Source organism: Macaca nemestrina, chromosome Y (assembly GCF_043159975.1).
Source record: "Macaca nemestrina isolate mMacNem1 chromosome Y, mMacNem.hap1, whole genome shotgun sequence".
In the NCBI taxonomy this organism is placed as follows: domain Eukaryota; kingdom Metazoa; phylum Chordata; class Mammalia; order Primates; family Cercopithecidae; genus Macaca; species Macaca nemestrina.
This window is the reverse complement of record NC_092146.1, coordinates 1,568,966-1,641,054: the sequence shown is the minus strand read 5'-3', so window position 1 is coordinate 1,641,054 and position 72,089 is coordinate 1,568,966. Positions and strand designations below refer to the sequence as shown.

Sequence of the window (72,089 nt, the reverse complement as noted above, 5' to 3'; positions counted from 1 at the left end):
GAGTCCCTCATACTTAGGTGATTTAAGTATTATTCATTCATGAATGTCAATCCCTTGAGAAGGAGAATGTGGTTTTCTTCTCTCATCACCATGCCTCACGCATGGGAAGGGCTCACCAAATGTCCGTGTCCCGTGCGGAAAATAAACTGGCAGATGCTCAGAGTGCGATGTGTCCTGTGTCATAATGAACCTTTGCCACCAACAGAAATCTAGCAGTCACAAGCAATTAACTTTTTCTGTGAGTCGTCCAAGGCTAATTTTAGCCTCAGTAACAGTCTCCTGCCAGATCTGATAACTTTTCTCCTCTGCTTCTGACTGTCTGGTTCCTGATGGCAGTTGGCTATGTGGAAGCTGGCGTCTTGAGTACATTAACAATTTCCAGAAACTGAACTGCATAGCTGATGAATATGAATGACCTTCTCATGGGGTTATTGGATAAGGCTAATAGAATCTGACACTTTGGAGTTGCCCTGGGCAGTCTCCATTTTACCCAGATGGAAAAGGCTCTGCTTTGCAACATGGTGACAGAGAAGAGACACCTAAACACACCGATGAAAATAAGTGGAGAGATGCGTCATGAAACTGCCCCATTTATATTTACAGAAAGCGCTTACTGTGGAGCTCTCTCTCTCAAATGGCTCAGGTTGGAATGTCCGTTTTGAAGAACAGAGAACACTCGAAATTCTCTCTTTCTTGAGAGAGATCTTGTGTGTTGGAAGCAAAAGCAGGTACTGTATCTCCATGGAAATATTCTGTATTTTGCCTGTTAACTGGATGCTGGACAATAGAACATAAAATTCACCAAAGCAGCTTTCCCTCTTGGGTTATTCATATTCATTCACCCATACTTACTTGCCTTAGTGGACATGGAGGTGGTCATTGAGATCCCTCTGCCAGAGTCCATGGAGAGAGAGGTCAGACTGCCTGGGGGAGATTATCTGTTTATGTCAATCACACTCTCCCCAGGTGACCTCAGCAGATAGATCATCATCTGCTTCCTACAATGATGGAGAAATATTGGTTACGATGGATTGTCTATGAGATTTACAGTTTATGAAAACTGGTAAGGTAAAGGTGACACCTACTTGAGGACTCAAGATTTGAAAAGAGCAGTTACAAAGTGATCTAAAAAACATTAAAATATTGGACCTGGCGTGGCAGCTCACTCCTGTAATCCCAGCACTTTGGAAGGCTGAGGAAGATGAGTCACTCGAGGTCAAGCATTCGAGACCAGCCTGGCCAATATGGTGAAACCCCATCTCTACTAAAAATACAAAAATTAGCCTGGTGTGGTGGTGGGTGCCTGTCATCCCAGCTACTCGGGAGGCTGAGGCAGGAGAATCGCTTGAACCTGGGAGTCAGAGGTTGCAGTGAGCTGAGATTGCACCACTGCACTCCAGCCTGGGGGACAGAACAAGACTTTATCTCCCGCCAACCAAAAAAAGTAAAAAAATAAATAAATAAATGACAGGGCACCCTGTCAAGGTAGACAAAATGTGATTCTGATCATACAATGAGGAAGAAAAGTTGGCATGTAGTTTGGTCTCTACGGGTCTCTTTGAATATTTTCCAGTTTGAGAGTTAGACTGTGGCATCTTCAATACTTTTCCAAAATGATTTTAAATTGTATTGTTAGGGCCATGACTGATGTCAGATATAAAATCACTAGCTGGAATGCCATCTCATACAATTTCAACATCTGAGGGTATCATTTGAGTGTCTGTCCCCTTGATGTTTTGTATCCTCTTCAACTAGGACAGGAATTGGAAATATTCACTGGTTTCAGACACTCACCTCATTGACTTCATTTTTTACTGGATGGATTCTACCTGGGTCTGTTTTTTTTTTTTTAAGTGAGCTAAAAAGGAAATAGGAATGGATATCTCATATAGCTTTGCACTCAACTCTCTGTTGTTAAAATTAGACCAACCACGGGCACATGGTACGATTCCTAAGACCCAGTGAGATGTCTACGATCCTGACTGTGCCTGACACAGTTTAGAGACCTAATCCTCTTTTTTTGCAGTTTCTAAGAGCAAGAATGCATTGCCTGCATTTTCTTCTTCATTGTGAAGGCTATGGTAGCTTAGTTTCCTTGGTACTCATGCCCAGTCAGCTAAGCTCATACTCATGCCCTTTCTCCTTTGAACCATGCGGCTCTATTTCCCTCTACAGCAACCCACTGTGGCTAAGCTCATACTCATGCCCTTTCTCCTTTGAACCACATGGCTCTGTTTCCCTCTACCGCAGCCCACCGCACCATTGCAGTCGTTTATTTTGGGATCTGCAGATTTTCCCGAAAGCTAAAATGAGCCTCCGCAAAGCAATGAGAAAACCCATGACGGGTGATTGACAGTGGGCTGTTTGTCAGATTTTTGGCAGCTCGGAGCAAGTTCAGTTTCTGCCACGCGTTTTTGGAAGAAGCTCACACACATCATTCTCATGTGTGGGATTTCTTGTTGAAGTCTATGGCTTTGTTTTAGGGATGCATTCACAACACAGCTGGAAGAAAAGAAATCTTTTAACTGTTTACAAGCAACGCAACACCCAGAGCCATGAAACCTGACACTTCTCTTGGAAATTCGTACTGTGACCTCCTAATGCGGATGAGCCAGAAGTTCTTGCTCAACTCTAAGCTAAAACCATGTCGATAGTTGCAGTTTACTGTCCAGTGAAAACTGCATTTATTTTATTTCATTTTTGAGATGGAGTCTCGCTCTGTCACCCAGACTGGAGTGCAGTGGCGCCATCTCGGGTCACTGCAAGCTCTGCCTCCCGGGTTCGTGCCATTCTCCTGCCTCAGCCTCCCAAGTAGCTGGGATTACAGGCGCCCACCACCACGTCCAGCTAATTTTTGTATTTTTGGTAGAAACGGGGTTTTGTCATGTTGGTCAGGCTGGTCGCAAACTCCTGACCTCAGGTGATCCACCCGCCTTGTGCTGGGATTACAGGTGTGAGCCACTGTTCCTGGCCTAGAAAAGAAATATTTTAACTGTTTACAAGCAACACAACACCCAGAGGATGAAACCTAACACCTGTCTTGGAAATTCATACTATGACCTCATTCTACTAAAGAGCCAGCAGTTCTTGCTAAGCTCCAAACTAAAACCATGTTGAGAGCTGCGGTTTACTGTCCAGTGAAAATTGCCTTTATTTTGTTTTATTTTTTGACACTCAAACCTGCCTTTCCATGCCACTCAGTTCCAAGTCAATCTCCTGCAACTTGACTTGGACATTCTACTCACAAGGATGCATGACTGAATGCTTCTGTGATACGCTTCCTGCCAACCGCCCAGTCCATCTCTCTTGGGCACTCTCTGTTGACTTCCCCATCCTCCTATAGCTCCTAGTCTGGGCTGCCATGACTCTCCTCAGTCTTGGAGCCACTTCTACCTTCTCTGCCTTGTGATCTCTTGGTACCTATGATCTCCATCTCTTCTTCCTCCAAAGGCCAGGATTTCTTCATACTTGGTACCTATGACCTCCATCTCTTCTTCCTCCAAAGGCCAGGATTTCTTCATGCTTGGTACCTATGATCTCCATCTCTTCTTCCTCCAAAGGCCAGGATTCCTTCACACTTGGTACCTATGATGTCCATCTCTTCTTCCTCCAAAGGCCAGGATTCCTTCATGCTTGGTACCTATGATCTCCATCTCTTCTTCCTCCAAAGGCCAGGATTTCTTCATGCTTGGTACCTATGATCTCCATCTCTTCTTCCTCCAAAGGCCAGGATTTCTTCATACTTGGGTCCTTCTCTCTCTGCTGGGCCACACGAAGAGTATACATTTTTGCACTTGAGATCCTAGTGTTCAAATTCCAAATTCTCCCCAGGACGTGTCTGTGACCCTGGGCAAGTCACGTTGCCCCGTGGACTGCCTGTCAGGATCTGTAGATTACGACAGTCACAGTATTCAACTCAGACGGTTTTCTTCAAGACAGAGTGAGTGACTTTATGTAACCCACTCACATCTAAGTCTGATACGTGCTAAGGTCTCAGGAACTATGAGCTTTGATATGATGCATTTGACTTCAAATCTTTCACTCTCCAATGTGCAAATAACTGTGGAAACTATCTGTCACCATGAACTTTTCCTCTTCTTCTTCTTTTTTTTTTTTTTTTTTTATTTGAGACGGAGTCTCGCTCTGTCACCCAAGCTGGAGTGCAGTGGCGCGATCTGGGCTCACTGCAAGCTCCGCCTTCTGGGTTCACACCATTCTCCTGCCTCAGCCTCCCGAGTAGCTGGGACTACAGGAGCCCGCCACCTCGCCCGGCTAATTTTTTGTGTTTCTAGTAGAGACGGAGTTTCACTGTTAGCCAGGATGGTCTCGATCTCCTGACCTTGTGATCTGCCCGCCTCGGCCTCCCAAAGTGCTAGGTTTACGGGCGTGAGCCACTGCGCCTGACCCTAGACTTTTCTTTAGACCACAGATCTTTTATTTTTTTTCTTTCCTTTTATTTTTTTGAAACAAGGTCTTGCTCGGTCATCCAGGCTGGAGTGCAGTGGCGTGATCTCGGCTCACTGCAATCTCCATCTCCCAGGCTCAAGCAGTCCTCCCACCTAAGCCTCCCAAATAGCTGGGACTATGGTGCACACCACCATGTCCAGCTAATGTATGTAATTTTCGTAGAGATGAGGTCTTGCTGTGTTGCCCAGGCTGGCCTTGGACTCCTGGGCTCAAGCAGTCTGCCCTCCTCAGGTTTCCAAAGTGCTGGGATTATAAGCATGAACTATCGCACCCAGCCAATCTTCTCTATAAATATGAACTTGGCTTGAAATTTTCACCACAAAGTCAATGTGTACCAGTTTTCCACTTATTTATCATCACCATTATAATTTTGCTTTGACCTCCAGTTTCCAGACCTGGTCAGGAATATTCTTCCTCTTTTCTTTTTCTTTTTTTTTTTTTTTTTGATGGAGTCTTGCTCTGTCACCCAGGCTGGAGTACAGTGGCGTCATCTCAGCTCACTGCAACCTTCGCCTCCTGGGTTCAAGCGATTCTCCTGCCTCAGCCTCTGGAGTAGCTGGGACTACAGGCGCCCGTCACTACACCTGGCTAATTTTTTGTATTTTTAGTAGAGATGGAGTTTCACCGTGTTAGCCAGGAGAGTCTCCATCTCCTGACCTTGTGATCCGCCCGCCTCGGCCTCCCAAAGTGCTGGGATTACAGGCGTGAGCCACCGCGCCCGGCCTCCTGCTCTTATTAGTAAACCTGTTGGATTCAGTCCACCCTGAAATTAAATGTAGCGTCAGTTAGCTCAATCAGAGCTCAGTCAGAAGGAACAATTTAATATCATGAAATCTGCGGTGCTCCCGAGCCATGAAACGGTATTTTTTTTTTTTTTTTTTACTTAATGGATCATTTTTACCACAAATCGTATGACCAGAAATACAATATTCGTATAAATAGCGATAAATATACAATTGAGTGAGTGCTATATCTGATGAGTATATATAGTTTTACCTCAGTGAGTTTCTGGAGTTTTTGTTGTTGCCGTTTTGTTTCATTTTGATTGTTGTTGTTGTTGTTGTTTTTTTAATTTTTTATTATACTTTAAGTTCTAGGGTACATGTGCACAACGTGCAGGTTTGTTACGTAGGTATACATGTGCCATGTTGGTGTGCTGCACCCACGAAACGGTATTTATGGGCATAAATTCACCAGAAACCAGCAGGTGATCCTCAGTTTTGGAGGCTTACAAGCTCGGATTGAGAAGGATAGTACAGCCACCAGTTGTTGCATTAGCTTACGAGAGACCAACTTCTGACCCACACGTTACTCTCTAATGTGGTGCCATCCAGCCAGGGTGGTCCTATGCTCTCTCAGGAGACACATTTGTCTGAGAAGCTACACATGACCAGAGAAGAAGTCGGTGTCAATAGAGGTTGAGGTGAAATAAATGGCATTGGGTTGGTGCAAAAGTAATTGTGGTTTTTGCCATGGAAAGTAATGGCATAGGCCGGGCGCGGTGGCTCACGCCTGTCACCCCAGCACTTTGGGAGGCCGAGGCAGGCGGATCACGAGGTCAGGAGTTCCAGACCAGCCTGGCTAACACAGTGAAACCCCGTCTCTACTAAAAATATAAAAAATTAGCCAGGAGTAGTGGCAGGCGCCTGTGGTCCCAGATACTCAGGAGGCTGAGGCAGGAGAATCGCTTGAACCCAGGAGGCGGAGGTTGCAGTGAGCTGAGATCGCGCCACTGTACTCCAGCCTGGACAACAGAGTGAGACTCCATCTCAAAAAAAAAAAAAAAAAAAAAGGAATGGCATATACATACGCCACATCAATAAATGTATACAAGATAAAACAATACAATATTCACTCAGCAGAATATCAATGAACTGTAAAAATAACTCAATATCCTCAAAGGGGCTGGGTGTGGTGGCTCATGCTTGTAATTACAGCGCTTTGGGAGGGTGAGGCAGGCATATCATCTGAAGTCAGGAGATGGAGACCAGCCTGGCCAACATGGTGAAACCCCGTCTCTACTAAAAATACAAAAATTGGCTGGGCGTGGTGGTGGACTCTTGTAATCCCCGCTACTAGGGAGGCTGAGGCAGGAGAATCCCTTGAACCCGGGAGGCAGAGGTTTCAGTGAGCTGAGATTGCACCACTGCACTCCAGCCTGGGTGACAGAGCAAGATTCCATTTCAAAAAAAGAAAAATCCTCTAAGGATCATGTGATTACATACACACACACACATATATTTTTATATATATACACATATATATATAAAAGTGACACATGAACATATGTATATACAGTTTATTCTTGTGATATAGTGTAATAAAATATGATATAGTTTGTGCATATATTGATTGCATGCATATATATTTATGTGTATAGATAGGTGATATATAGATAGATACAGAGATACATAGACAGATAATCACATGAGCCTCTGAGGCTATTGAGTTATGTATGTAACTTATTAACATGCATCATATGAATCCTCTTCTAATTAGCACAGCCTCTTGACACACCCAGAAGGATGTAATTAACTGGATTCCCACTCCTGAAATCACAGTCATGCTCCCGCCTACCTCCAGGAGACTGGAGCCAGGTCCCTCAATGGGCGTTTCCGGTTTTCCTCAACTCTTCCGTTAGACAGTTCTAGAAAGTCCTCAGCTCTTCCATTAGTTCTAGAAAGTCGCAACTCTTCCCTTAGACAGTTCTAGAAAGTTGTCAACTCTTCCGTTAGATAGTTCTAGAAAGTCCTCAACTCTTCCGTTAGATAGTTCTAGAAAGTCCTCAACTCTTCCGTTAGATAGTTCTAGAAAGTCCTCAACTCTTCCATTAGTTCTAGAAAGTCGCAACTCTTCCCTTAGACAGTTCTAGAAAGTTGTCAACTCTTCCGTTAGATAGTTCTAGAAAGTCCTCAACTCTTCCATTAGACAGTTCTAGAAAGTCGTCAACTCTTCCGTTAGATAGTTCTAGAAAGTCGTCAACTCTTCCCTTAGTTCTAGAAAGTTGTCAACTCTTCCGTTAGATAGTTCTAGAAAGTCCTCAGCTCTTCCATTAGTTCTAGAAAGTCGCAACTCTTCCCTTAGACAGTTCTAGAAAGTTGTCAACTCTTCCATTAGATAGTTCTAGAAAGTCCTCAGCTCTTCCATTAGTTCTAGAAAGTCGCAACTCTTCCCTTAGTTCTAGAAAGTTGTCAACTCTTCCGTTAGATAGTTCTAGAAAGTCCTCAGCTCTTCCATTAGTTCTAGAAAGTCGCAACTCTTCCCTTAGACAGTTCTAGAAAGTCCTCAACTCTTCCGTTAGATAGTTCTAGAAAGTCCTCAACTCTTCTGTTAGACAGTTCTAGAGAGTATCTTGGTCTGCATTCAACATTTAATTGCATGCTTTTGGTGACACAATGTGTGGTGTAGTTCGCAGGCAGGCTTATTTCTCGTACTATCAAGTTCTTTAGGGGAGAATGCTGCACGGATGCACCTACCTGAAGCTTGATCCTGAAAAGACTGTAGAAGTGATTTCTGTCTTCTTTTCCCAGACTGAAAGTCATTTCAGACTCCCTACTCCTCTGTGAGAACCAGCTCAACCTCCTCATCCACGTCCACTTGACCATTTGTAAGGAAAGAAATCTGAGTAGTGTTGGGGGAGAAAAGCTAGAGGAAAGTCAGACATTTTTCCTCTAACTTTTCAACTGTAACACTGTTGTTCAAAGATGGCAGTTGTGATTACACTGTTAATTCAGAGGGCAGGAGATCATGGTGGTTGGCTCCCAACTACTCAAATCTTTCAAGTATCTTTCCCCTCAAGAGAAGTCAGAAACTTGGTTTGCACTTGATATGGTTTGGCTGTGTCCCCACCCAAATCTCATCTTGAATTGTAGCTCCCATAATTCCCATGTGTGATGGAAGGGACCCAATGGGAGGTCATTGAATCATGGGGGCGGTTTCCCCCATACTGTTCTTGTGGTAGTGAATAAGTCTCATCGAGATCTGATGGTTTTATAAGGGAATTCCCCTTTCACTTGGTTCTTATTCTCTCTTGCCTGCCACCATGTAAGACCTGCCTGTTGCCTTCTACCACGATTTTGAGGCCTTCTCAGCCATCTGAAATTGTGAGTCTGTCAAACCCCTTTTTCTTTATAAATTTCCCAGTCTCGGGTATGTCTTTATCAGCAGCATGAAAATGGACTAATACACCCTTAGCCTCTGCATGCTAATTTCATAAACTCTGCACAGGTTGCATGACGGCCAATAGCTTTCTCTGCTGGTGGAGTTTGCCTCACCATTTTGGACATTGTATTAGAGAAACATTTTACTCATTCTTTTTGTTTCAGAACTAAATTAAAACTAAGTTTCAAAAAGAGCTGATGGATTTCTGGAGCCAATCACAGGCTTTGTCATAATCCATCCGTTTGGCTGGTAGGGGATGAGTTTCCTGTAGAAATTCAAATTTGTCTTAAACGCATCTTTGTGGATAAATCTTGTGTCCTCACACAATAATTCTCTCTCTCCTCTCTCTGGTTTATACAAAAAAAATTCCTTATAACACAATACCTCCTCCTCTTATCCACATGGGTTGTCAGCTTATGCTGGCTTAGAAGCACATTGATTTCTTCGAAAGAAACAAAGGATAAGAACATATGCACTGCTACCCATGAAGAGGTGAGCAAGTTTAAAACACTTGTGAAAATGACGTGTCTTCTCCCTAAGTTTTCTATTATGTTCAGGAGTACACATGTAAGTTTGTTATGTAGGTAAACTTGGGTCATGAGAGTTTGTTGTGCAGATTATTTCATCATCTAGGTATGAAGCCTGGTACCCATTAGTTATTTTTTTCTAATCCTCTCCCTCCTCCCATTTTCTTCCCTGCAATAGTTAGGACACGCTGTGTCGTTCTGGGTGTGTCAAGTCGCTGTGCTAATTAGAAGATAATTCATATGATAGATGTTAATAAGTTAATAACATGATGGGTGTTTATGTTAATAAATTAAGTTACATATATAACTCAATATCCTCAGAGGCTCATGTGGTTATCTATCTATCAATCATCTATATCTATTTATCTATTTATCTATCTATCTAATCTATCTATCTGTCTATCTGTCTGTCTATCTATCTATTATCTTTCTATCTGTCTTGAGATAATAGTGTCCAGCTCCATCCATGTTCCTGCAAAGGACATGATCTCTTTCTTTTTATGGCTGCATAGTATTCCATGGTATATGTGTACTACATTTTCTTTATTCAGTCCAGCACTGATGGGAATTTAGGTTGATTTCATGTCTTTCCTAGTGTGAATGGTGCTGCAGTGAACACACACTTGCATGTGTCTTTACGATAACATGATTGATATTCTTTTGGGTGTATGTCCGGTAATGGGATTGCTGGGTTGAATGGTAGTTCACTTTTTAGTTCTTTGAAGAATCGTCACACTGTTTTCCACAATGATTTCTTATCTCACGTGCCTTCTTTCAAAATTTCTCTTACGCCCTCGTTTCTGCATTGTCGCCCGCCTACTATGCGAAGTTCTTTCCAAAGCTCAGTTACAGCAATGGTGTTACAACTGGTTTCCATTCTTTCAGCCTCTCCCACTGGATTCTAGGTTTATCCTTTTTCCAGCTTCTCCCACTGGACCCCCACTGGGCTCTATGCACTAGAGCAATCCTGCATTGCTCCATGCCTTCACTACTCTCTCATTGCCCACAAGCCAAGCCCTTGGCCATCTGTTCATGGCCTTCTAGCCTTCGTTTCGACAGATCACTCATCCACCACGACCTGCCACGTGTCTTGTACCTGCTCTGGAGTCCATATTGCTCCTCAAGCAAGATCTTCATGAATAATAGTTGCCTTGTGTTTCTGGTATACCCTCTGCCTAGGATAGTTTTCTCTTCCCTCCATCAATGCAAATGCTGCCCTCATTCCGGCTTCTACTCAAGTTCAACCTCTCTTCTGCATTTTGTCTTTAACTTACATCCTTGGATTTCATGTTCTTTCTCTTGGTCCTTACCTTTTCCTGAAGAGTCCTTCACTGCCCCTTCCCAGAATCTCCACCAACAGGGTCATTTTCAGGACTCTTCCTAGATCAATCTGAACTTGAGCTGGGGACCTCTTCAGCTAGCCATGGAGAAAGCCCTTCTTGTACCAGTACTTTTGTGGAGAGGGTAGAATGATGTCCTTGCTCTCATAAGTCTACCTGAGAAGGGGGTGTCTTGGTACTTATCAATGGATGCTAAGTTGAGCTCTGCCTTTTGTGGTCTACTCGTCTTGTTAAGTGAGGAATTGTGTCTGAATTACTAAATGCATGCTCCTCTCTGTTCCCAAGAAGAAAGAAAGAAGTTTCTTTCTTCTTGAAGCTCCAACTGTGGCCTGGAGCTTGGAGTTCTGTTAACTGGACTGTATCTTGATGCCCTGTGTCCCCAAGTACAAGGAAGTTTCTGACACATTATGTATGCATGTTGAATGGAAGGAAGGATGGATAGACAGAGGGACGAGTGGATAGATGGATAAATGGGTGGATAGTTGGATAAATGGATGGTGGATATGTGCATGAGTGGATGGATAAGTGGATGGATGGATCGGTAGATGGATGGGTTGCTGGCTGGCTGTCTGGATAGATGGGTGGATGAGTGGGTGGGTGCATAGATGGGTGGATGGTAGGTGGATGAATAAAGGGATGGATGGTTGGATGGATGGATGGATGGATGGATGGATATGTGTATAAGTGAATGAATGGGTGAATGGCAGGTAGATGGATGGATGGCTTATCCATATGCCTGAAGTTTTCCTGCCTGGATTTCTGAAGTTTTCTACCCTAACTTTCCCTCACCAGGCTCCATCTACCTTGACAAACACCTTACCACGTCACCTTGGCAGCCTAATGGCATTTATCTGCCTGAACAATTATTTGAGCTTGTGGAGTCTCAGGCTGGCCTTGTTGAGTCACAGCTTCCAGCTGGGCTGTCCTCCCAAATTCACGGAGGCTTGGATTCAAACTCTTACATTGCTGAGAAGACACTGCCAATCCTCACTGATGGCCGAGGACCCAACCGTCCATCATAGAAGCTCAGAAAGGCTTGATAGATTTGCCACCTTTGACTTTCTGTTGCTTATCCATGGGGCCCAGGAGTGACATCTGCTGTGGCCATGAGCAGATTTGTATCTTTAGTCCACTCAGACATAGCTGTATCTGATCCAAACAAATGCCATTGTTTTACATTTTCTCATAGAGCCCTTCTTCCTACTGTATCTTCACAGCTTTGTGGGCTTCCCTCTCCTACACACACGTCTAACTTCAATCTCACAGATGCACACTGCACATCTAATTCAAAATCAGTTTATTTCAAAACCAACGGTATTGGCCAAGAGATGGCCATAACCACAGATGGCTCCACTCCCCCTTATTTTCCCAGAAAGGTGAAGTAACAAAAATTAGCATTTCTATGCCTACACTTGTTCTGGACAACAAGTTCTTCCAGTGGGGGGGAAAAATGATACTTTTTGAAGGGAAGTGAAGACAGAAAGAGACAATCTCCAATTCTGTTTTTGTTAATTTATTCCCAAGAAACCAGAGTGACAGCACAACAAATGAGTGTACAGGCACTGAAGCGGCATTTAAAATGATTTAGGACTCTTGAACCAGACCAATTTGTTATAAGGTCACTTAGGTGGTGGTGTCTCTCAAAGAGTCATCACTCTAAGTTGTTTCTAGGTCACAGAAGATGCTTCATAGTCCAAAAGAGAACATCAGTCAAACCACTGCCATTCTGGGATTAAAAAAGAAAGGGAGAAAATCCTTCCAGGGCATATTGTTCTCAGATGTCCCAGTGGCAGCACTGCTGACTCGTCTTGTGGGATTCAGAGTCTTATAGCTGATTATCAACATTGTAGTAATGATGATGACAATGATGATGCTGCTGGTGTTGGTGTGATAATGACAATGGCGTGGTAAGATGATGATGATGATGGTGATGATGATGATGGGGTGGTGATAGTGGAGATGATGATGATGGTAGTGATAATGGAGATGATGATGGTGATGATGATGGGAGAGGTAATGAAGATGGTGATGATGACGATGGTGAGGATGGTGGTAGTGATGACGATGGGAGAGGTAATGAAGATGATGGTGATGATGATGGTGACGATGGTGATGGTGATAATGGAGATGATGGTGATGATAATGATGGTGGTAGTGATGACGATGATGATGGGAGAGGTGATGGAGATGATGGTGGTGAGGATGATGGTGACGATGATGATGGAATAGGTAATGGAGATGATGATGATGATGGTGACAATGGTGATGATGGTGGTGGTGGTGATAATGGAGATGATGGTAATGATGATGATGATAATGGTGGTAGTGATGACTATGATGATGATGATGATGGGAGAGGTAATAGAGATAATGGTGATGAGGATGATGACGGTGAGGATGGTGATGATGATGATAATGGTGGTAGTGATGATGATAATGGGAGAGGTAATGGAGATGATGGTGATGATGATGGTGAGGATGATGATGATGGTAAGGATGATGATGATGATGGGAGAGGCAATGAAGATGATGGTGATGATGGTGATGGTGGTGATAATGGAGATGATGACGGTGATGATGATGCTAATGATGGTGGTAGTGATGATGATAATGGGAGAGGTAATGGAGATGATGGTGATGAGGATGATGATGGTGAGGATGACGATGATGGTGAGGATGGTGATGATGATGACGGGAGAGGTAATGAAGATGATGATGGTGATGATGGTGGTGGGGGTGATAATGGAGATGATGATGGTAATGATGATGATGATAATGGTGGTAGTGATGATTATGATGATGATGATGATGGGAGAGGTAATGGAGATAATGGTGATGAGGATGATGACGGTGAGGATGATGACGGTGAGGATGATGATGATGATGGGAGAGGTAATGAAGATGATGATGGTGATGATGGTGATGGTGATAATGATGGCGGTAATTATGATGATAATGGGAGAGGTAATGGAGATAATGGTGATGAGGATGATGACGGTGAGGATGATGATGGTGAGGATGGTGATGGTGGTGATAATGGAGATGATGATGGTGATGATGATGGTGACGATGGTGATGATGGTCGTGGTGATAATGGAGATGATGGTAATAATGATGATAATGATGGTGGTAGTGATGATGATGATGATGATAGGAGAGGTAATGGAGATAATGGTGATGAGGATGATGATGGTGAGGATGATGATGATGGTGATGATGATGGGAGAGGTAATGAAGATGATGATGGTGATGGTGGTGCTAATGGAGATGATGATGGTGATGATGATGATGATAATGATGGTGGTAGTGATGATGACAATGGGAGAGGTAATGGAGATGATGGTGTGAGGATGATGATGGTGAGGATGATGATGTTGGTGAGGATGGTGATGGTGGTGATAATGGAGATAATGATGTTGATGATGATGGTGATGATGGTGGTGGTAGTGATAATGGAGATGATGGTAATGATGATGATGATAATGATGGTGGTAGTGATGATGATAATGGGAGAGGTAATGGAGATGATGGTGAGGATGATGATGATGGTGAGGATGATGATGTTGGTGAGGATGATGATGTTGGTGAGGATGGTGATGATGATGACGATGATGATGGTGATAATGATGATACTTTCTGCTAAGCTCTGAGGCCCATTTGACTTGGAAAATAAAATCATGCACACTTTAGTTTTGGACCATTCATACAAGATCTCCTTTGATTGGTCTTATTTTTATTTATTTATTTATTTATTTTGAGGCGGAGTTTTGCTCTTGTTGCCCAGGCTTACGTGCAATGGTGCGATCTCAGCTCACTGCAACCTCCGCCTCCTGGGTTCAGCCGTTTCTGCTACAGGCATATGCCATGACACCCAGCTGATTTTGTATTTTTAGTAGAAACAGGGTTTCTCCGTGTTGGTCAGGCGGGTCTTGAAGTCCCAACCTCAGGTGATCTGCTCGCCCTGGCCTCCCAAAGTACTGGGATGACAGGTGTGAGCCACCGTGCCTGGCCTGGTTGGTCCTATTAAATAGGGTTTAAAAGCACACACTAGAGTCAGTTTTGGGCACCATGTAAAATGACCAGTGCTTGTCTTCTAGGGAGGATGAAACAAATTGGTTAGTCATTTATCCACTCATTTTTGTTTGACCAATGTTTAGTGTGCATATCTTCAGTGTGAGAAGCTAGGTATATAGAAATAAATGAGCAGGCAAGGTAATGGTCTACCATGCAACTGTGCTTTTTGAATGAATGAAGCCCATGGTCTCTTGAAAAAAGCTGATCCTGATAACACTGTGAGGTCTACATTTTAATCTACGTTATGGCTGTGGTGCTGTCATTCCTACTGGGTTGTTTCCTGGTAACACACATGCCTATGTGCACACACATTGATATTTCATACTAGCTTGGATCAATGATCTATGCTTGAACCAGAGTTGTAAGGACAAGTTAGACTATTCTGAAGGCAGTGTCCCCAAAGCGGAGGTAAAACTTGGCACAACAGTGGACTTCTAGGTATTCGTATGGGATTTCTGCCTTCAAACCCCAGCAGTCACTGGCTTCAGATTGACAGGAGAAGAAGACATTCAATAGACCTCTCTTAAGCTCTTACTCTTGGTCCACAAGCATGCCAGACACCCCTGTCTTCCACGAGTTTGCTCTGATGTTGTGTCCCATTTATATCAGCCTCTTCTCTGCCCAGCTGCTTTCATGAATATACCCCCTGTTTACTTCTAATCCCTTGCTTTATATTTCCTCTTCCTTTTCTTTTTAAGCATTTCATTTAAGTAATAATATTTGTGATGGTTAATTTTATGTGTCTCCTTGTCTGGGTCACCGTGCCCAGATGTGTGGGCAAACATTATTCTGGATGTTTCTGTGAATGTGTTTTTGGATGGGGTTGATATTTAAATCCGTGACTTTGAGTCAAGATGATCCTCTCTCCATAATGTGGGTGGGGCCTCACCTAATCAGTTGAAGACATGAAAAGAACAAAATCTGACGTCCACAGAGCAAGAGGAAATTCTGCCAGGAGACAGCCTTCAAATTATTTTTAAAAATAGTTAAACTGGCTGGGCGCGGTGGCTCACGCCTGTAATCCCAGCACTTTGGGAGGCCGAGGTGGGTGGATCACGAGGTCAGGAGATCGAGACCATCCTGGCTAACACGGTGAAACCCCATCTCTACTAAAATACAAAAAAATTAGCCAGGCGTGGTGGCGGGCACTTGTAGTCCCCGCTACTTGGGAGGCTGAGGCAAGGGAATCGCTTGAACCCGGGAGGCAGAGGTTACAGTGAGCTGAGATCCGGCCACTGCACTCCAGCCTGGGCGACAGAGTGAGAGTCCGTCTCACACACACACACATAAAAATAGTTAAACCATGGGCATATCACATAGGAGACAAGACCAATTATGTTGATTACTTCATTCCCATTAATTTTTTAGATAAACTAACCATGGAGTTGGCCAACAAAGGGAATATCTGGGATACGGCATTTACTCACAAGAAGAAGGACTTCCTCCTTCCTTCCTTCCTTCCTTCCTTCCTTCCTTCCTTCCTTCCTTCCTTCCTTTCTCCTTCCTTCCTTCCTTCCTTTCTCCTTGCTTCCTTGCTTTCTTCCTTTCTTCTTTCTTCCTTTCTTCTTTCTTTCTTCCTTTCTTCCTCCCTCCCTCCCTCCCTCTCTCCCTTCTTCTCTCCCTTCCTCTCTCCCTTCCTTTCTTCCTTCCTTCTTCCTTCCGTCATTCTTCCTTCCGTCATTCTTCCTTCCTTCTTCCTTCCTTTCTTTCTCCCTTTCTCCTTCCTTCCTTTCTCCTTCCTTCCTTTCTCCTTCCTTCCTTTCTCCTTTCTTCCTTCCTTTACCCTCCTCTCTCACTCCTTCCCTCCTTCCCTGTCTCCTTCCTCCTTCCCTGTCTCCTTCCTTCCTTCTTCCCTCTCCCTCCCTTCCTTCCTTCCTTCCTTCCTTCCTTCCTTCCTTCCTTCCTTCCTTCCTTCCTTCCTTCCTTCCTTCCTTCCTTCCTTCCCTCCCTCCCTCCCTCCGTCCCTCCCTCCCTCCTTCCTTTCTTTTCTTTCTTCTCTCTTTTGTTTGTAGATCTTGGTTCTTGTTATGATTGGCACAACCACGTAGGAGCCATCTGAATGGAGATAGCTTTTTGTGGGGCATCATGAGGAAATTGTATATTCTGTGACACAAGCTCTCGACTCCCTGCTTTTCCCTGCAAGCGGTGGCTAATTACTGGCTGGGACCCATCCTTGGATTAATGTGTGCACGCCTCTCTTGCTTGTTTCGGAGAACCGGAACGCCCTGGCTGCAGAAGCCCTGTCATTGGAGCTGTCGTCGTCGTCTCCCCACAGCGAGAAAGCTTTTGCAAGTTTAATCTCATCATTGAGGAAGCTTTCAGATACTTCACAGAAAGTATTTGGTGCTGAGCTTTTCCCTTCCACCCAGTGAAGAATGTGCCCGCAGTGCTTGTAACAAAACAGTCTCTGTGGCCGGTGCCGTTCAGATCCCAACTTGGTATAAAAGCCGTGCCTCGGAGGAAACGCAACTGAGTTTTAAACATTCCCCTCTTTTTTTTTTTTTTTTTTTTTGGTTTTTGGTTTTGTCATTTATTGTGTAGTAAAAGTCTACAACTGTTTAGTGATTTTGTTGTTTGGTAATTATCATATTATTCCATAAGCTTTTTCATAATCAGTGAGCTATAAAGATGAAACTGTATCCAATAGAAACTAAGCTTCTTAAAAAAAAAATCTGACCTACTAGGTTTGTCTCCTAAAGACTGTCCTTTCTTTTATTTGGCTTGTTACTGCTTACTTGGTGATTTCCTTTGGAGAAGGGCTAGCCTTGCTCAGATAGGATTTTAGAAATTGTACCATTTGATACTCCTTCTCCTCTTCCTCCTTCTCCTTTTCCTTCTACTCCCTCTCCTTTTTCATCTTTTCTTGTTCTCCTTCTTCATTTACTTCTATTTCTCCTCCTCCCACTGTCTTTGTCCTCCTCCTCCCTCCCTTCTACCCTCTCCTCCTCCTCCTCTTCCCCTTCCCCTCTTCCCCTCTCCTCCTCCTTTCCTCTCCTCCTCCTTTCCTCTCCTCTTTCACCTCCTCCTCTTCCCTTCTCCTCCTTGTCCTCCCCTCTCCTCCTCCTCCTCTTCCTCTCTCCTCCTCCTTTCCTCTCCTCTTTCACCTCCTCCTCCTCCCTTCTCCTCCTTGTCCTCCCCTCTCCTCCTCCTCCCTTCTCCTCCTTGTCCTCCCCTCTCCTCCTCCTCCTCTTCCTCTTCTTTTCCTCCTCGCCTCTCCTCCTCCTCCTTCTACCCTCTCCTCCCACTTCTCTTTTTACTCCTCCTCCTTCTCCCCTCTCCTTCTTCTCCTCCTCTTTCTTCCTCCCCTCTCCTTCTCCTTCTCCTCCCCTCTCCTCTTCCTTCTTCTCCCCCTCCTTCTCTCCACCTCTCTCCTTTCCCTGCCCGGCCACACACACATACACCATAGCTTCTGGCTGTCTTCCCTTTCCTTCCAGTTCCAGGAACCATCCACTGATTCAAGAGAGAGGCTCAACAAGAACAATTTGTTGGAGCGACTTGGCCAGATGCTGAATTCTTAGTGGCTGATTCCCCTGGGATTTAGGTCCTTCCCCTGCCTTCTGCATCTGTCTTTCCCTGAGAGAACATCATCCCTGCTGGGTGACCAAGGTCTACCCGGCACGGAGCCCTCAGATAATGTCTGCTAAACGTCTCCTTGAAGAGTGTGATGTTGGAGGTGAATATTCAGCATCTGGGAGGGTGAGGCGCGTGACTCATTAAAATGGAGCCACATGGTGGTGGACCGTGAACCAGGACTGAAATAGCTCCTTGCTCTGCTAACTTTTCTTATCCTTTCCCTGGTGTGTTCCGGCTGGCAGCCCTCACCATATGCCAGCCAGCAGGTCAGTTACACTGATGTCCGAAAACCTGGGTTGTGAGCAATGTACATGCTATGTGTGCATATCTACACACGTAGGTTACAAAGGCGACCAGCCACAGGTGGTCCCCATTGCTGGTTCTCTGGGTGACCCAGGTACATGTCCCTGAGTTTCATCCCCTTCCTTTTGAGAATTTAGTCAGGATGTGACATTCACCAGACTGAACACAGCAGCTGTGGCGTTTTGAAAGGGCAGCTCCAAGTCCAGATGGAACTGCAAAACAGGACCAAAAAATATGATTAAAGAAGGTACCCGTTAGAGTTGGCATAGCATATATATACGTAATACAAAATACAAAATATATTATACCTATTTTATATTCATAATATAAAATATAATATAAAAATATGTATTTGCTCTGTGTATATGTAAATATTACAAATATATATAAAATATGTTTTATATTACGCATATATTAACTAAAATATGTATATTATGTACATATGTATTATATACTTATATTGCATATGTATTGTATACGTATATTATATTACATATGTATTATATTTATATTATATATTACATATGTATTATATATTAAATATTTTATGTTATATATTAAATATGTTATATATTAAATATAAAATATTTGTATATAGTATATATTAAATATATATTATATATTTTATATATATTTATATTAAATATAATACATATGTATTACATATATTTATATTATATTGGATATATTATATAATGCTTACATAATATAGATATATTTTATTATAAAAATATATATTTTATACATACACAGACACATAAGAAATATATATATTTATTTCTACAGGTATACATATAGAAAATTACAACTTCTTTTTTAGAGGTTGTTTAACTTTTTTTTTTTTTTGAGACAGAGTCTTGCTCTGTCACCCAGGCTGGAGTGCAGTGGCACGATCTCAGCTCACTGCAAGCTCCGCTTCCTGGGTTCACGCCATTCTCCTGCCTCAGCCTCCCGAGTACCTGGGACTACAGGTGCCCGCCACCATGCCCGGCTAATTTTTTTTTATTTTTTTAGTAGAGACGGGGTTTCACCGTGTTAGCCAGGATGGTCTCGATCTCCTGACCTCGTGATCCGCCTGTCTTGGCCTCCCAAAGTGCTGTGATTACAGGCGTGAGCCACCACGCCCAGCCGAGATTGTTTAACTTTTAAAAATGATTATATTATAGACATTTTGTATTTTATGTTAAAATTTAATTAATTAATTTTGAGACAAGGTCTTGCTCTGTCACCCAGGCTGGAGTGCAGTGGCGTGATCATAGCTCACTGCAGCCTTCAACTCCTGAGCTCAAGCAATTCTCCTGCCTTGGCGTCCCAAGTAGCTGGGAATACAGGCGTGCACCACCACACCCAGCTAATTTAAAAATATACATATTTTCGCAGCAATGGAGTCTCCCGTATCTTGCTCAGCCTGGTCTCGAGCTCCTGGGCTCAAGTAATCCTCCTGCCTCAGCCTCCTAAAGTCCTGGGATGACAGACGTGAGCCACTGCACCTGACCTATTTTTAAATTTTAGATGAAGGGGTACGTGTGCAGGTGTGTGACACAGGTCTACGGTGTGATGCTGAGGTGTGGGCTTCTAATAATCCCATCACCCAGGTAGTGAGCATAGCACGCAATAAGTCGTTTTTGAACCCTCACCACTCTCCATCCACACTCCTTTTCAAATCCCTACTGTCTCTTTTTCTCACCCTTCTTTTTATTTATTTATTTATGTATGAGATGGAGTCTCGCTTTGTCTCCCAGGCTGGAGTGCAGTGGCGCGATCTTGGCTTATGGCAGCCTCTCTCTCCTGGGTTCAGCGATTCTCCTGCCTCAGCCTCCCAGGTAGCTGAGATTACGGGCATGCACCACCACGCCCAGCGAATTTTTTTTGTAATTTTAGTAGAGACGGGATTTCACTATGTTGGCCAGGCTGGTCTTGAACTCCTGGCCTCAGGTGATCCACTTGTCTTGGCCTCCCAAAGTGCTGGGATTAAAGGTGTGAGCTGCTGCACCTGGCCAGAAATCTTTCTTTCTTTCTTTTTTTTTTTGAGATGGAGTTTTGCTCTTGTTATCCAGGCTGGAGTGCAGTGGTGCAATCTTGGCTGACTGCAGCCTCTGCTTCCTGGGTTCAAGTGATTCTCCTTCCTCAGACTCCCAGGTAGCTGGGATTACTGGCACGTGCCACCACGCCCAGCTAATTTTTGTATTTTTAGTAGAGACGGGGTTTCACCATGTTGGCCAGGCTGGTCTCGAACTCCTGACCTCAGGTGATCCACCCGCCTCAGCCTCCCAAACTGCTGGGATTACAGGCGTGAGCCACCACGTCCGGCCTTTGCGTTTGTAACTCTGTCTTGCTTTCTGCATTCCAGAACCCCCAAGTAACACAGACCCTCTTCATAGGCTTATTTTGCTACTTAAGCATCTTATTTAGTGACAAGTCCTTTCGATTCTATTTCCTAATTTTTATTGGGTCAGATGCAATCGTCATATGACTTGTAACTATGCTTCCTAAATGTTGGCCACAAGTCCTTTAGGAAATTTATTGTCTTTCCACTAGTTTCTCACATTCTGTGTCTTGTCTTTTCGCTTTCTTCAGAGTATTTCTTTTTTGTGTGGCTTTTCCTCCCTCACTGGAAAACATCAGGCCTATGTAAGCACCTTATAAGCCGTAAAATTGCTTTTTCTGAATTTTGCAATTTAGATCTTGATTTTGACCATGAAAAAAAGACTTGTTGGCCGGGCGCGGTGGCCCACACCTGTCATCCCAACACTTTGGGAGGCCAAGGCGGATGGATCACAAGGTCAGGAGTTCAAGACCAGCCTGGCCAATACGGTGAAACCCCGTCTCTACTAAAAATACAAAAAAAAAAAAAAAAATTAGCCAGGCGTGGTGGTGGGTGACTGTAGTCCCAGATACTCGGAAGGCTGAGGCAGGAGAATCTCTTGAATCCAGGAGGTGGAGGTTGCAGTGAGCCGAGATCACACTGCTGCACTCCAGCCTGGGCGACAGAGCAAGACTCCATCTCAAAAACAAAAGAAAAAGAAAAAAAGAGAATCATCATAGTCCCTTGGCCTCCTGTAGAAGATACCATCGTTAAATGCAACTTTTTTTTTTTTTTTTTTTTTGAGATTATAGAAGCCACAGCACGCAATGGTTTTGTATTTTGAGTTAATTTGTATCAAAGCTAGCAGGTTGAGGTTGCGATTCATTTTTTGATGTTGCTTACTGTGTGTCTCCTTGCTCCAGAAATTTCAGTGAAATGGATATTCCTCCTCCATTCAATTACTTTTGCTCCATTGTCAAAAATTAGTCGGACATAATTCTAGGTATTTGTTTCTGGGTTCTCTATGCTGTTCCATTTATTTATGGGTCTTATCTTTGTTCTGTGCCATACTCTCTCCATTTTATCACAGCAATATAATAAGCCCAAAACGTGTGTGATCTCTGTCACTTAATTCTTTCTCAAAATGGTTTCGACTCGCTTTTCCATCGCTTTATACATGTTACGATAATCTTTTCTATGTATATTTTTTAAAAATTTCTAGGTATATTTTTTAAATGCTTGGATTTTTATATGAATTTTGTTTGTTTGTTTCTTGAGACGGATTCTCGCTCTGTCGCCCAGGCTGGAGTTTAGTGGCGCAGTCTTAGCTCACTGCAACCTCCACCTCCTGAGTTCAAGCAATTATTTCTGCCTCAGCCTCCCAAGTAGCTGGAATTACAGGCGCCTTCCACCACACCCAGGTAATTTTTGTATTTTTATTAGAGACGTGGTGTCATCGTGTTGGCCGGGCTGGTCTCAAACTCTTGACCTCAGGTGATCCGCCTGCCTCAGCCTCCCAAAGTGCTGGGATTGCAGGCGTGAGCCACTGCGTCCAGCCTGAATTTTGTTAACTCTGTAAATCAGTTTATTGAGAACGGACCTCTTTACTGTAGTGAATGTGCTCCATGAACGTAGTGTGCCTTTCCTTTATTTGGGTCTTCTTCGATGTTTTTCATGAGAATTTTATAATTTTTATCATACAGAAGTACATATGCTTGGAGAGATTTATATATAAGTATCTCATTCTCTTTGGAGCAATTTAAAATAGTTTGTTTTTTCTCTGAGACAGAGTCTCGCTCTGTAACCCAGGCTGGAGTACAGTGACACGATCTCGGCTCTCTGCAACCTCCACCTCCTGGGTTCAAGTGATTCTCCTGCCTTAGCCTCCCGAGTAGCTGGGACAACAAGCACCTGCCACCTCGCCCAGCTAATTTTTTTGTATTTTCTGTGGAGACCGGGTTTCACCATGTTGGCCAGGCTGGTCTCAAACTGCTGAACTCAGATGATCCACTCGCCTCGGCCTCCCAACGTGCTGGGATTACAGGCGTGAGCCACCACACCCGGCCTAAAATAGTATCATATTTTGTATTTTGGTTTCCCCTTGTTCATTGTCGCTGTATAGAAATACAATGGATTTTTATACATGTATCTTGTATCCTGTGAACGTATTGAGCTCATTTATTAGTTCTAGAAAGTTCTTTTCCAGATTATTTGACATTTTCTATCAAGACAATTGTATCATCTTCAAATAGAGACAATTTTTTTCCTTTTTTTCCATGAGGGTTTGTTTTTACTCTTTGACTATTGTTTGTATATTTCAAATTCTTCATAATGATTTTTTTAAAGCCAAATGATGTTTGGATCCTTCATATACTTCCCTGGACCCCATCCTGGAAAATCCCTCAAGTTATCCTCAGGTCAGAGGTCTTCAAGGAGCAGGTGCTTTAAACGCTGCTCCGTGACCACGTGACTTACCCAACCCTTGCAAATGCTTCCAGAAAATGTCTTTCTTTAGTCTTTTGCTGAAACGTTTAATCAATTCACCAGTTTAAAATTTTTTATTCATAATGTAAATAAACCAGAGTTTCCCTGTGACTTTTTCCGTTTATAGTCAAAGCTGTACACACTGAGCCCAGTGCCTTTTCATGCTTTCTGCTTTGCCAGAACCACCCTTTTTTCTCTGCCTATTTAAACATCGTCGTCAGGGCCGGGCCTGGTGGCTCACACCTGTCATCCCAGCACTTTGGGAGGCTGAAGCAGGCGGATCACGAGGTCAGGAGTTCGAGACCAGCCTGGCCAATATGGTGAAACCCCATCTCTACTAAAAATACAAAAATTAGCTGAGTGTAGTGGCAGGCGCCTCTAGTCCCAGCTACTCAGGAGGCTGAGGCAGGAGAAGCATTTGAACCCGGGAGGCGGAGGTTGCAGTGAACCAAGATCGTGCCATTGCACCCCAGCCTGGGCAACAGCGCGGGACTCCGTCTCAAAACAAGAAACAAAAAACATCATTGTCAATATTCATCTTCCGTTTGAGCCTCCGTTTCTTTCTCCTTTAAATGAAATTACTTAAGAGCAGATGTTTTTCAGCACTTTATTCCTCCTTCCCAGTTCTCTTTGTTTCTCCTGCTTGATTAAAAATCTTAAATAATACCATCATGTTGGCACCAGACTCTCGTTGCCGAAATCTCATTTGGCTAAGCTGGTGCTGTGATCTCCCGGGTCTCCTAATGACCTGCTTCAGCGTGCGCCCCTCGGTGTGTGCGGAGGAAGCTGTGTCCCTCACGTTGATTGGTCAGAAACGAACACAACAGCTCCTCTGCCAGTACACGATGCCCCGGGCTGGGCTCTACCTGTCGGCTCCCTGAGGGAAGGTGGCTATGCCATTTCTCATGCTGCCTTCTTGAATGGTACCCAGAGTGCATCCACAAAATAATGCTGTGGCATGCTGAATTACAGCCCCGTCGTATACAGGTCCTTATCCTTAAAACCCATGAATAGCCTGTAATGAGGCTGAGGTGGGTGGATCACCTGAGGTGAGGAGTTCAAGACCAGCCTGGCCCACATGGCGACACCCCGTCTCTACTAAAAATATACAAATTGGCCGGGCACGGTGGCTCACGCCTGTAATCCCAGCACTTTGGGAAGCCGAGGCGGGTGGATCACAAGGTCAGGAGATCGAGACCATCCTGGCTAACGCAGTGAAACCCCGTCTCTACTAAAAATACAAAAAAAAAAAAAAAAAATTAACTGGGCGTGATGGCGGGCGCCTGCAGTCCCAGCTACTCAGGAGGCTGAGGCAGGAGAATGGCATGAACCCAGGAGGTGGAGGTTGCAGTGATTCAAGATTGCGCCACTGCACTCCAGCCTGGGCGACAGAGCAAGACTCCATCTCAAAAAAAAAAAAAAAGGAAAAAAGAAAATTAGCTGGCTGTGGTGGTGCGAGCCTGTAATCCTGGCCACTCAGGATGCTAAGGCAGGAGAATCGCTTGAACCCGGGAAGTGGAGGTTGCAGTGAGCTGAGATCACGCCACTGCACTCCAGCTTGGGCGACAGAGCAAGACTTCATCTCAAAGATAAGCAAACAAACAACACTAAAACACGAATAGGGTTACATTATATGGTAACAGACTTTAAAGATGCAGTTCAGTTAATGATCTTGAGATGGGAGGATGATATTGGATTATTGACGTGGATCCTCAATGTCATCATCAGCATGTTTCTAAGAAGGAGGCAGAGGGAGACTGGACTAGCAAGAGAGTACACGATGTGAGGACTAAAACGAGGTACGATGTTGCTGGCTTTGAAGACGGAGGAACGGGCGACAGGCCAAGAAATGAAAGGAACACAGCTCTGAAAGCTGCACAACGCAAAGGAACAGCTCCTCCCCTAGAGCCTCCAGAAGAGACACTGCCTGCTGACACCGTGATTTTAGCCCAGGGAGGCTCATTGTTGTAGTTCTGACCTCTAGAACTGTAGGACCATATACTAGTGTTGTTTCAGCCCGATAGATGATAACTTATTACAGCAGATAGCGCTTCCTATAGCCAACCTTACTGAGACTTCAGTTGGAGCCTGTTTGGACAATGTGATAATTGGAGTTCTCCCCTTGCCATCAAAGTGACAGCTTTCAGCCTGCTGTTGGGGAAGAGATGATGGCTGCCCACGGGGTCTGCCTTCCATCACAGGCTTCTATGCAAAGAGGTTTTGTGTCTTTGATGATGTTGTTTGAGACAGAATCTCGCTCTGTCGCCCAGGCTGGAGTGCAGTGGTGCGATCTCGGCTCACTGCAACCTCCGCCTCCCGAGTTCAAGGGATTCTCTTGCCTCAGCCTCCTGAGTAGCTGAGACTACAGGCGCCCGCCACCAAGCCTGGCCAATTTTTGCATTTTTAGTAGAGACGGGGTTTTACCATATTGGCCAGGCTGGTCTCGAATGCCTGACCTCAGATGATCCACCCACTTCAGCCTTCCAAGGTGCTGGGATGACAGGCGTGAGCCACCACACCCGGCCTATATGCAAGGAGTTTCTAAGAAAGAGCGTGTTCAAGGAAGAGCATCAGGTAACGTGTTTTGAGAACTCACAACCTGCAGAGGCAGCAGTAAACGTGTCTGATGCACTTTCCTGAGAATGTTCAATTGAGTTAGTGTAAGAATCCCACCATTCCGGGTTCCCATGTCCTCTAACGTAGACATACCACCTCTGGCTTTGCAGAAGAAACCATCTGCAATAGAAATGACAGCAATGTCCATATTATCATTCCCTCTTATCATTAGAACAGCTGATGCCTCTGGACTGTGCGTACCGGATTGAATCCTCACAAAGGGAAAGTCGGAGATTGGAGATCAGCCTCATCTGCAAGGTCAGGCAGGAGTCGTGTACCAGCTAAGCACTGACTCCAACCTGCGTGGATCTCACCGCAAAGCACAGGCTAATGTTAACCCCCAGGCCATTTTCATGTGGATCCAGTCTCTGGGACACATCGCGTGTCATTTACATCAAGACTGAGCTTGCAGGAGGGAGGTTTTATCCTGACAGGACAGACCTTCTGGGTGTTCAGGCTAATCTCCAACCATTACCTCCACTCAGGTGTGTGTGGTAAATCCCCAGTTTCTAGGAGCCCCGTGTCACTCTGACCTAATTCACTTGCTCCCTACGTACTCTCTGGCTGCGTCTGTTTTGTGTTGCTGTGAAGGAATCTCTGAGGCTGGATAATTTATAAAGAAGAGAGGTTTATTTGGCTCATGATTCTGCTGGCTGGAAAGTTCAAGATTGGACATGTGCATCTGGTAAGGGCCTCGGGCTGCTTCCACTCAGAGCGAGAGAGTGTATTCCTCTGTTTTCACACTGCTGATAAAGCCACACCCGAGACTGAGGTTGTTTTGGACTTACAGGTCCACATGTCCAGGGAAGCCTCACAATCATGGTGGAAGGCAAGGAGGAGCAAGTCACGTTTTACATGGATGGCAGCAGATCTCGTGAGACCCGTCCGTTATCATGAGAACAACATGAGGAAGACCCGCCCCCATAATTCAGTCATCTCCCATTGGATCCCTCCCACAACCCATGGGAATGATGGGAGCTAGAAGATGCGATTTGGGTGGGGACACAGAGAGGAAGGGGAGCCGGGTGTGCAGGGACCACATGTAGAGACAGGACACAAGAGAGAGCGAGCGAGAGAGAGTGGGGAGCATCCAGGCTCTTTGGAACAGCCAGCTTTCGTGGGAACTCATAAGAGAGACACTCTCAAGGATGAACACTAATCTGTGCATGAGGAATCCACTCCCGTGACCCAAACACCTCCCATTACTCCCCACTTTCAGCATTGGTGATGAAACTTCAGCACGAGGTATGGAGGGGTACAAACATCCCAACCATAGCATTTCTGAAACCATGCAATGAAACCATCATTGTCATAGCAACTCTCAGAAAAGCAGCTCTGAAGTGGGAACGATGCATTCTCTGCCTCTCACCAGCATCATGATTTTCAGACTCTGGAAATTTTGCTTTTGCCTGTTGTGGGTTTGCTCTGTCTTTTCAGTAAATGTATCTCTAGCAACAACAAGTGGCTTCTCCCTTGTGAATGCCTTACGAGAAGTGAGGTAAACACAGTGTAGTGGAAATATCGGGATGCAGCAGGAGCGCCTCAGAAAATGAGATCCTGTCCTCCAATATCTCCTTTCATCATTGGTGCTGGTGTGATTCATCGGTCCTTGCTTTGCAGTAGAAATGTAAACAAATTTCAAACCCAACGGGCATCCCTGGTTGCTCCCTCCCCTCTGTCCAGTTAGTGACGGTGTGAGCCATCCTCCTTTTTTTCCGGTCCTAGCGGTCTAGCAGGAGACAGCATGCCTGAGTCTGGAGAAATCCCACTGGAAGAGACCTGCATGGTGAAGAACGTCCTGACTCCTCCCAAGAAAGACAAATGGCAGTCTTCTAAGGTACTGGCCGATGATGGAGCTCCCATTAGTCAGACGCATGTGCCCCAGACTTGGAATCAGGCACAAGAACATGGCTATAGTCTGGATGATGGTGCCTCTGCCAAATTCACGTGTCGGAACTTAACCCCCCAGATAATGGGTATTAGGAAGCGTGGGCCATCAGGAGGTAGGATGACTGCCCTCATGCATGAGCTTGACAGATTCTGCTGGCTCCTTCTGCCCCTCTGCCATGTGAGAACACCAGGAAAGCACCATCTCTGAAGCAGAGATAGAGCAAGCCCTCAGCAGATGGAGGCTGAGAACTGGGAGAAGGGTCTTTATTGCTTGAGCTTATGGATGGCAGGAGGCATCGGGGTCTAAGGTGAGACTCCTTGTGTTTGAATCTTCCATGTATCCTAAAAAGTCATGAAAGGAACGAGACTCTGTTCACACACTCTTTCAAGTTTCTTTTCTTCTTCTTCTTCCTTCTTCCTCCTTCTTCTTCTTCTTTCTTCTTCCTCCCCTTCTTTCTTCTTCCCCTTCTTCTTCCTTCCCCTTCCCCTCTTTTTTCTTCTTTCTTCTTCTTCTTCTTTTGTTTGAGATGGAGTCTTGCTCTGTCGCCCAGGCTGGAGTGCAGTGGCGTGATCTCGGCTCACTGCAACCTCCGTCTCCCAGGTTCAAGTGATGCTCCTGCCTCAGCTTCCCAAGTGTCTGGGACTACAGCGCCTGCCACCACACCCGGCTCATTTTTGTATTTTTATTAGAGACGGGGTTTCACCGTGTTAGCCAGGATGGTCTTGATCTCTTGACCTCATGATCCACCCGCCTCAGCCTCCCAAAGTACTGGGATGACAGGCGTGAACCACCACACCCGGCCCCTAGTTCCCTCTTCTATAAAATGCAGGAATGATAATATAGGTTGACCGTTCCTCATCTGGAAGTCCAAAACCTGAAATGCTCCAAAATCTGAAACTATTTGAGCACCAGCGTGGTGCCACAAGTGGAAAATTACAATGATACTAAGGTGGTATGTGTTAGGATGTTCATTGATGAAGGACAAGGAACTCTTGATCTTATGTGCAAAGTCACAGTCAAAATGCAGTCAAAACTTTGTTATATGCACAAAATTGTTAAAATGTATAAAATTACCTTCAGGTCATCTGTATAAGACGCTTATGAGGCCGGGCGTGGTGGCTCATGCTTGTAACTCCAGCACTTTGGGAGGCCGAGGCGGGTGAATCATTTGAGGTCAGGGGTTCGAGACCAGCCTGACCAACATGGTGAAACCCTGTCTCCACTAAAAATTCAAAAAAATTAGCCAGGTGTGGCGGCATGCACCTGTCATCCCAGCTACTGGGAGGCTGAGGTAGGAGAATCCCTTAAACCTAGGAGGCGGAGGTTGCAGTGAGCTGAGATCGTGCCACTGTACTCCAGCCTGGGTGCCAGAGCAAGACTCTATCTCAAAAAAAAAAAAAAAAAAAGAAAAAGATGCATGTGAAACATAAACAAATTTTGCATTTAGACAAGAGCCCAATCCCAAGATATCTCATTAAATATACAAATATAACAAAATCTGAAAAAAAATGTTTGAAACACTCCAGTCCCAGGCATTTGAGATAAAAGATCCTCAACCTGTATTAACTTTCTGGTTTTCTGAGAAAATGAAATGAATGGTTTTAAATCAAGAATTGGACACAGGGCTTGGTTCTTAGTAAGTGCTCAGAATGTTCTTGTCATTCTTATTATAGTCCTCAACAATCCTAACGATTATTCAGTATTTCTCCTACTTGTCAAGAGCAGGAACAAATTCAATCTTTTCCATGTATGCACTCCTCTTCGTTTGCTGATTTCTCTATAAAATACCCATGCGCTTTTTTTCCCCCAATAGGTTTTTGGGCCCATCTGCTCTTTGTTTTGCAGAAGGGAATTAGAAGAAATTAGGCTGGCATCACCGAAAGTCTTTTCTCTCTTTGAAAATTATTCTTATTTTCCACCAGTCTCTGCAGCATCTTTATTTTCACCGAAAAGAATCCATGTGGAAAATGCCTTCCCTTCCACACAGTTCACTGGAGACATGTGAAAACCTGCAACTGACATTCCTGGCTTTACTCAAGTTTCTGAGGAGAGGGCTCAGCAGAGAAATAATTCCTTCCAGGGACTTTAGGCTATGACCTTGGGAACTGAAATCTGGAGACAAGGAACGGGTGTTTGCCTTCACCTCATGAAAGGTGAATGATGTTCTGCAGTTGCAATGGCTTATGTATTTCCTTCCTTCCTTCCTTTCCTTCCTTCCCTTCTTCCTTTCCTTTCCCCTTCCTTCCTTCTTCCTTCCTTCCCTCCTTCCTTCCTTCTCTTTTTCTCTTTTCTTTCTCTTTCTTTCTTCTTTTTTCTTTCTTTTTGAGACAGTTTCCTTCCTTCCTTCCTTCTTGTTCCTGTTTCTTTCTTTTTCTTTTTTTTTTGAAACAGAATCCCTTCCTCCCTCCCTCCCTCCCTCCCTCACTTCCTCCCTCCCTCCCTCCCTCCCTCCCTCCCTCCCTTCCTTCCTTCCTTCCTCCCTCCCTCCCTTCCTCTTCTTTAAGACAGAGTTGGGATGGAGTCTCGCTCTGTTGCCCCGGCTGGAGTACAGTGGCACGATCTCAGCTCACTGCAAGCTCCGCCTCCCAGGTTCATACCATTCTCCTGCCTCAGCCTCCCTAGTACCTGGGACGACAGGTGCCCGCCACCATGCCTGGCTAATTTTTTGTATTTTTAGTAGAGATGGGGTTTCACCGTGTTCGCCAGGATGGTCTCGATCTCCTGACCTCGTGATCCGCCCACCTCGGCCTCCCAAAGTGCTGGGATGACAGGCGTGAGCCACCGCGCCTGGCTGTCACTGGCCATTTTTAATTTTTTGTTTTCTTTTTTCAGATGGAGTCTCACTCTGTCACCCAGGCTGGAGTGCAGTGCTGCAATCTCTGCTCACTGCAACCTCCACCTCCTGGGTTCAAGCAATTCTCTTGCCTCAGCCTCCCAAGTGACTGGGACTACAGGTGCCTGCCACCACGCCCAGCTAATTTTTGTATTTTTAGTAGAGACAGGGTTTCACCATGTTGGCCAGGCTGGTCTCGAACTCCTGACCTCAGGTAATCCGCCCACCTCGGACTCCCAAAGCGTTGGGATTACAGGTGTGAGCCACCACACCCGGCCCATTTTAAATTATTGTAGTATTCTATTTTTAAACTCACATCCCTTAAACGTATTTAGTCTTATTTTTAGTCACCGCCAACACTAGGACATAAAACCATAAAAACTTCAGCAGTTTATAAAACCCTTGACATTTGAACACCTGTAGGAACCAATCATCTGAGATTATTTAAACCACACTTATTTGAAATTAGAGAATGAATTGCAGAATCCCTTTAGAACTGTGGACTTCTTCAGCCCAGAGGTTATCGATTCTTTATCTACTTTATCTACCGTCTTATCAGTCAGTCAGCGGGAAATAAATCCGCATTTGTTGAACAACCTGCTGACCAAATTAATGAATATGCCTTGGTGCTTTCTTGCAATTCTGTGGCTTAATTAAGGATCTTTAAAAATAGTTTTTCGGCTGGGCGAGGTGGCTCACGCCTGTCATCCCAGCACTTTGGGAGGCCGAGGCGGGTGGATCACCTGAGGTCGGGAGTTCGAGACCAGCCTGACCAACATGGTGAAACCCCGTCTCTACCAAAAATACAAAATTAGTCAGGTGTGTTGGTGCATGCCTGTAGTCCCAGCTACTTGGGAGGCTGAGGCAGGAGAATCATTGAACCTGGGAGGCGGAGGTTGCGGTGAGCTGAGATTGTGCCATTATACTCTAGCCTGGGCAACAAGACTGAAACTTCATCTCAAAAAAAAAAAAGTAGTCTTTCATCCAGTTTTTTAAATAAAAAACTTGATGAAAAAATACTAGTTTTCCATGCCGTTTTTTAAGAAATTGGTGGTCTATATCAAAAGATAGGAGCTGGAACATATAAATACATAGAATAGCAGGGGGCTTTTCTGTTCTTTATTGATTGTGCTTGTTTGTTTTCGATGCCCTCTGACACAGTAAGTGACCTTTCTCTACCCAGACAATGCTTCACTGTATACCAGCTCATACAACGAGAAGAAGTTCGCACGGGCACGCCAGCACGATCTTCAGAATCCCTGTGGGTAAACACAATGACCCTGCCGGCTTTTGAGACCAGACGCCAAGAACTTATTCTTTCCCTGATACTATTGTTCCTCCTAATGTCTTTGACATTGGAATTCGATTGAGAAAAAACGAGAGCGCGAGGGGGGATGCTGGTGGTGTTTGACAATTTGTTAAGGAGTGAGTATCAAAAACTACTTACTACAGAAGTAGAAATTTCAGAGGGTAGCTCTAAACCCAACTGTTCCAGTAGGATACCCGCTTTACGAGGGGAGGAGGGGGGATCTTAAAAGCCTCACAGTTCAGTTGGGTCTTAAGAGTCTCACAGGTGGGTCAGGTGCGGTGGCTCACGCCTGTAAAACCAGCACTTTGGGAGGCCGAGGAGGGTGGATCACCTGAGGTCAGGAGTTCAAGACCAGCCTGACCAACACGGTGAAACCCCGTCTCTACTAAAAATACAAAAATTAGCCGGGCGTGGTGGCGGGCGCCTGTAGTCCCAGCTACTCGGGAGGCTGAGGCAGGAGAATCGCTTGAACCCGGGAGGTGGAGGTTACGGTGAGCCGAGATCGCGCCACTGCACTCCAGCCTGGGTGACAGAGCAAGACTCCGTCTCAAAATAAATAAACAAAGAAATAAATACACATAAAGAACTTGGTCCTCAGTCAGTCGGTGGCAGGATAGAATCTCCAGGGGCCCCTCTTTTCTTACCCAGTCATGAAAATTTAGCCATCAGAGAGGGGTCAGAACGGCCGACTTCTCACACGCCCGGAAGGCTGAGAATACCTTTATGCTTGTTTTCCCTCCTCCTCAGCGAGTATGCCCATTGCTACTTTCTAAGTGTCTTGGAGATGTTTATATTACAGTTTTGCATTTTGTGACAAGTTCCGTAGAGTCTGCTTTTGGCCAGGAGCCTGGTAACCTACCTTCCTCACACGACGTCTCAGGCCTGTTCACAGCCACTGAGTCCACACCGTGTTTTAAACACCCGGCATTGAGTAGAAGCTCAGCCGTGGAAAGCAATTCTTTTCCTCACGGCTCTGCCCTCCAGTGACACACAAGGCAGATTTCATGTGCAAGACACGTGGATTTCCGCAAGATACAATTAATACTGTGTCACTTTCTGCTCTGAAAGTTGCCTTTGTTGATTGCACTGCAAAATTGAAAGTTGGCAAGGTGAGAAGTAGTTTCCTGTGACAATACATTGTGATTTTTTTTTTTCCTGTAAGAAATTTAAGATGACAGCCAGGCGTGGTGGATCCTGCCTGTCATCCCAGCACTTTGGGAGGCCGAGGCGGGAGGATCACCTGAGGTGGGGAGCTCAAGACCAGCCTGGCCAACATGGTGAAACCCCATCTCTATCAAAAATATAAAGACTTACCTGGGTGTGGTGGCGTCATCCCAGCTACTCGGGAGGCTGAGGCAGGAGAATCGCTGGAACCCGGGAGGCGGAGGTTGCAGTGAGCTGAGATCGCACCACTGCACTCCAGCCTGGGCGACACAGCAAGACTCCATCTAAAAAAAAAAAAAAAAAATTTCAGATGACATGACGGCTAAAGTTTTAGGAACAAGGAGTGATACTGTGACGGCTATGGGGGAAATCCCACTGTTTAAATGTAGGGAAGAGGTGAAGAAAAGGGAGAGGAAGCAAGGAGCCCAGAAACACACAGCAAGCAGACACGCCCAAGTTCAGAAAGAGTCTGAAAAGGTTCACTTGCTTCGTTCCAAGAAAAACCCTAATGTACCTGGATTCAGAGAAGTCGTTTAGTCCATGATTTGATTTTTTTTTTTTTTTTTTTTTGAGACAGTGTCTTGCTCTGTCTCCCAGGCTGAAGTACAGTGGCGTGATCTCAGCTCACTGCAACCTCTGCCTCCTGGGTTCAAGCAATTCTCCTGCCTCAGCCTCCCCAATAGCTGGGATTACAGGCACCGCCACCACAGCCGGCTAATTTTTGTATTTTTAGTAGACATGGGGTTTCAGCATGTTGGCCAGGCTGGTGTTGAACTCCTGACCTCAGGCGATCTACCCGCCTCAGCCTCCCAAAGTGCTGGGATGACAGGCGTGAGGCACCGCGCCCGGCCAGAGGCTGTGAGTTTCTGATGTGAATTTTTGTTTTGACTTCATATGCACCACGGACAAATGTATCCCCCTTTGATGACTGTAAATTCCTTCTCTAGTCATTTTCTTCTCGGATCTTAGCAAGCCTTTTTTTTTTTTTTTTTTTTTTTTTTGATGTTAACCCTTGTCTCTTTGAGCCAAATCAAATACATTAATTATTGGAGCCAGGAGAACGGTTATAAAAGGGTCTGGGACAAGGATTAACATTCTCCTTTTCTTGGCTGGTCTCTTTTGTCCTGAAATCTTTCTTTGACTCATTCATAGTAAAATACGTATTTTTCACACTCCTCCCTTCCTTTAGCAAACGCCAGAGGCTTCAATGCATTGAGAGCAGACGCTTCTCATTATTTGTAATTATCCCCTCAGCCGAATGCAAGAAGAGGGTCCCGTGGGTAAAGCAGGCTGTTCATGAAAACGCCAGCGTTTTTATCACCATCGATACCATCTCCGCTCTTTGCTCCACTCCCCCGACGATCCTGGCTTCCCCCAGCAGGATAATTACTGGGTTATTACACTTGAACCCTGGCTGCTCTCCACAAAAAAAATGTATCCTGTCCTCCTGGCACATGGGCATTCTGATTTTAAACAGTCAGGGACGGCCCTCCTGGCTCATGGTTTCCGCTCTGCAGGATACCATTGTCATTTGCTAGCAGGGGAAATGTGGCCGTGCATCAGAGTCCAGACTCCAGGAACCCCAGATGCTCAGATTTGTGTTGAGGCTGCTCTGGGGATGTGACAGCACATTTTTTGTGTGGTTGTGGTTGACGGTTTTGTGCGTGATTTGCATCTCCCATCCTTTTTCTACCTGTGACTTCTCATCCAGGAGGTCATGGGAACGGACTCTGATGTCAGCATTTCGACTTTTTTTTTTTTTTAGTAAAAATGCATAGATTGGCCAGGTGCGGTGGCTCACGCCTGTAGTCCCAGCACTTGGGGAGGCTGAGGTGGGTGGATCCCTTGAGGTCAGGAGTTCGAGACCAGCCTGGGCAACATGCGGAAACCCCGTTTCTACTAAAAATACAAAAATTAACCGGTGATGGTGGCACACGCCTGTAATCTCAACACTTTATGAGGGCAAGGCAGGGAGATCACCTCAGGTCAGGAGTTCAAGACCAGCCTGGCCCACATCGCAAAACCCCGTCTGCAGTAAAAATACAAAAGTTAGGCGGTGTGATGGTGGGTGTCTGTAACCCCAGGTACTTGGGAGGATGAGGCAGGGGAATCGCTTGAATCCAGGAGGCAGAGGTTGCAGTGAGCCAAGATCACACCACTCCACTCCAGCCTGGGCGACAGAGCAAGACTCTGTCTCAAAAAAGAAGAAATAAGCCAGGCTTGGTGGCTTATGCCTGTAATCCCAGCACTTTGGGAGGTCAAAGTGGATGGGTTACGAGGTCAGGAGTTCGAGACCAGCCTGACCAACATGGCAAAACCCTGTCTCTAGTGAAAATACAAAAATTAGCTGGACATGGTGGCGGGTGCCTGTAACCCCAGCTACTCAGGAGGCTGAGGCAGGAGAATCACTTGGACCCAGGAGGCAGAGGTTGCAGTGAGCCAAGATCATGTCACCATACTCCAGCCTGGGTGACAGAGCAAGACTCCGTCTCAAACTACAAGAAATAGGCCAGGCGCGGTGGCTCATGCCTGTAATCCAGCACTTTGGGAGGTCGAGGTGAGTGGATCATGAGATCAGTAGTTCAAGACCAGCCTGGCCAACGTGGCAAAACCCTGTCTGTAGTAAAAATACAAAAATTAGCCGGACATGGTGGTGAGTGCCTGTAGCCCCAGCTACTCAGGAGGCTGAAGCAGGAGAACCACTTGAACCCAGGAGGCGGAGGTTGCAGTGAGCCAAGATAACGCCACTGCACTCCAGCCTGGGCAACAGAATGAGAGACTGCGTCTCAAAAAAAGAAGAAATAAATACAATAGAAATAAAAAGAAAAATGCATGTGTCTTGATTATAAATGTCTGCATTTCATAGCTCACCTTAGCTGGGCTGTTTGCATTTGGTTTGTTTGTTTGAGATGCAGTTTTGCTCTTGTTGCCCAGGGTGGAGTGCAGTGGTCCGATCTAGGCTCACCGCAAGCCTCCACCTTCCAGGTTCAAGCGATTCTCCTGCCTCAGCCTCCCGAGTAACTGGGATGACAGGTGCCCGCCACCACACCTGGCTAATTTTGTATTTTCAGTAGAGACGGGGTTTCTCCCTGTTGGTCAGGCTGGTCTGGAACTCCCGACCTCAGGTGATCCGCCGGTCTCGTCCTCCCACAGTGCTGGGATGACAGGCGTGAGCCACCGTGCCTGGCTGGGCTGTTTGCACTTTGAAGCCAAGGGCAGAGTTGACAGACGATGGAAAAGAACCTGGAGTTGGAAGCAGCCGTCTACAGAGAACATGACACACAAGGGCCCCTGCCATGGTGGCTCAGATGGCTACCGGGATCTCACAGGCCTTCAGGATCTGCTCCATCCCTCGAAACTCTTCATCTATCTTCTGCGACAGTCTGAGGACTTCCTGAGTTTTCCGTGGCTCCCCAGGAGACGTAAACCCCTGGGAGTCAAGCTTCCCTGATGGTATTTCTTTTTTGTGTCCTGTTGAGCTGCAAGGGGGTTTCTGTCTCTTCCTCTGTGTCTACAAAACAAGTAAGGAAATGCCTCAAAAACCATGCAGGACAAAGGAACCCAAAGGCCAAGCATCACACTCACAAAGGATGCATCAACACGGCAGGTGCATATCAAAGTGTGGGACCCAGGAGCCAGGAACTAATCCTTTTCCAGCATCTCAACTTTCTTTTTTTTCTTTTTTTTTGAGATGGAGTCTCGCTCTGTCCCCCAGGCTAGAGTGCAGTGGCGCGATCTCGGCTCAATGCAAACTCCACCTCCTGGATTCACACCCTTCTCTTGCCTCAGCCTCCTGAGTAGCTGGGACTACAGGCGCCCACCATCACGCCCGGCCAATTTTTATTTGTATTTTTAGTAGAGACAGGGTTTCACTGTGTTAGCCAGGATGGTCTTGATCTCCTGACCTTGTGATCCACCTGCCCCTGTCTCCCAAAGTGCTGGGATTACAGGCATGAGCCACTGTGCCCGGCCTTTTTTTTTTTTTTTTTTTTTGAGACGGAGTCTCACTGTGTCACCCAGGCTGGAGTGCAGTGGCACGATCTCGGCTCATCGCAATTTCCACCTCCCAGGTTCAAGCGATTCTCCTGCCTCAGCCTCCCAAGTAGCTGAGATTACAGGCCTTCCACCACCACACCCGACTGATTTTATATTTTTAGTAAAGACGGGGTTTCTCCATGTTGGTCAGGTTGGTCTCAAACTCCTGGTCTCATGTGATCTGCCCCCGTTGGCCTCCCAAAGTGCAGGAATTACAGGCATGAGCCATCGTACCAGGCCTGATTTCAACATTTTTAAATAATGTGTATGTTGGCCAGGAGCGGTGGATCACTCCCGTGATCCCAGCACTTTGGGAGACCACTGTGGGTGAATTGCCTGAGGTCAGTAGTTCAAGACCAGCCTGGCCAACATGATGAAACCCCATCTCCACTAAAAATACAAAAATTAACCGGGAGTGGTGGCACATGCCTGTAATCTCAGCACTTTGGGAGGCCGAGGTGGTCACTTTAGGATCGCCTGAGGTCAGGTGTTGGAGATCAGTCTGGCCTACATGATGAAACTCCATCTCTACTAAAAATACAAAAATTAGCCGGCTGTAGTGGCACGCACCTGTAATCCCAGCTACTCGGGAGGCTGAGGCAAGAGAATCGCTTGAACCTGGGAGGTGGAGGTTGCAGTGAGCCGAGATTGTGCCATTTCACTCCAGCCTGGGCAACAAGAGTGAAACTCAGTCTAAAAAAAAAATAATGCTTCTAATGGAAAATGGTTTTGTGGTTCCTCAAAAAGAAAGCATCCATATGACCCAGCAACTTCTCTCCTAGGTACAGACCCCAAAGAATTAAAAACAGGAGCTCAAACAGGTACATGGTCCCGCCAGCATTATTCACAATAGTCAAAAGGCAGAGATAGCCCAAGGGTCCATCCATGCATGAATGGATAAACAGAATGTGGCCCATGCACACAGTGGAATATTATGCAGCCAGGAAAAAGAATGGAGCACTGGCAGGTGCTATGGCGTGGATGAGCCTTTGAAAAACTTCATGTTCAGTGAAAGATGCCAGATACACAAGCACACACGTTGTCTGCCTCAATATACATGATATGTCCAGAATAGGTAAATCCATAGACTCAAAGTGGCGTCAAGGTTACCAGAGGATGAAAGAACGGGGAATGACGAGTAATTGCTCATGAGAATAGATCTCTCTTTGAGATAATGAAAATATTCTCAACCTAGACAGAGGTAGTGGTTGTACAACACTGTGAATGGACTAATTGCCCCCGAATTGTCCACTTCGAAACAGTTGATTTTAGGCTGTATGAATTTCACCTCAATAAAAGATATTTCTTTATTTTGTTTTGTTTTTTTTAATTATACTTTTAAGTTCTGGGGTACATGTGCAGAATGTGCAAGTTGGTTACATAGGTATACATGTGCTATAGTGGTTTGCTGCACCCATCAATGCGTCATTTGCATTAGGTATTTCTCCTAATGCTATCCGTTCCCCTGCCCCGCACCCCCTGACAGACCCTGGTGTGTGGTGTTCCCCTCCCTGTGTCCATGTGTTCTCATTGTTCAACTCCCACTTATGAGTGAGAACATGCGGTGTTTAGTTTTCTGTTCTTGTGTTAGTTTACTGAAAATGATGGTTTCCGGCTTCGTCCATGTCCCTGCAAAGGACATGAACTCATCCTTTTTTATGGCCGCATAGTATTCCATGGTGTATACTCGTGGAATATACATCATCCCTGGTCATTAGAGAATTGCAAATCAAAACCACAATGAGATATACCATCTCATGCCCATTAGAATGGCGATCATTAAAAAGTCAGGAAACAACAAATGTTGAGAGGATGTGGAGAAATAGGAACGCTTTTACACTATTAGTGGGAGTGTAAATTGGTTCAACGATTTTGGAAGACAGTGTGGCGATTCCTCAAGGACCTAGAAGCAGAAATACCATTTGACCCAGCAGTCCCATTTGACCCAGTAATCCCATGACTGGGTATATACCCAAAGGATTATAAATCATTCTACTATAAAGACACATGCACACGTGTGTTTATTGCAGCACTGTTCACAATAGCAAAGACTTGGAACCAACCCAAATGCCCATCAATGATGGACTGGATAAAGAATAATTTTTTTAAAATAGTCTTTGAAAATGGAAAGAGAAGAGAGCAGAGGGTAGATACCAGGATGCCATCCACAGCAGAGCTCTGCCTGTGCAGATGCTGAGAAGAGACAGAACCTCAAACCCTGGGGCTCCTGGGTGTCCACAAAGCATTGGCTCCTGGTTTGTAACAAAACTAAGCATTCAGAAACATTTGCCATGATTTTCCTAAATTATGTTGACTCTGCTGGTACTTACTGAAAGGTATTTGAGGTCTGTGGGCTACGATCATCATAATAACAAATTGAGCTTGTGTGTTGCGTATCTTTACTCCGATTTTTCAGTGATTCAATTTCACTATGTTTACAAAAGAATTCATCTTCAATATATTGGAGGAAAAACGACAAAAACGAACACTGACAGTGGAAGAAGGCTTGGTTTCCATCACCTGTGTCTCAGGTCCCCCCGCAGAAAATTTTAAGTGCATGGATGGGAACTTTCTCTGTTTGGGGTTCCTGTAACTCTTTCCAAGCCTGAAATTATCATCATCACCATCATCACCGTCACCATCACTAGCATCTTTGCCATGGTCATCATCACCATCACCGTCATTGCCATCAGCATCATCTTCACCATCATCATCCTCATTATCACCATCATAACCATTACCATCATCAGCATCACTAGCCTCTTTGCCACTACCATCATCACCATCACCGTTACTATTACCATCATCACCATCACCATCAACACCATCACCATTATCATTATCATCATCATCATCGCCATCACCATCATCACCATCACTAACTTCTTTGCCACTACCATCATCACCATCACCATCATCTTCACCATCATCGTCCTCATCATCATCACCATCACCACCATCACCACCATCATCATTATCACCATGATTATCACCATCATCACCATCATTGCCATCAGCATCATCTTCACCATCATCATCCTCATCATCACCATCACCACCATCACCATCATCATTATCACCATCATAACCATTATCACCATCATAACCATTACCATCATCAGCATCACTAGCCTCTTTGCCACTACCATCATCACCATCACCATCACTATTACCATCATCACTATCACCATCATTTTCACCATCATCACCACCATCACCATCATTATCTCATCGTCATCCTCATCATCGCCATCACCATCAGCACCATCGTCATTATCACCATCACCACCATCACCATCACTAACTTCTTTGCCACTACCATCATCACCATCATCCAAACCCTCTGTGTAAAAATGAATGAGAAAAATCACGACTCCCCCATGACACCCGTTGGCAGAGAAACCCACACAGAATCAGACTCAAACACGCTGTTTCTCCCTGTCTCTCTTTCTCTCTGATCCTCTCTCCCTGCCTCCTTCTGTCTCTTTTCTCTCTGTCTTTCTCTCCCAGTCTCTCTCCCTTTCTGTCTGAGTCTCTTTCTCTCCTTCTGTCTCTCTTTGTCCCTGTTTCCCTCCCTCCTTCCCTCCATCTCTCTCTCCCTCACTGTCTCTCTCTCTCTCTCCCATTCTGTGTCTCTGAGACTCTTTCTCTCCCTCTTTTTCTCCTTCGCTTTCTGTCTCTCTTTCTGTGTCTCCTTCTCTCCATCTCTCCGTCTCTCGCTGTCCCTGTCTCTACCTCCCTTCTTTCCATTTCTCTCCCTGTCTCTCTGCATCCCTGTCTCTGCCTCCCTCCTTCTCTCCATCTCTCTCTCTGCCTGTCTCTCTCTCCCTCCTTCTCTCCATCTGTCTCCCCCTCTCTGTCTCTGTGTCCCTGTCTCTCCCTCCCTCTTTCTCTCCGCTCTCTCCCTCTCTGACTCTCACTGTTCCAGTCTCTCCCTCCTTCCTTCTCCCCATCTCTCTCCCCCTCTCTGTCCTTCTCTCTCTGTTCCAGTCTCTCCCTCCTTCTTTCTCTCCATCTCTCTCTCTCTCCCTGTCTCTCTGTCCCTGTGTCTCCCTCCCTCCTCTCCGTCTCTCTCTGTCTCTCTTTCTGTCCCTGTCTGTCCTTCCCTCCTTCTCTCCATCTGTCTCTCCCTCTCCATCTCTCTCTGTCCCTGCCTCTCCCTCCTTCCTTTTCTCCACCTCTCTCTCCCTCTCTGTCTCTGTGTCCCTGTCTGTCCCTCCCTCCTTCTGTCTCTCTCTGTCTCTCTCTCTGTCCCTGTCTCTCTCTCTCTCTCTTCCTCTGTCTCTCCCTCACTCTCTTTTCCCTTGCTCTCACCTCTCTTCCCTTCTCTGTCTCTTGACAAAAACTCTTTCCTTTGACTGAAACCTAAGCCAGGCCTCTCTGAGTCCCCTGCCCGACGAGGCCGGACCTTGGGCTTCCCTCCACGTCCTTGTAGAATCACTTCTGAGCAAGAATCCTGCTACACCAGCGGGGTGAAAGTCCCCCACCCTTGAGGCCTGACGGTCCTGATCACCCTGGCTGGGGGTCCGCAGTGATCCAATCAAGTCAGTGTAGCCAGAAACTGCTTCTCCTGGGAATTTCCTCTGAGTAATCCACGGCGCCTACCCATGTCACCCCATCGTTATAAATCTCCACTTCTCCACGTTGGAGTCAAGATGGGCTGCTCTCTCCCCATTGCAAGACTTTGCTATGGGGGGGTTTCCTGATAGCTGCCATTTTGGATGCCTTCAATGAAATCTGCTTTGCTATCTTTCACTGACATTGAAATATTTCTTTAAAATGTAAATTTTATTTTACTTTATGTTCTGGGATACATGTGCTGAACATGCAGGTTTGTTACATACGTTTACACGTGCCATGGTGGTTTGCTTGTGCCTATCAACCTGTCATCTAGGTTTTAAGTCCCACATGCATTAGGTATTTGTCCTAATACTCTCCCTACCCTTGCTCCCCACCTGCCGACAGGCCCCCTGTGTGTGATGTTCCCCTCCCTGTGTCCATGTGTTCTCATTGTTCAACTCCCACTTATGAGCGAGAACATGAGGTGTTTGGTTTTCTCTTCCTGTGTTAGTTTCTTGATTATACATCATTGTACTGTAACGACAAGCACACATATGTTTATTGCGGCACTGTTCACAATAGCAAAGACTTGGAACCAACCCACATGCCCATCAGTGATAGACTGGATGAAGAAAATGTGGCACATAGACACCATGGAATACTATGCAGCCATAGAAAAGGATGAGTTCATGTCCTTTGCAGAGACATAGATGAAGCTGAAATATTTCTTTCTTTAACCCTACATTCTCTCCCTGTCAGTGTCTGTCTGTCTCTGGCTCTCACCCCACGTTGGTTCTGAAATGTCCACCTTGAATGTAAAGACCCAGGGAAGTGGGGCCCGAAGAGCTGTCATGGTTCCTGACACGCCCATTGCATGGCGTTCTGCCTACCTGAGACGTGGCCCTCGATCTCGTCCTCTGGCCCGCCCTGCATTTTCCAAGGGCGTCTTTCCTTATCCATGGCTCAGAGTCCCCTTCCTAAGTGTCCACGTCAGCATCCCGGAGACAAATGATGGCTGCAGGCTCTGGGGCACTGTAGTACCCACCAGCTCCGGGGGCCGAACCCATACGACGCTGGAATCATCTTACAGATCCACGGGGCCACAGCTCCATGGCGACCTTGCTGCCCAGGCGAGGTGCCCATCGTCCTAGCCTCCTCGGGAGTGCGCTGCCTTCAGAGACCCACGAGGTGCGGTGCTGAGACTGGACACACATCCCAGCACAACCAGCTGCTCACTCTGACCCTGGCTGTGACTCTAAAACCCCTAAGCACAGGGGGAGACGCGCCAACAGTGCCCGGACAAGCTGGCTTTCCACGCCGCAGGTCCCTGTGAGTCTGTTCTACAGCGGTAATCCATCCCCGTCCAGCAAGGGCCCTTTCCATGAGAAAAGGCTTGACCCTGAGGTCAAGCGCAGGTGCCAACCACCCCAGCAAGCCCCTCGGTTCCTGCCCCCACAGGAGCCCTGGAATCCACGGCCACCTCGTGCCTGGCATGCTAATTCTGGGTGTCGGAGACTCTGCGGTCTTGCAGCCAGCACTCGCCCATTTATTCACTCTCCAAGAGGCCACGGTCCTCCCCGTGGCTGCATCCAGAGGTTCACCAGCCACGTGCCCTTGTAGGTGACCACCGGTTTCTCTCCTGGAATCTCCGCCTACCGCCTGCTCCAACTTCCTTGGGGACACGCTCCCACCTCCCACGCCAAGCTAGTCTGCTGTGTTTGTGCAGTAGGAGACGCCTGAATCTCTTCCTCCACTCTTGCCCGGCCCCTTAGGTCTGAGGAAGTCAGCGTGGCTTGGAGGCAAGAGTCCAGTCGTGCCATGTAGACAGATCCTTCGGCTTCCACAGTCCAAGAGTTCAGTCGTGCCATGTAGACAGATCCTTCGGCTTCCACAGTCCTTAGGAGGCAACAGCGTCCATTTCTTCCTCAAAGCAGGTGTTGCAAAGGTGGGAAAGGTTGATGGGAAGGAAGGATGCTTTCCACCTGGTGAATGATACTGTGATGTAATCCCCACCTCTGAGCTTTCCTTGGGCCGGCACTCTGGGCCACTAACTGAACCCGGATGCTGACAACAATGAATATATAAACACACCCGAAGCTGCCGTTCGCTGCCGGTAAGGCTGGCTCTCGTTATATTCCCATCACCTGAAGATCATTTTATCACGTCGAAGGAAGCCCCGGGCCCTGAAGGACTCACTTCTCCCCGCAGTGACATTTAAAATTCCATTTCCCGTTATTAACGTTTCACCCAGGGGGCAAAGCCTTGCTCTGTCCTCGACTTCAGAAGCCTCTATACGTCTCTTTCCTTTGGGAAATTTAATTTTTAAGGGACAAACAGTGACTGCATCTATCTGTAGGGTGCAGTGTGACATTCTGATATATGGACACATCATGGGATAATTGCCTGAAGCCAATGAACATATCCATCACCTCACCTACTTTTCTTTTGTGTGTGTGTGGTGCACGCATTTAAAATCCTACATTTAGGCCAGGCACGGTGGCTCATGCCTGTCATCCCAGCACTTTGGGAGGCCAAGGCGGGTGGATCACGAGGTCAGGAGATCGAGACCATCCGGGCTGACACGGTGAAATCCCGTCTCTACTAAAAATACAAAAAACTAGCTGGGCGAGGTGGCAGGTGCCTGTAGTCCCAGCTACTCGGGAGGCTGAGGCAGGAGAATGGCGTGAACCCGGGAGGCGGAGCTTGCAGTGAGCCGAGATCACACCACTGCACTCCAGCCTGGGCGACAGAGCAAGAATCCGTCTAAAAAAAAAAAAAAAAAAAAAAAAAAAAAAAAAAAAATCCTGTGTTTATTGTAGGACTGTTCACAATAGCAAATAGCAAATACATGGGATCAACCCAAGAGTCCATCAACACATGAATGGGGCCGGGTGTGGTGGCTCACGCCTGTCATCCCAGCACTGTGGGAGGCCGAGGCAGGTGGATCACCTGAGGTCAGGAGTTCGAGACCAGCCTGGCCAACATGGTGAAACCCTGTTTCTACTAAAAATACAAAAATTAGCCGGGTGTGGTGGCAGGTGCCTGTAATCCCAGCTACTCCATAGGCTGAGGCAGGAGAATCGCTGGAACCCGAGAGGCAGAGGCTGTAGTGAGCCAAGATTGCGCCACTGCACTCCAGCTGGGGTGACAGAGCAAAATTCCATCTCAAAACAACAACAATAAAACAGATGACTGGATAAGGAAAATGTGGGTTATACACAAGGAGGCCAACTCTTCAGCTGTAAGAGTGAAGGAAGTCCTGTTGGCTGCTGCAACACGGATGGAATCGGAGGCCATTACGTCAAGTGAAATCAGCCAGGCACACAAAAACCGATATCGCACGCCGTCACTCCTAGCTAAGAGCTGGACAATTTAAACACAGGGAAGCAGAGGGGGAAAGGTAGATAACAGAACCTGGGAAGGGTGAGAGAGAGGGAGGGAGGAGGACGCAGAGAGGTGGGTTAAAGGGTGCACACATACATTAAGATGCAAGGAATGGCGAGGTGCGGTGGCTCACACCTGTAATCCCAGCACTTTCGGAGGCCGAGGCGGGCGGATCAGGAGGTCAACAGCTCGAGACCATCCTGGTCAACATGGTGAAACCCCATCTCTACTAAAAATATAAAAATTAGCCTGGTATGGTGGTGGACACCTGCAGTCCCAGCTACTCGGGAGGCTGAGGCAGGAGAATCTCTTGAACCTGAGAGGCGGAGGTTGCAGTGAGCCAAGATTGCGGTCCTGCACTCCAGCCTGGGCGACAGAGCGAGACTCTTGTCTCAAAAAAAAAAAAAAAAAAAAAAAGGACACAAGGAGTACATTTGGAGTTCCATAAGAGAATAAGGTGTATAGACTTAACACAAAAATACTGTATTCAGGTGATAGACACCCTAAATATCTAGATCACCACACATTTTATACATGTAATAGAATTTCTCATAGAACCCCTAAATTTGTACAAAACAAGAAAACACAAAAAAGTTAAAAAAATCTACTTTCAACAGTTTTGAAATGCACAGTACTTTAATATTAATCAACAAAAATAAAAATAAAATCTATGCTGAATAATTTTGAAATGCACGGTACTTTATTATTAACAAAAATAAAAATAAAATCAACTCTGAACAATTTTGAAAGGCACAGTGTTTTAACAAAAATAAAAATAAAATCTTCTCTGAACAATTTTGAAATACCCCGTACTTCATTATTATTAAAAAAAAACCTACTCTGAACAATTTTGAAATGAACAGTATTTTATTATCAACAAAAATAAATCTAAAATAAAACCTATAGTGAACAATTTTGAAATGCACAGTACTTTATTATTAAATATATATTTATATAACCTACTGTGAATTTTTTTCTTTTTTTGAGATGGAGTCTCACTGTGTCACCCAGGCTGGAGTGCAGTGGCACTATCTCGGCTCACTACAACCTCCGCCTCCCGGGCTCAAGCAATTCTCCTGCCTCTGCCTCCCGAGTAGGTGGGATTACAGGCACCCACTACCACACCTGGCTAATTTTTGTATATTTAGTAAAGACGGGGTTTCACCATGTTGCCCAGGCTGGTCTCGAACTCCTGACCTCAGGCGATCCACCCAACTTGGCCTCCCAAAGTGCTGGGATTACAGGCGTGAGCCATACTCTGAACAATTTTGAAATGCACAGTGATTTATTGTTAATTAACCAAAATAAAAATGAAACCGATACTGAACAATTTTGAAATGCACAGTACTTTAGTAATAAAAAAATATTATTTACTAACAAAATATTATTGTTATTATTAACTAACAAAATATAAAATCTACCCTGAACTATTTTGAAATGCACAGTACTTTAGTAATAAAAAAAATATATAAAACCTACTGTGAACAATTTTTTTCTTTTTTTTTTTTTTGAGACACAGTGTCACTATGTGCCCAGGCTGGAGTGCAGTGGCACAGTTTGGGCTCACTGCAACCTCCTTCTCTTGGGCTCAAGCGAGTCTCGTGCCTTAGCCTCCCGAGTACATGGGATTACAGGTGTGCAGCACAACGCCCGGCTAATTTTTGTATTTTTAGTAGAGACGAGGTTTCACCATATTGGCCAGGCTGGTCTTGAACTCCTGACCTCAGGTGATCCAAAGTGCTGGGATTACCGGCATGAGCCAGTGCGCCCGGCCCTACACTGAACAATTTTGAAATGCACCGTTTTATCATTAATTAACACAAATTAAAATAAAACCTACTCTGAACAATTCTGAAATGCACAGTGCTTTATCATTAATTAACAAAAATTAAAATAAAACCTACTCTGAACAATTTTGAAATGCACGGTACTTTATTATAAATGAACAAAATAAAAATAACCTGTAATGAACAATGTCGAAATGCACAGTGATTTATTATTAATGAACGAAAACAAAACCTACTGTGAACAAGTTTGAAGTGCAGTGTTTTATTATTAATTAACAAAAATAAAACTGACTCTGAACAAGTCTGCAATGCACAGTGCTTTATTATTAATTATGTCACCGTGCTAGGCAGTAGCTGTGCAGAGCTTATTCCTCCTGTCTAAACCAAACTCTACATTACCTGATTATTTGTACTTTTATGAGCAACAAAAATAAAAATGAAACCTACTCTGAACTAGGTTGAAATGCACAGTACTTCATTAATTTATTAAATCATATCTGTTAGCCTATATTAACAAAAAAACCTACTCTGAACAATTTTGAAATGCATAATGCTTTATTATAAACTAACAAAAATAAAAATAACCTACTCTGAAGAATTTTGAAATGCAGTGTTTTATCATTCTCAAAATTAAACCTACTCTGAACAGTTTTGAAATGCACAGTGCTTTATTATTAATTAACAAAAATAAAACCTACTCTGAACAGTTTTGAAATGTACTGTTTTATTATTAATTAACAAAAATAAAACCTACTCTGAACGGTTTTGAAATGCCCAGTGTTTTATTATTAATTATGTCACCGTGCTGGGCATAGCTGTGCAGAGCTTATTCTTCCTGTCTAAACCAAAACTCTGTATGATCTGACTAACATCTCCCGCCGTGACCTCCCCAGTCTCTGCTACCCACCCTTCTACTCTTGCTTCTGTGAGTTTGACTTTTTTAGATTCCACGTAGCAGTGAGACCATGTGCTCTTCATCCTTCTCTCTTTCTTGTTTGTTTTTGTTTGTTTGTTTTGTTTTTGTTTTTTTTTAAGATGGGGTCTTGCTCTGTCACCCAGGAGGTGGCACGATCTCGGCTCACTGCAACCTCCGCCTCCTAGGTTCAAGCGATTCTCCTGCCTCAGCCTCCCGAAGAACTGGGATTACAGCCCCGCGCCACCATTCCCAGCTCTTTTTTTGTATTTTCAGTAGAGATGGCGTTTCAGCATATTGCCCAGGCTGGTCTCCAACTCCTGACCTCAAAGGATCCACCCACCTTGGCCTCCCAACGTCCTGGGATGACAGGCGTGAGCCACCGCACCTGCCTCTGTCTTTCTTAATTTCACAGAAGAGGATTGATTTGGCCCGAGTGCAAGAGTTAGGTCTCAGCTGTGGTCTGGACCCGTGCATGAGAACCTCAGTTCCAACTCTGGACCGTGCGAGGGTCCCAGACTCACAGGTGTACTGAATCCAGGTCCAAGCGTCATCATCTCACCTGTGCACTTGGATCCACATAGGAGAGGCACAATTCCAACCGTGGACTGAGTCTGCCTGTGAGACTCAGAACCTCACCCGTGGGCTGTGTCTAGGGTGGGGGTCACAATCCTGTCGGCTGAGTGTACCCACGAGACTCACCATCTTACCTCTGTGCTGGGTCCTGTTAGTGATACAGGAGAGAGAAAGAAATCATTTAGGTGTGGCTGGGTACGGTGGCTCATGCCTGTCATCCCAGCACTTTGGGAAGAAGCCAAAGCAGGCGGATCACCTGAGGTCGGGAGTTCGAGACCAACCTGACCAACATGGTGAAACCCCGTCTCTCCTAAAAATACAAAAATTAGCCGGGCGTGGTGGCAGGTGCCTGTCGTCCCAGCTACTTGGGAGGCTGAGGCAGGAGAATCGCTTGAACCCGGGAGGCAGAGGTTGTAGTGAGCTGAGATCGCACCACTGCACTCCAGCCTGGGCGACAGAGCGAGGCTCCATCTCAAAAACATAAATGGATAAATACATAAATAAATAGAAAAAAAAGAAATTGTTTAGGTGGAGAGTTAGGGTGAAAGGACCCCCAGAGAAAACTTTCCTTCTAAGAAAAAGCAGCTCGCGGCCACGGTGGCTCACGTCCGCCAGAGAGGCACGCGGTACATCAGCCGGGCAGGCATGCGATGTAAAAGTATTGTTATACCTTTGCAGTCTTGTATCTGCAAAGACCCTGTTTGCACGTACCCCATTCTGACATTTCTGTGCATGTGAATTTAGCGGAAGGGGGCACTTCTGTTTTCCCCTTTCATTCTCCCAATGCCTGCTGAGGAGAAAATAGAGTTCGAGAGCGGTCCACAAGAAGAAATAACAGGGAATACGTGTTCTCGTTTCTCCTCACTGCACGCAGAGAAATCCGTTCTGCATTTCCCCTCAGGATGATCGGAGGGCCCCTCACATTCTCTTTTGTGCACCTGTGAGTCAGAATTCGCGGTTCTCGCTGCACCACGGCCCGAACACTTGGGAAGTTGCTCTCTGGCTTTGCCGCCACAATAAGACCTGGAAGATGGTAGTGACCTTCGCAGTGATTCAGAATAAAAAAAATAAAGTCAGCCTTGTCCATATTTCACTGTCTCATGGTTTCTTGCATATAAACAGGATCCTAAAGCTTTTATTTTAAGTTCAGGAGGATATATACAGGTTTGTTATAGGGGTCAACTTTTGTCTTGGGGGGTTGTGGTTTGAACCCAAAAACACCTGAGACAGGCCTCAGTTAATTTAGAAAGTTTCTTTTGCCAAAGTTGAGGATGTGAAGATGGGTACCCATGACACAGGCTCAGAAAGTCCTCAGGTCATGCGTCCAAGGTGGTCAGACGACAGCTTGGTTTTATACCTTTTTTTTTTTTTTGAGACAGTTTCACTGTGTCCCCCAGCCTGGAGTGCAATGGCACGATCTCGGCTCTCTGCAACCTCCACCTCCCAGGTTCAAGCGATTCTCCTGCCTCAGCCTCCTGAGTAACTGGAATTACAGGCGCCCGCCGCCGTGTCCGGCTAATTTTGTATTTTTAGTAGAGACGGGGTTTCACCATGTTGGCCAGACTGGTCTCAAACTCCCGATCTCAGATGATCCGCCCGCCTCGGCCTCCTCCCTAAGTCCTGGGACTACAGGCGTGAGCCACCACGCCCGGCCTTACACATTGTAGAGAGATGTGAGACATCAATATATGGAAGAAGTGCGTTGGTTCTGTTAGGAATGCTTGTTTCTCCGTGCTGTAAAGAAATAGCCCTTGAACATAAATTTCATTTCCTCAGCCAGGCCGTTTTTTTACTTTCTGCAGAAACGGTACACTTGCCAGCAGTTTGGCCACGACAGTACCCAGCACAAAGGCGACAGGGTCATTTATAACCTGACGCGTCCACCCAACGCTGTGTCCGGTTTCCATGGGCTGGAACGGGGGCCCTCACATTCCGTATTTGTCCCGACTGGCCAGCAACTTAGAACTTTTTTAAAAGAGGCAAAGGCAGAGGAGAACAAAGGAAGGAGGGAGTCACTTGTGGAATGCTGAGAAAGGTAAAAACACCTGCAAAGAAGGAAGAGGAACAGGCTCTGACCTCATGCTTGCTTGGACCAGGATAAGCATCCCAGGGCGGATATTTAGGCTACACTGTGGGAGCTCGGAACACAAAGAACATGGATTTCTTTATTACGGCTAGCAGAGATTTCAGAACGTTAGCACAGGTCTTTGAATACATTTTACTTCTAAGAGAAGTTCGTATTTATTCCTAATTAGACGGGGCGGAAAGTCTTTGAAGAGGAACCTCTACTCTCCTGTTTACCGTTGGGTCTGGAAAGGCGGGACAACCTGAAGCAAAGGCAGGAAGACTGGAAGTGGGGAGGGAGCCTCAGGTCACAGAAGGTGCGACACAAATGGTGACATTTTTCTGAGTTTCCGAGGAGCCTTTCCAAAGGAGGCGATCCGATATGCATCTATCTCACCCAGCAGAGGGAGGACTTGAATACAATGGGAGGCAGGTTTGCCCTGAGCAGTTTCCAGCTTAATTTTCCTTAGTGATTTTGGGGGTCCAGGATATTTTGCCTTCACTGTTGAATTAACTGTTTTATCAGCCCAGTATTAAGCCCAGTACCTAAAAGATATTTTTTCCTGATTTTCTTCTTCCCCTACCTTCCACCCTCTGCTAGGGCCCACTGTGTGCTGCTTCTCTCCGTGTGTCCATCTGTTCTCATCACTGACGTCCCACTTGTAAGTGAGAACATGTGCTATTTGGTTTTCTGTTCCCACGTTTGTTTGCTGAGGATAATGGCCTCCAGTTCCATCCACATTCCTGCAAAGGACATGATTTTATTCCTTTTTTATGGCTGCATAGTATTCCATGGTGTATATATACTACACTTGCCTTATCCAGTCTACAACGGATGGACATTTAGGTTAATTCTATGTCTTGGCCATTGTGAGCAGTGCTGCAGTGAACATATGTGTGCATGTATCTCTGTTTTTTTTTTGTTGTTGTTCTTTGAGACACTGTCTTGCTCTGTTACCCAGGCTGGAGTGCAAAGGCACAATCTCGGCTCCCTGCAACTTCCGCCTCCCAAGTTCAAGCAATTCTCCTGCCTCAGCCTCCCAGGTAGCTGGGATTACAGGTGCCCATCACCATGCCTGGCTAATTTTTTGTATCCTCATTAAATCCAGTTTTTAATTAAATGCAGCTATTTTCCTGCTGATAATTCATTCTTTCATTTATCTATGCATATATATACATACACACACACACACACACACACATATATATATATTTTTTAATTTATGAATTTGCCCAGGCCAGGCACAGTGACTCATGCCTGTAATCCCAGCATATTCGGAGGCTGAGGTAGGAGGATTGCTTGAGGCCAGGAACTCAAGGATAGCCTGGGCTACAGAGGGAGACCTCGTCTCTCCAAATAATAATAATAAAAAAAATTAGCTGGGCATGGTGGTGTGTGCCTGCAGTGTCAGCCCTCAAAAGGCTGAGCCTGGAAGATTGCTTGAGTCCAGGAGGTCAAGGCTGCAGTAAGCTGTGATCACACCCATGTATTGCAGCCTGGGTGCCAGAGCTAGACCCTGTATCTAAGAAAATATACACATATACACACATATATATACACACACACATGTACCTACTCTTACTTACATTTCTTTGTGTATCATTGGCTTATTTTGAGGTTTAAAACCAGAATCAAAGAAAATTGATTGGAGGACACCTGACTGAAGCAAAATTCATCTCTCCCACCAAAAGGAAGGATTTGCCAGCCGGTGTTCGCATCTGAAAATCAGCAGTAATAATCCTGCTAAGCACATCGAAACAGGTCAGCCTGGCTCTACAGGTCAAAATCATAAAAGGTCAAAGCATTTCTTAAAGCGTTAAGACCCACTCAGTACCCTAAGCACGCTTTTTGGGAGGTGCAATATACAATTCCAGATCTTTATGCTGCTTTTTTTTTTTTCTTTCTTTTTTGAGACGGAGTCTCACTCTGTCGCCCAGGCTGGAGTGCAGTGGCGCGATCTCGGCTCACTGCAAGCTCCGCCTCCTGGGTTCACGCCGTTCTCCTGCCTCAGCCTCCCGAGTAGCTGGGATGACAGGTGCCTGCCACCACGCCTAGCTAACTTTTTGTATTTTTAGTAGAGACGGGGTTTCACTGTGTTAGCCAGGATGGTCTCGATCTCCTGACCTTGTGATCCGCCCGCTTCGGCCTCCCAAAGTGCTGGGATGACAAGTGTGAGCCACCACGCCCAGCCTATGCTGCTGTTTTAAAAAAGAATGACCTGCCAGGTGAGGTGGCTCACGCATGTCATCCCAGCACTTTGGGAGGCTGAGGTGAATGGATCACCTGAGATCAGGAGCTCCAGACCAGACTGGTCAACATGGTGAAGTACAGTCTTTACTACAAATACAAAAATTAGGCCTGCGAACCACCGCGCCCGGCCTTGGTATTTTGTTATGGTAGACTTAGCATGTGCACACAGAACTTAACAACTTATTTTGATATCAAGTACGATCGACTCTGCTCAACAGAATTTCAGCCACCTGGCCAGCAGGTGCCACGTCCAACATGCCTGCCATGGAAACCTGTCCCAGTCAAGCAGTACCTATGGATGCGTGTAGCAGATACAATAAAGTTAGCTCCAGGAAGTAATTGTCTCACCCACCCCATAGACTGCACACATCATACAGGACTGGAGAAAATAACTCAGGCTTGGGTTGCTCAAGCCTGTAATCCCAGCACTTTGGGAGGCCGAGACGGGCGGATCACGAGGTCAGGAGATCGAGACCATCCTGGCTACCACGGTGAAACCCTGTCTCTACTAAAAATGCAAACAATTAGCCGGGTGTGGTGGCAGGTGCCTGTAGTCCCAGCTACTCGGGAGGCTGAGGCAGGAGAATGGCATGAACCCGGGAGGCCGAGGTTGTAGTAAGTCGAGATCGAGTCACTGCACTCCAGGCTGGGCAACAGAGCGAGACTCCATCTCAAAAAAAAAAAAAGAAAAAAAGAAAAAAGAAAATCACTGAGGCTTAAGCCCCATTAAGATTGCCTGTCTCTGTCTCAGAACAAGAATGTACCACAGTAGCAGAGTATCGGGAACATTTTATGACATGTAATGACTACACAGCAAGTATAGATACTCGGGGAAAGCCTCGGTGGTCTCCTGAGTTGGGTCTCGGTGGTTGACTGTCTGAGTGTCAGCTCTGGCACTTTAGACACAGGAGGTTTACAGAAAGAATGCGGGTGGCGATTTGAATTCTTTATTTTTTTGTCTTGTTCACTTCGTTCTACAGAGAAATTTATTTATTTATATATTTATTTATTGTTTTTGCTTCATATCTGTGTCTTTATTTGTTCTTAAACATAATTTCAGTCCGTGTGATGCTCTGAATAGATTCTGACAAACTTAACTGGGGCAGGCAACTGGGGAAGGTCGTCGGTGACTCACACGCTAACGATGGAAGGTGGCTGGTCCTTTCAGCTTCATCCCTCCATCCACGGCGTGTTCAAGATCCCAGGAGCTCCAGCTCTCACGCCTCCCTTTCAGAACAAAAGGGTCCTGCCCAGGGAGATACAGCGTCTCGGCCCCCACAACACGAAGCAGCTGAGCTGGGAACTCAGGAGGAAACATGCGTTGTGGGTACCTGGGTGAGTTCACCGGGGCTACCACAACCCAGTAACACCGACAGGGTGACGTGAACCAGAGCAATGCACTCTCTCACCATGCTGGGAGCCAGAAGGTGGTTTGACATTCCTGCCTCTCTGACAATGCGGGGAGCCAGGGGTCCCAGATCAAGGTGCTGGCACGCTTCATTCCTTCTGAGGGCTTTACAGTATGACAACTTTTACTTGCTATTCATTTGTTACTTTTTGTGTTTAGACATCTTTATGCCTTTGTAAATACTTTCGTTTGTTTAGTTTACATGTATTTCATATATTTATAATGCTTTTATTTCTTCATTTTGTTTATATATTTTTATAGATTTATATGAGTTAGCTTATATGTATTTTTATATATTTATAATTATTTTTACTTATTTAGTTTATATATTTTTATAGATTTATATTAGTTAGCTTATATGTAGTTTTATGTATTTATAATTATTTTTACTTATTTATTTAGTTCATATATGTTTACAGATTTATAACTATTTTTATCAATTTATTTATTTAGTTCATATATGTTTACAGATTTATAACTATTTTTATTTACCAAGCTTATAAAAATGTATATATAGTTTTAATTATTTTTATTTAGTTGATATATTTTATAGATTTATAAATATTTTATTTTGTTTATATAAATTGTTATATACTTATAATTATTTTGTTTATATAAATTGTTAAATACTTATAATTATTTTTATTTATTTAGTTTCTATATTTTTCATCTTTATTTTCATGTATATTTTTATATCTATTTTTATTTAGTTTCTATATTTCAATATATTTGTAATTATTTTTATTTATTTTATGTGTATTTTATATATCGATTATTTCTTAGTTTATATTTTCTATATATTTATTTTAATTTATATATTTATAATTATTTATTTATGTTTTCATATATTATTCATTGTATTTGTTTATTTTGTTTATGCATATTTGCATATTTATAATTGTTTTTATTTATTTTGTTGATATCTTTTTATATATTCACAAGTATTTTTATTTAGCCATTTAGTTTATATGATTTTATATATTGAGAGTTATTTTTATGTAGTTATTTCATTTATCTATTGAAGCTAACTTGGGAGAAGCGGGAATTCCTACAGAGGAGAATGAGATGGAAGCGATAATCACAGAAATGGCAGGAGATAACAGCTGTCAGTCAAATACATTTTCTGAAAAATGGCTACCTGCTGGGTTCTCACTGGAAATTTAAAAGAGAATCAGTTGTAGACAAATTCTGGGAGAATGTCAAACAAGGAAAAATAAAGAACATGCTGAGACTAAAAAAAAAAGGTAGAACCTATACCGTTTTCACTTCATTTCAGCCACAAGAAATGACATAGTAATATTGAGTAGTCAATATACTGATAGAAAAAAAAAATCCTTCTCAAGAATTCTCCGAGATCACGGTAGAATTATATATATATATTTCAAAATTTTGCGAAAATAATTTTAAATATAGTTTATTCCATTAACTGCATTTCACTTGGTAATTGTGACATGCTACAAACCCAAGGTGTACACAGGAAACTACTTTCTCTTTTTTTTTTGTGAGACGGAGTTTCGCTCTTGTTACCCAGGCTGGAATGCAATGGCACGACCTTGGCTCACCGCAATCTTCACCCCCCGGCTTCAAGCAATTCTCCTGCCTCAGCCTCCCGAGTAGCTGGGATTACAGGCATGCACCACCACGCCCGGCTAATTTTTGTATTTTTAGTAGAGACGAGGTTTCATCACGTTGGCCAGGCTGGTCTCGAACTCCCGACCTCAGGTGATCCGCCCGCCTCATCCTCCCCAAGTGCTGGGATGACAGGCGTGAGCCACGGTGCCTGGCCAGGAAACTACTTTCTAAGTAAGCGAACGAATTGCAAGTGGAACGGTCTAATCCTCTAAATCAAACCGTTTTTGTCATGGGTGATATCTGCCTTGGGAGTCGTTAGGAAAGTGTAAAGAGGGCTGATTCTCAGCATGCACTTCAAAACGCCTCAAAAACCGAAAGCCAAACAGATTATGATGGTTAAAAGTCTTGCAAACATTCACAGCACAGCGAGCTCAGCCGTCTCGTCAGCTCTATCAAGCCACAGAACAGGAACAAAATATCTTTAATAGGATTTTCTAAATACAACCAAATCGTGTGCGTATTGCTCTCTGAGGGACGAAAACTCTTATGAGTTTATTTTAATTTGTTTGATATTTTTCCTCTGTAGATGCTGGCCCTGTAACTAGGGGAAACATCTTTTGCCACATTGCAATTTAAACTGGAAGACTTTATAATTACAATATTTTCTAAAATTTCCCCGGTTGATATATGCTACCAAGAATCATGTCCAGTTGGGAAGGAGACCAACCTAGGAAGAGATACTTGCAGAATCACTGGATGAATCTGCTGACATCTTTATCTCTTGTAAGATATTTTGTTCCTGTTAGTTCCTATCACTACTTGGCTACTAAGTATTGCTGTGTCGTTTCTTGTGGTTGAAATGAAGTCAGAACAGTATAGGTTCTACAGCTGGTTTTTAAATCTCCACATAAACACTTCTTTTTTTTCTTGTGTGACATTCTACCAGAATATGTCTGGAATTGATTCTCTTTTAAAAAGCATGGGTGAATACGGTCCTGGGGTGTGTGTGTGTGTGTGTGTGTGTGTGTGTGTGTGTGCGTGTGTGACAGAGAGAGAGAGACAAAGAAAGAGAGAGAAGGGAAGAGAGGAATAGGAGGGAGGAGAGAGAGAGAGGAAGAAAGGCAGAGAGAGAAGAAGAGAGAAAGATAAAGGAAGAGAGAGGAAAACAGACAAGAAGAGGGACAGGAAGGGGGAGGGAGGGAAGAAGAGAGTGAGAGAGACAGAGGGAGGGAGAAAGAGAGGAAGAAGAGAGACAGAGAGAGGAAGAAAGGCAGAGAGGGAAGGAGAAAGAGGGAGGAAGAGAGACAGGAAGGGGAAGAGAGAGAAGAGAATGAGAGAGACAGAGAGAGAGAGGGAGGAAGAAAGAGATGAAGGGGGAGAGAGAGACAGAGGAAGAGAGGAAGAAAGAGACGGAAGGAGAGAGAGAGGAAGAGAGAGGGAGGAAGAGAGAGAGGAAGAGAGAAAAGAAGGGCAAGAGAGAGAGAAGAAGAGAATGAGAGAGAGAGGGATGGAGAAAGAGGAAGGGGGGAGAGAGACAGAGAGAGGAAAAGAAGAAGAAAGAGAGGAATAGAAGGAAGGAGAGAGAGAGAGGAAGAGACAGAGGAAGAGAAACAGGAAGAGGGAGAGAGAGAAGAAGAGAGTGAGAGAGAGACAGAGAGGGAGGGAGGAAGAGAGAGAGGAAGGGGGAGAGAGAGAGGAAGAGAGGCAGAGAGGGAGGAAGAAAGAGAGAGAGAGGGAGGAGGAGAGACAAAGCCAGGAAGAGAGAGAGGCAGAGGACAGAGAGAGGAAGACTAGAGGGACAGAGGAAATCAGAGGGAGTGGGAGAAAGAGACAGTGGGAGGAAGAGAGAGGCAGAGAGAGAAAAAGAGAGAGAGGAAGAGAGAGAGAGAGAGAGAGGGAGAGAGAGAGAGAGCACAGTGCATTCTACAAGCTACTTAGTGGCAAAGCAGATTCCTAACTTGGGCCCAGGCCTGCACATTTAGGGACTATGAAAGGCGATTTCCGGCTATGGTGCTATGTCTGTGCCCGCTTTGTCTTGGGCGCACTGCAACAGAGAATCAACTGAGGACCCTTCTTCAAATGCACTCACCTGAGTCTACATAAGGCTGAGACCCCGGAGGGAGGGTGCTGGACTTGGGACCACTGGGAGCCCATTTGCTCCTGAGCCAGGGATGCAGGCAGAGCAGGTTGGTCGGGGCAGGGATGCTCTGCTGAGCATGAACCCTCAGGGAATTGTACATGAAAGTCAGATCCCCGTGAGAAGAGGAAAGAATGCCAGTTTCTCTGAGCTGTGGAGGGTTTGCTCTCTACCCAGCCTTGCTCGCAGCTCACTGCCAGACTTACCAGCCTCCGCCTCCACAACACCCCTTGAAGAAAGACACATGTCAGGCTGATATTTCTAAAGGAGGAAACTGAGGCAGGTCCTTGAGTGACACTGGCAAGGTCACATGTGTCTTCTACTGAGGAGTAATAGTACTGATAGCCATAGTGGCAATAGTAGCTGTAACAATACTAGTTGTAACAGTAGGAAGATTTGCTGTGAGCGTACTTGCAATGGTTACAGTGGTGGTATAGTTTTATTAGTTGTAGTAGCAATGCCAGTTTACGAGCTGTAGTAATAGCAATAATTGCAGTAGAAGTAGTTGTAATAATACTAGTAAATTTTGTAGTAGTACTGGTACTTTTAATAGTAGTTGTAATAATAATAGTAGTAAATTTTGTAGAAGTACCGGTAGTTTTAGTAGTAGTTGTAATAATAGTAGTAAACTTGGTAGTAGTAGTGGTAGTTTTAGTAGTGGCTTTAATAGTAATAGTAGTAAATTTTGTAGCAGTATGGTAGTTTTAGTAGAGGCTTTAATAGTAATAGTAGTAAATTTTGTAGTAGTATGGTAGTTTTAGTAGTAGCTTTAATAGTAATAGTAGTAAATTTTGTAGTAGTATGGTAGTTTTAGTAGTGGCTTTAATAGTAATAGTAGTAAATTTTGTAGTAGTATGGTAGTTTTAGTAGTGGCTTTAATAGTAATAGTAGTAAATTTTGTAGTAGTATGGTAGTTTTAGTAGTACTTCTAACAGTAATAGTAGTAAATTTTGTAGTAGTAGTGGTAGTTTTAGTAGTAGCTTTAATAGTAATAGTAGTAAATTCTGTAGTAGTATGGTAGTTTTAGTAGTGGCTTTAATAGTAATAGTAGTAAGTTTTGTAGTAGTATGGTAGTTTTAGTAGTACTTCTAACAGTAATAGTAGTAAATTTTGTAGTAGTAGTGGTAGTTTTAGTAGTGGCTTTAATAGTAATAGTAGTAAATATTGTAGTAGTATGGTAGTTTTAGTACTACCTCTAATAGTAATAGTAGTAAATTTTGTAGTAGTAGTGGTAGTTTCAGTAGTAGCTTTAATAGTAATAGTAAATTTGGTAGCAGTAGGCACCTGCCACCACGCCCAGCTAACTTTTTTTGTATTTTTGGTAGAGACGGGGTTTCACTGTGTTAGCCAGGCAGGTATCCATCTCCTGACCTCTTGATCCGCCCCCCTTGGCCTCCCAAAGGGCTGAGATTACAGGCGTGAGCCACCGCGCCTGGCCTTATTAACCCTTTTTTCTATCCCCTTTCTTTTGATGGTCACTGTTGCTTTGTTTGTCATGGAATGTTTAACCGGTACCATCTGCATATTGATTAAGTATTCTATTTTGTATGGTTTGCAATGTGAAGTAACTTGGGGGGTGGCTTGAGCCTGTGTGATGGTGGCTCTGACTACCAAGTGAATGGGAAGCACTAAGGAGAATTGCCTCCTTGGGAACTCCATGTAGCTCGTGGTGATATGGACAGGAGGCAGGGAAATACTGGGTAGAAAAGGGTGGGATCCCTGGCAAGGGCTCCACCCTCAAGCCTGGGCCCACAGTCCTAAATGACAACTTCACATCCCTTCACATACAGTAAGCACGACTGGGGAGCCCTCAGGAAACATACAATCACGGTGGAAGGCAAAGAGGAGGGAGGCATGCACGTCTTACATCGCGTGTGCAGGAGGAAGAGAGCAAAGGCAGAAGTGCTACACACTTTTAAACAACCAGATCTCATCAGAACTCACTCCCTATCATGAGAGGAGCAAGGAAGAAATCCTTCCCCGTGATCTAATCACTTCCCACCAGACCCCTCCCCCATTAGTGGAGAATCACAGTTTGACATGACCTTTGGGCGGGGACACAAATCCAAACCATATCAAGTGCCAAACTGAAAGTGCAGGAAAGTCACATTCTCCACCGGTTACTGATGGATGTAGAGTATCAACACCCCAGCTCCCTCACCCCTCTGCTAGGATAATTCCCAGGTGGGTGTTTTACGCTGTTTCCCAGAGCATTACAATGAGATTATGTCCTAGGTGCCCTCTGTAGAGCTGGCTTAATAATTTCCCCCTCATTGGTGGATTCCCTTCCCTGTATAACCTTCCCCTGACCCTCAGCCCTGGCCAGAGCCCTACCCTGGTCAGAGTCCCTGCCCTTTCCATTACCCAATCCTTAACCCAGGGTCTGTTTCTGGGACAAGCCCAGTTGAGACACCTGACCTAGACTATAGTGGGGAAGGAGGTGATGGGAGGAATAGATAAAAACTATATTGGTTGTTCGGGGAGAAATTATTGCAACTTGGGTCAGATTGAGGACAGAGGTGCAGTGGTAAGATGTGGGCAGATTGGGGACTTGCTGATAAATTAGATGGATGGGTAGGAAAGACCCAATGTAGTTGTCTGTGCTTCTCTCTCTCTCTCTCTCTCTCTCTCTGTCTCAGGGTATTGCTCTGATCTTTTTCTACCTCATTTATTTCTCTGTTGTTTGTTCTATTTTTTCCCCCTCTCTCTTTCACCTTGCCATATCCGGCTCTCCCCCACACCCATCACCTCGATCTGGCTCATTAACACTATTGCAGAATGTAATTCAACCCGACACTTTTGCAGAGCACCTCGTAGGTGTCAGACACAGAGCCAAGTACCAGGCAGACGGAAATGAGAACTTCACGTCCAAGATGCAATGGGCATATGGAACAAATAATCAGGATATGGCATAAAATTGCAACCAAGCCTATCCAGTGTGAGGAGAAAGTTTGGAAAAAGAAAAATTGTTAGTCTTTACTGAAGAGTGTTTTAAAATCTCTATCTTGATTGTAAAACCCAATGGGTGTCTATTCATATATCTGTCTTGATAGACAAATGCATCCACTTGTACAGGTACATACACACACAAAGAAACAAATGCATAAATAATAAATAATTAAATAATCCCTTCCTAATTAATTGAAGTGGTTATTTTGCAATGTGAGCCTTCAAGAGAAAAGAGATTTTCACCAGAAATGGCCCACTACTACAACAACTATTGTTTGTATAACACATTATGATTTTCAAGAAACTGTATAATTTAGCTCATTTGTCTCTTCTAATAGTTCTGTGGGGCAGGTGACATTATCACCACCCTCATCATTATTATCACCACCATCACCATTATCACTATGACCATCATCATTACCATCACCATTATCATCACCATCACCATCATTATCACCACCATCACTGTTATCACCATCAGCATCATCAACATCATCATCACCATTATCATCATCATCGTTGCCACTATTATCATCATGATCATTGCTATCACCATCATCACCATTATTATCATGACCATCACATCATCACCATCAAAACCATCACTGTCATCATTATCACCATCATCACCATCAATATCATCATCGCCATCACATCATCACCATCATCATTATCACAATCATCACCTTCATATTATCACCATCATCACCATCACCATCATCATCATCATCACCATCACCATCACCATCATCACCACCATCACCATCACCATCACCACCACCATCACCACCACCATCACCATCATCACCATCATCACCATCATCACCATCATCACCACCATCGTCACCATCGTCACCATCACCATTATCATCACCATCATCATCGCCACTATTATCATCATCACGATCATTGCCATCACCATCATCACCATCATTATCATGACCATTACATTATCACTATTATCATCATCATCACTATCATCATGTTACAGAAGACAAAACTTGGATTCACAGAGGTTGAGCATTTCCCAAGGGCACAGAGCTTAAAATTAATGACATCACTCTACCCACTCCTTAGAAATGCGAAATCTTTTTCTTTCTGTACCCAGTACTGCTGCCACATACTAGAAACTTTCCATCAAAGTCATACATGATTTGCCTTTTGCCCTCTTCCTCTTCTGTCCTCCCTCCACTTGCTTCCTGGAGTGTGAGAGCTACCGTCTTGGATCATGAGGACAAAGGGAACATGACCTAGGGGAGGGAAAGCAAGGAAAGAAAATGAGCCTTATTTTTGAGGACTGTGTGACACAAAGTCATGATACCAGCCCCGGACCGTGTACCTCAGAGTCACCTTCACGTAAGAGAGGAACAAACTTCTGTTGCTTTAAAGCACTGTTGTTTTAGGGTTTCCGTGTCAGCCAAGCCTAATCCTCATGCAACATTCAAGCTCCATGTACCTTGCAAATAACCCCCAAGCTCTCACATCAATACACACCCTAAACCCTCTATTACAACTGCGCCTAAAGGCTGCTCAGCCATTTCTGTAATCTGATTTGCTTTTAATCCCTGGTGGACAGGATACAGGCAGTGACCTTCAGGGACAGTCCTGAATGAAAGGCATCCAATCGCACCAGGTAAACACAGTGTGTGGGGATAAGCGTTTGTTTGCAAAGCTGCAGCTCACCCTGAGTAATCTCTGAAAGAGCTATTAAAAAGCATTAAACATTTAGTGTCGTTCTCAAGTGCACATTTTTTCCATCTCTGATCTGGGTCGAGTCAGTGAAGGAAGGCAATCTTTGGCTTGAGACAACCTTTATCCCTCATTCCAAATTCATCATCACGGCTAAATGAGTTCTCAAAGCTTTCAACCCATCGTCCTGCAAAGCTCCTGGAAAGGGAGGTGGTGAATCACCATGAGAGAGAGCTCGCCCGGCTGAGAGCGTGGTCAGTCCAGACTCTAGCTGGGTATTACCGAGTTTCAGCCTTTCCCGTCTTCCTAGGCCGTCATCCTCGCCTGTGGCCGACCAAACCCTGCTGTGCAAAGACAACTCATCTTCAGAACGCAGTCCCAGGCAGTTCCTCAAGCTCTTTAGAAGAAATCTGCAGAGTGCTGAGAAAGGGTAGGGCTGATACTAGCAGACAGCCTGCCTGATTCCTGACATTGCAGTGAGCAAAACAGTCTTCAGGATTTATTCCCCCCTCAAAGACAGACCTCTGGGTTTTCTCATGCCAAAAATCCAAATTTGTCTTGCAGAGAGGGTAAGGATTGCATCCAGTCCCAAGAAAATGAGATGGAGGGAAAAGTATCTCGGGAAAGGATTCCAAAACATTCTCAGAAGACATCGCGTGATCCTTTCAAAAACAGTGTTGACCAGGCGCAGTGGCTCACACCTGTAATCCCAGCACTTTGGGAGCCCAAGGCAGGAGGATTACTTGAGGCCAGGAGTTCACCACCATCCTGGGCAACAAAGCAAGACCCTATCTCTATTAAAAAAAAAAAAAAATAGAAAAAATTAGCCAGGCATGCTGGCACATGCCTCTAATCCCAGCTGTTTGGGGGACTGAGGTGGGAGGATCACTTCCCCCCAGGCGTCTGAAGCTGCAGTGAGCCGTGATCATGCCACTGGATGACAGAGCAGAACCCTGTCTCTAAAAATATTTTAAAAAGAGAAACTGTTTACAAGAATGTGACAAAGGTTGTGTGTGTGTGTGTGTGCGTGCGCATGCGTTGGGGGGAATAGGACCAGACAGGAGATAAAGAAACTACGGGGGCCGGGCGCGGTGGCTCACACCTGTAATCCCAGTGCTTTGGGAGGTCAAGGTGGGTGAATCACGAGGTCAGGAGTTCGAGACCAGCCTGGCCAACACGGTGAAACCCCGTCTCTACAAAAAATACAAAAATGAGCTGAGCGTGGTGGTTTGCGCCTGTAATCCCAGTTACTCGGGAGGCCGAGGCAGGAGAATTGCTTGAACCTGGGAGGTGGAGGTTGCAGTGAGCTGAGATCGCGCCACTGCACTCCAGCCTGGGTGACAGAGCAAGACTCTTTCTCAAAAAAAAAAAAAAATAGGAAAAGAAAAAAGAAATCACGAGGCCTGACGATAAGCACCCTGCTGGAATTTACAATACTTGTTTTAATTTTAATTTATACGACTGACTGAAATAGCATTTTCAGGCCAGGCACAGTGGTGTATGCCTGTAATCTCAGCACTTTGGGAGACCAAGATGGGAGGATCACTCAAGGCCTGGGAACGGTCCTGGGAAATTCGTGCAGAACCCAGGGGTGCTCAGAAGTTGGAGCGGCTCCCATTGGAAAGGCTGATTTATAAAGATGGAACGAATTGGACAGATTGGAAAATTCACAAGCGTAGGGAGAAAAATCAATTGTTTCACATACTGATTTATTGAGTTTCGTGACTGTTTCATGTACGTTTCCCTTGGAAGCCACTAGCAATCGTGAAACCGGGACACAGTTTATTTGTTGACTTTTTTTTTTTTTTTGAGATGGAGTCCCGCTCTGTTGCCCAGGCTGGAGTGTAGTGGTGCAATCTCGGCTCACTGCAACCTCCGCGTCCCAGGTTCAAGCGATTCTCCTGCCTCAGCCTCTGGAGTAGCTGGGATGACAGGCACGCACCACCCACGCCTGGCTAATTTTTGTATTTTTACTAGAGACGGGGTTTCACCCTGTTGGTCAGGCTGGTCTCGAACTCCCGACCTCGTCATCCGCCCGCCTCGTCCTCCCAAAGTGCTGAGATAACAGGCATGAGCCACCGCGCCCGGCCCCAAACATGCTTTTATAATAGTTATTGCAAAGGTGTGAAACTGTGCCGTGCAAAGAACAATAATAATAAGAACAGACTTCAGTTGAGTGAAAGACAAACCTTCACTGTCTATAACCTACTGGACGCTCTACCTACAAAGACCATCGGCAAATTCAAATGCAAATTTAAGGCAGAAAATAGCAAATGAGGGAGAGAAACGAAAATTTTATATTCCTGAAAGCCATGGTGGAGAGTGCATATTTAATCTCCACCAGCCTTCCTGCGATGGCACAAGGTTAAATAAATAAGCCGACAGGGGCCGGGCGCGGTGGCTCACGCCTGTCATCCCAGCACTTTGGGAGGCTGAGGCTGGTGGATCACGAGGTTGGGAGATTGAGACCATCCTGGCCAACATGGTGAAACTCCATCTCTACTAAAATACAAAAAAAAAAAAAAAAATGAGCCGGGCGTGGTGGCGGGCGCCTATAGTCCCAGCTACGTGGGAGGCTGAGGCAGGAGAATCACTTCAACCCGGGAGGCGGAGGTTGCAGTGAGCTGAGATCGCGCCACTGCACGCCAGCCTGGCGACGGAGCGAGACTCCGTCAAAAATAAATAAATAAACAAACAAATAAATAATAAATAATCAGCTGATAGGTTTTCACAGAGAAACTGATGAGCGCGATCTTAATGAAAGCCTTTAGCATTTGGTTTTGAATTTTAAAGAAGATAAACAAGAATTTGGGAATTCCAATTAGAATATTGAGTTAAAATAGCTCTTCTAAACTCTGCAATTCAATAGAAGTGAGGAAGAGTGGCCGGGCGCGGTGGCTCACGCCTGTCATCCCAGCACTTTGGGAGGCTGAGACGGGCGGATCACCTGAGGTCAGGAGTTTGAGACCAGCCTGACCAACATGGTGAAACCCGTCTCTATAAAATATACAAAATTAGCCGGGCGTGGTGGTGGCCGCCTGTCATCCCAGCTACTCTGGAGGCTGAGGCAGGAGAATGGCTTGAACTCAGGAGGCAAAGTTTGCTGTGAGCCGAGATGGAGCCACTGCACTCCAGCCTGGGCAACAAGACTGAGACTCCACCGCAAAAAAAAGAACAAGAAAAAGAAACAGACACAGAGGACATAGGAAATCACCTTTACTTGTTGACTTTGGTTAAACAGAAGACAAGAGGCTGATTTCTGCATTCTCTAGAACTCAGGCACTGTGTGTCTGTGTGTGTGTGTGTGTGTCTGTGTCTGTGAGTGTGTGTCTGTGAGTGCGTTTGTGTGTATGTGTCTGTGTGTGTGTGTGTCTCTGTGTGAGTGTCTGTGTGTGAGTGTCTGTGTGTGTGTGCGTTTGTGTGTCTGTGTGTGTGTGTGTCTCTGTGTCTGTGAGTGTGTGTCTGTGTCTGTGTACGTTTTTGTGTATGTGTCTGTGTGTGTGTGTGTGTCTCTGTGTCTGTGAGTGTGTCTGTGAGTGTGTGTGTACGTTTTTGTGTATGTGTCTGTGTGTGTCTGTGTGTGTGTCTCTGTGCGAGTGTGTGTGTGCGCGTTTGTGTGTCTGTGTGTGTGTGTGTGTCTCTGTGTCTGTGAGTGTGTGTCTGTGAGTGTCTGTGTACGTTTTTGTGTATGTGTCTGTGTGTGTCTGTGTGTCTCTGTGTGAGTGTCTGTGTGTGTGTGCGTTTGTGTGTCTGTGTGTGTGTGTGTGTCTCTGTGTCTGTGAGTGTGTGTCTGTGTCTGTGTACGTTTTTGTGTATGTGTCTGTGTGTGTGTGTGTGTCTCTGTGTCTGTGAGTGTGTGTGTACGTTTGTGTGTATGTGTCTGTGTGTGTCTGTGTGTGTGTCTCTGTGTGAGTGTCTGTGTGTGCGTTTGTGTGTCTGTGTGTGTGTCTGTGTGTGTGTCTCTGTGTCTGTGAGTGTGTGTCTGTGAGTGTGTGTATGTGTCTGTGTGTGTGTGTGTCTCTGTGTCTGTGAGTGTGTGTGTGTGCGTTTGTGTGTATGTGTCTGTGTGTGTGTCTCTGTGTGAGTGTGTGTCTGTGAGTGCGTTTGTGTGTATGTGTCTGTGTGTGTGTGTGTCTCTGTGTCTGTGAGTGTGTGTCTGTGAGTGTGTGTGTACGTTTGTGTGTATGTGTCTGTGTGTGTGTCTCTGTGTCTGTGAGTGTGTGTCTGTGAGTGTGTGTGTGCGTTTGTGTGTATGTGTCTGTGTGTGTCTGTGTGTGCGCGTCTGTATGTATGTGTGTTTGTTTCTGTGTGTCTTTCTGTGTATCTGTATGTGTGTGCCTGTGTGTGTGTCTGTGTGTGTGTGTCTATGTGTCTGTATGTTTGTGTGTACACGTGTGTCTGTGTGTGTGTCTGTGTGTGTACAGGTGTGTGTACACATGCATGTGTGTGTAGGTGTGTCTGTGTGTATCTGTGTGTACACATGTGTGTCTGTGTCTGTGTGTCTGCATGTGTGTGTGTACACATGCATGTGTGTGTCTGTGTCTGTATGTGTGTCTGTGTGTACACGTGTGTGTCTGTGTGTCTCTGCGTGTGTGTGTACACATGCGTGTGTGTGTCTGTGTCTGTATGTGTGTCTGTGTGTGTCTGTGTGTCTGTGTGTCTCTGCGTGTGTGTGTACACATGCGTGTGTGTGTCTGTGTGTGTCTGTGTGTCTCTGCGTGTGTGTGTACACATGCGTGTGTGTGTCTGTGTGTATCTGTGTGTACACATGTGTGTCTGTGTGTGTCTGCATGTGTGTACACATGCGTGTGTGTCTGTGTCTGTATGTGTGTCTGTGTGTGTCTGTGTCTGTGTGTCTCTGCGTGTGTGTGTACACATGCGTGTGTGTGAGTATATGTGCGTGCATACACCTGCATGCACGTGTGTGTGTAGGGAGGTAAGACAGGCACCTAATGATGGAAATAGGAATCATGGAAAAATAAAGGGTTAGCAACATCAATCCAGGTTTCAGTCCTTGCCACGAAAATAGCAAGGCACTGACCGTTTTGGTATATTCTGATTTTCCGAAAGAACAAGGAACAGCTGTCCCGGGGGCATTAGAATCATTCGGGGAAGGACTGTGATCATTTGATGGAAACCTTCAGTGAATTCTATTGGGGTTTCTCTACAAAAAAAATCTATTTTAAAGCAGCTGCCTATTTAAAACAAATCCTTCATGTTCCAATAACAACTCAAAAATGACCATCGTTTAAAAGCCAGCCCAGCCCAGCCTGGTCACCGGGCAATCAAGGACAGGTGGCTGAATGCTGCGAAATCACGAAATGACGTGTGATGTGCCCCGGCCAGCAGTCATCCTCACATTCCAGTGCCTCTGGTCACGGCCCCAGACACTCAGAGAAAAGGCACGCAGCGATGACACAATGCAATCTTGATTCTTTCATATTTTCTCGAGGACACTGGGGGACTCAGACGGAGCCAGCACGCCCACGGCAGGACCTCGACGCAACGCCGACAGCCCTTGGTTAGGCACCGATGAAGCTCTGTCCGTCCCAGCATTTCTTTCTGTCGGCCTCGGACGTTTTCTCTCGGGAAGTCCAGGACGCCAGGGACGCGTGGAGAATGTGAAACTGCAGCAAGAGAGACAGAGACACACAGACAGAGACTGAAAGACAGAGGGAGAGACAGAGACACAGAGACAGCGAGGCAGACGGGGAGACAGAGACACAGAGACAGAGACAAGCAGAGAGACAGGCAGGGAGGCAGAGACAAAGAGAGACAGAAAGAGGCAGAAAGGGAGACACAGAGAGAGACAGAGACAGAGGGAGAGAGAGATAGAGACAGACAGGGAGAGAGAGAGAGAGACAGAGGCAGAGACAGAGAGACAGAGACAGAGAGGCAGAGAGGGAGACAGAGACAGAGGGGGAGACAGAGATACAGAAACAGAGAGGCAGAGAGGGAGACAGAGACAGAGAGACAGAGGGGGAGACAGAGAGACAGAGGGGGAGACAGATACAGAGACAGAGAAGCAGAGAGGGAGACAGAGACAGAGAGACAGAGATAAGCAGAGAGACAGGCAGGGAGGCAGAGACAAAGAGAGACAGAAAGAGGCAGAAAGGGAGACAGAGAGACAGAGACAGAGAGGGAGAGAGAGATAGAGACAGAGGCAGAGACAGAGAGACCGAGACAGAGCAGGAGGCAGAAACAGAGACACAGAAACAGAAAGGAAGACAGAGACAGAGAGACCGAGGCAGAGACAGAGACAGAGGGGGACACAGACAGAGAGACCGAGGCAGAGAGGGAGATAGAGAGAGATTGAGAAGGAAGGAGACAGAGAGAGAGACGGGGAGCAGGGGAGAGAGGGAGACAGAGACGGAGAGACAGAGGGGGAGACAGAGAGACAGAGGGGGAGATAGAGAGAGACTGAGAAGGAAGGAGACAGAGAGAGAGACGGGGAGCAGGGGAGAGAGGGAGACAGAGAGGGAGAGACGGAGAGACAGAGAAAAGAGAGAGAGAAGGAAGACACAAAAGAGACAGAGAAAGGGGTGAGAGAGAAGCAGGGGGAGAGGTGAGGACAGGCTGAGCTAGGCTGGTAGGAGGGCAGTGGCCGTGAGGAAGGAGCCGCCGCCATCAGACAGGCACCACCCCGCCTCAGTTTCCCTCTGTGTCCGGCGGGCATGGGACGGCGGCTCGCCACGCCTTGGCCGGGACCAGAGCACATGGGGGCCCGGGGCTACTGCAGCCTGACCGAGGAGTCACAGTTAAACGGACTGAGCTGCCCCTTCCTGTGGGGAGCTCGAGTGACCCCACAGCGGACAAGATGATTGCGCTGTGTGGACGGGAACAGAGGCAAGGGGAGAGAATGAACTCCGCGGAGACTTACAGAGAAACTCTTTAGAGATTGTGACTCCTACCATGTGTGCTTTCTTAGGAGACTTCCCAAGATGCTGCTCATCAATGATGACTTGGAAAAAAAATTCCAGGTCTGGGAGAATGTGGATTTCAGTGCCACACTGGGGATGATCGACAAATAGAAATGAGGGGAGGAGAAACACGAGTGTGAGGCTGATGACTCCACCAGATGTGCTTCTGGACGTGATCATGCTTTTGCCATCGCATTCTGAATTTTAGAGCACAAAGCGGTCTGGAATTAATGGAGTTCCAAGTCTCCGGCGCTCAGGCAGGTGCCCAAGCTTGTCCTCACTATGTATTCCTGGACGCAGAGTGGAACTTGGAAGGATAGTTAGGCTCTCTTGTGCTGTCCCCATAGCATATGAGGTCTCGACCAGTCGCGGTGGCTCACACCTGTCATCCCAGCACTTTAGGAGGCCGAGGCGGGTGGATCACTTGAGGTCAGGAGTTCGAGACCGGCCTGGCCAACATGGTGAAACCCCATCTCTACTAAAAAAGAAAAAAATACAAAAATTATCCAGGCATGATGGCTAGTGCCTGTAATCCCAGCTACTTGGAAGGCTGAGGCAGGAGACTCGCTTGAACCCGGGAGGCAGAGGTTGCAGTGAGCCGAGATCGCACCACCGCACTCCAGCCTGGGTGACAGAGTGAGGTTCCATCTCAAACAAACAAACAAACATATATATTAAAACCTTCCTTTATCCCACTGCAACCCCCAATGTGGGTATCTGGTTTTCCTGGGCTGGCAAGTGCACTCCAGTTTGGTTCTATAACTCAATAAAAGGCGGAGAGCACTTTTAGAAATGCATGACTGTAGCCTGACTGTCCTGTCCACACATGCATACATTCTGATTTTCAAAGAGTCTGATCAACCGTGGGTCTCATGCAGGCTACTTCGCCATGTGTACTGGGTTGGTGCAACAGGAACTGCAGTTTTTTCCCATTAAAAGGGGTGAGAGGAAAGTACTTTGGGCCCCTACAAGCTGGGAACTGTTTATGGCCAACCTGCCTCCTATTTTACTCAAAGTTACCCCGTCTGCTCACTGAGATACATGCACATCTGGTTGCCTCCTTCGAAAGGCTCATCAGAAACTCAAAAGAATGTAGCCATTCAGGCTATCATTAAAAAGTCAGGAAACACCAGGTGCTGGAGAGGATGTGGAGAAACAGGAATGCTTTTCCACTGTTGGGAAGGTAAACTAGTTCAACCATTGTGGAAGACAGTGTGGCAATTCCTCAAGGATCTAGAACTAGAAATACCATTTGACCCAGCGATGCCATGACTGGGCCATATAATCCTATACCCAAAGGATTATAAATCGTGCTACTATAAAGACACGGGCACACGTATGTTTACTGTGGCACTAGTCACAATAGCAAAGACTTGGAACCAACCCAAATGTCCATCAATGATAGACTGGATTAAGAAAATGTGGCACATACACACCATGGAATACTATGCAGCCATCAAAAAGGATGAGTTCATGTCCTTTGCAGGGACATGGATGCAGCTGGAAACCATCATTCTCAGCAAACTATCACAAGGACAGAAAACCAAACACCGCATGTTCTCACTCATAGGTGGGAATTGAACAAGGAGATCACTTGGACACAGGATGGGGAACATCACACACTGGGGCCTGTCGTGTGGTGGGGGGAGGGGGAAGGATAGCCTTAGGAGATATACCTAATGTAAACGATGAGTTAATGGGTGCAGCACACCAACATGGTGCATGTGTACATATGTAACAAACCTGCACGTTGTGCACATGTACCCTAGAACTTAAAGTATGTGTACATATACACACACGTGTGTATATATACGTATGTATATGTGTATATGTATACGTGCATATATACATGTATATGTATACATACATATATGTATATATACACACGTATATACATATACACACATATACACATATACACACACATATATATACATATATATACATACGTGTGTATATATGTGTGTATATGTATATATACACACGTATATATACATATACACACACAAAAGAGTGTAGTCATTCATCTCTCTGTGACCTGGAAACCTGCTCCCTCTGCTTCCAGTCTCCCTGCAAGCTGGGAGCTGCTCAGGGCCAACCTGCCTCCCACTTTATTCAAAGTTACCCATCTGCTCACTCAGATAGACACAAATCCGATTGCGTCCTTTAGAAACGCTCATCAGAAACTCAGAATCATGCAGCCCTTGGTCTCTTGTCTATCTGTGAACTGGAAACCTCTTGCCTTTGAACGTGTCTCACTTTCCCCAACTGATCCAATAGATTTCTTACACATGTTGATCGATGTGTCGTGTCTTTCTCAAATGTATAAAACCAAGTTTCGCCCTGACCACCTTGGGCATGTGTCATCAGGACCTCCCGAGGGTGTGTTACAGGCATGTCGTCCACCCTGAAAAAATAAACTTTCTATATTCACCACCACCTGTCTGACGTCCTCAGGGTTCACAAAAGCCATGGCAAAAGCCGCCATTACTTTTGCATCAGTCTCATAGAACAGTCACATCAATGTGAGGACAAAACTCTGATTTTTTTTTATCTTGCCCAAATTCCTATCTAAGGGGGCTGGAAAGTCATGCCCTATAAACTCTAAATTCTCATCAGATAGGTTTTTTTGTTTTTTTCTCTCTTTTTGAGACAGAGTCTCGCTCTGTTGCCCAGGCTGGACTGCAGTGGTGCCATCTCGGCTCACTGCAGCCTCCACCTCCAAGGTTCAAGCGATTCTCCTGTCTCAGCCTCCGGAGTAGCCAGGACCATAGGCACCTGCCACCACGCCCGGCTC

The 72,089-nt window shown here is 45.4% G+C and overlaps 1 protein-coding gene and 1 long non-coding RNA gene across 5 annotated transcripts; both read left to right on the top strand.

The window, feature by feature from the left end:
- The first annotated feature begins 20,169 nt into the window (after positions 1-20,169).
- LOC139360911 (uncharacterized) lies at positions 20,170-43,485 on the top strand. 3 transcript variants are annotated; one of them, XM_071089379.1, is made up of 4 exons: positions 20,170-22,171; positions 26,023-28,048; positions 29,664-29,894; positions 31,758-43,485. In XM_071089379.1, the coding sequence occupies exon 4, from the start codon at positions 39,741-39,743 to the stop codon at positions 40,431-40,433; it is 693 nt and encodes a 230-aa protein (XP_070945480.1). In that variant the 5' UTR covers positions 20,170-22,171; positions 26,023-28,048; positions 29,664-29,894; positions 31,758-39,740; the 3' UTR covers positions 40,434-43,485. The 3 variants fall into 3 exon arrangements, with proteins under 3 accessions (XP_070945480.1, XP_070945479.1, XP_070945481.1); XM_071089378.1 differs by lacking the exon at positions 20,170-22,171 and having other exon boundaries at positions 24,825-28,048; XM_071089380.1 differs by lacking the exons at positions 20,170-22,171; positions 26,023-28,048 and having other exon boundaries at positions 28,185-29,894.
- A 5,162-nt stretch (positions 43,486-48,647) lies between these two features.
- Positions 48,648-54,219, top strand: LOC139360924 (uncharacterized). Of its 2 annotated transcripts, XR_011618509.1 has the most exons (4): positions 48,648-50,337; positions 50,968-51,028; positions 51,985-52,128; positions 53,678-54,219. It is a non-coding gene; the product is annotated as an uncharacterized lncRNA (long non-coding RNA). The 2 variants fall into 2 exon arrangements; XR_011618508.1 differs by having other exon boundaries at positions 48,648-51,028.
- Positions 54,220-72,089: the final 17,870 nt, after the last annotated feature.

Bases quoted from the DNA above. Each gene is read 5' to 3' on its own strand.
- LOC139360911 (XM_071089379.1), top strand. From the start codon at position 39,741: ATGGTCATCATCACCATCACCGTCATTGCCATCAGCATCATCTTCACC.